At 40.4% G+C, this 60,948-nt stretch overlaps 1 protein-coding gene and 3 long non-coding RNA genes across 5 annotated transcripts in view; 1 reads left to right on the top strand and 3 right to left on the bottom strand.

The window, feature by feature from the left end:
- Nucleotides 1-4,038: 4,038 nt before the first annotated feature.
- On the bottom strand, nt 4,039-8,387 carry LOC147602267 (uncharacterized). The gene is made up of 3 exons (XR_015261052.1): nt 8,295-8,387; nt 6,993-7,076; nt 4,039-5,173 (listed from the first exon to the last, which is right to left on the bottom strand). It is a non-coding gene; the product is annotated as an uncharacterized LOC147602267 (long non-coding RNA).
- Nucleotides 8,388-12,714: 4,327 nt separating this feature from the next.
- FUNDC1 (FUN14 domain containing 1) lies at nt 12,715-26,229 on the bottom strand. Of its 2 annotated transcripts, none has more exons than XM_086766301.1 (5): nt 26,097-26,229; nt 23,659-23,815; nt 21,754-21,829; nt 14,972-15,100; nt 12,715-13,351 (listed from the first exon to the last, which is right to left on the bottom strand). In XM_086766301.1, the coding sequence occupies exons 1-5, from the start codon at nt 26,125-26,127 to the stop codon at nt 13,274-13,276; spliced, it is 471 nt and encodes a 156-aa protein (XP_086622427.1). In that variant the 5' UTR covers nt 26,128-26,229; the 3' UTR covers nt 12,715-13,273. The 2 variants fall into 2 exon arrangements, with proteins under 2 accessions (XP_086622427.1, XP_086622436.1); XM_086766310.1 differs by lacking the exon at nt 26,097-26,229 and adding an exon at nt 24,560-24,754.
- Nucleotides 26,230-26,389: 160 nt separating this feature from the next.
- LOC147602266 (uncharacterized) lies at nt 26,390-35,241 on the top strand. Its single transcript, XR_015257573.1, has 4 exons — nt 26,390-26,865; nt 30,635-30,696; nt 31,227-31,337; nt 32,578-35,241. It is a non-coding gene; the product is annotated as an uncharacterized LOC147602266 (long non-coding RNA).
- A 22,791-nt stretch (nt 35,242-58,032) lies between these two features.
- Nucleotides 58,033-60,948, bottom strand: part of LOC147602265 (uncharacterized) — a 6,820-nt gene continuing 3,904 nt past the window's right edge. The window contains exon 2 of the long non-coding RNA XR_015261050.1: nt 58,033-60,948. This exon is cut by the window's right edge and continues 2,193 nt beyond it. This is a non-coding gene — a long non-coding RNA (uncharacterized LOC147602265).

The raw sequence follows: 60,948 nt of genomic DNA, 5'->3' as shown, positions 1-60,948 counted from the left end.
AGGCTCAGCAGTTTTGCATTTGGGAAGAAGACAGGTTGGGAGTTGGTTGCATGTTTTCAAACAGTAGCTGTACAGAGGTGAGGGTGAGACTCCCAGCTGTAGAAACAAGCTGGATCTCTCGGGGCTATGATTCGGTTGTCTAAATAGGGGCACTGTGTCCCATGTGAAACACCCTACAGTATCCAGCTTATCTATATATAGCTGGTAGATATGACACAAAACTCCAAGGGGATGGCTTGGATATCCTGAGGTGTCCCAAGGGTGCTGAACCCTCCCTATTCAGGGACCTGAGCACTGCCCTCTCCATTGCCCCACCAGAGACGAGGTTGCACCCAGATCTACAACATCCTGGACAAACAATCACATGCATGTAGACATGGCACTTTTTACTAAAGAGGTCCATCAGGTGAAATTTTAGGATGCCTAGGAGGGCAAAATGCCTGAAGGACTGAATTATGCCTCTATGAATCCCTCCACAACACTAGGCTGCCTGAAAAGCCTCTCAGTGCAGTAGATTAGTGCATCCCAAAATCACAGGAATTCACAGCTGGAAGGGACACACTCCCTCCCAACTCTTGCCACCTCATGCACTGAGACAGGGCTGAGCATTTCTGACCCATCAGTGCTGGATGTTTCTGTAATCTGCTCTTTGAAAAGCTGAAAAAAACATCCCTGGGTTATGTCTTCCAGTGCTGCAAGACTGCAGTCATTAGGAAGTTTTCTCTGTTGCCTAGCCTAAATCGTCTTTACTTCAGTTTAAGCTGATTTCTTCTTGTCCTTCTTCTGATAGACATGATGAGAAGTTGATCATAATCCTCTTTATAACAACCTTGTACATACTGGAAGACTGGGAGACAGATTTTCTAAGAACTTGGGTTTGGCCTTAAAATAACTCTTCCAAATTATTTTGCTTTTGTACCACTCGGCCACAAAATAGGCAGTTTTCATAAAAGAAAGAGACAGGAACGATCATTTGATAACTATCTCTATCCCTCGGCAAACGCAGGTTTTAGTCCTCTGAGAGGCGACCTGTCAGACATTAAACTGATACTCTTATTTATCAGTGTCATGTGTAATCTGTAAAGCCTTCTAGTGAGATAAAGGTTTGCAATTTTGTTCTAACAAAAATGGTTGGAGACTTTAACTGACTGGTGCCTCTGATCCCTTATTGAACTTGCAGTGGCCTAAGTGACTAGTCGCTGAGCCAAGGAAAGCTATATCAGGTGATCTGGATAGTAACACAATAGAATTCCCAGTTCTTACAAAGCTGGGGATTAAGAAAAGCAGCACAGATAATCAATAAATACACTGATTTTAGAAATCACTCAGGAGCATTTTCTCAGCTGTGTAGGACTGATGCTGCCATTTCAGCTCTGGGTGTTTGGCTCCTGGTGTGGACCTCGGGCTGTGCATGTCCATGTCTCCTCCTCTCTCCAGAAAGAAAACTCAATTTGCCTTTTCTGAGAAATGGAACCAGTTTGTCAAGGAACAGGAACCCTGTCTGAAATCCCCAATCAGTTGGGACTGTTGCTGTTCATCCGTGAGAGGCGCTGACAGCCTTTGAAAAGCAACACAAAACCTGTGGGTGCCTCACACCATCGTTCCAGGTTAGATTATGGAGCTGGGGAGTTCAAGTCCATCACTGCTCATTATCTTGAAGGGGATCAGTTTGAGGAGGAAGCAAGGGGCAAACAAGACTGCGTGTCTCCCGATGCTGAGCAGGCCGGAAGAAACTCAAACCCAAAATGGAGAATAATGCATTTGCACAGGAATGGTATTGCTTTTAGCCATTTGTAGAAATACTTGTGCTCGAGTTTCACTCAGGAACATCAGTTTTGCATGTTATGTATCTCCCCAGTGATGTGACATGATAGCAAGGAGGAACAAAAGTAATGGGTGACAGCGGTGGGCACTGCCTTGTCACCCCCAAGTCAATAGGAATGGAAGCAATGCCCATCTGTTATGTGACCTGAGGAGTAAAGCGTGGTTTTGAAGGCTTCGTCATCATTTCTGAAATACGCATGCTGTAACACAGGCAGTGCAGTGCTGTACCCCCCTGTCTCTGTAACCTCCCCCCGGGAACTTGGCTGCTCGTCTATTGAGAGCCCAAGGCCCAGCTCTGATACGGCACAGCTGCGTAACCTTGAGTCCGGCTGCTGAGAAAGAGCCATGAGAAAATCAGCACACAGATAAGAGAGGTAAAATTACAGTCAGAGGCAGGGATGCTGAGACGGGCTTGTTGTAGAGCTCAAGAATTCAAGAGGGAAAACACCTGCAGGGAAAGGCATTGAATCCTTAAAAAAAAAAAAAGTCAGGTTGCTTGGGGGCTGGTCAGAAATCAGAGGACAGTCGGGTCGCATCGTTGGTGTTACCTCCCAGTGCATGTGGATAACTGGCTTTTTGAAATGCTCATCGTCCCTTGTAGTACAGGTGCGTGAGCCTGCTTTGAGCCTCAGATGTCCTTTCCAGCCCCAGGGGTTCTGTCCACACGTGGAGAGATGCTGCTGCAGCAGCACCAAGAGTATGGCCATGTCCTGTCTGAGCACCACGGCATGGACAAGCAGGTATTAATTTTGACACCTTGAGGTGAAGCAAGGACGGAGGTGGGTCACACTTGTTGGACCAGTGCGCAAACCCCAGGAACACGGTGCCTACCTGGATGCACACACACATGCCCACATGCAGAGCCACTCACTGGGTTGCTACCAGATTTTCTGGCCCTCAGCAGGTTAATTCCAGCCAGACTCAGTTGTGCCTTTATTTTTCCCCACGTCCTGAAATTCAGCCAAAGATGAGTTTGGGCATCCAAACCCGCACAGCAGCTGCCAAGCAGAGCAGAGACCCTGTTGGAGGATGAACTGGTGTCCATGGGGAGCTGAGGAGGAGGGGAGCTCCTCCTCAGATGGAAGCAGGACGTGGGCACTGCCCAAGGTCCCAGCCCTGAGTGGCTGTGCCTCCAGACATCCTGGCAAGGCTGGCCTTGGCAGCTCTTTTGCCTCTGCAGTGCAGCTGCGCAGGGATCCTGTGAAGTCTCCCAACCTTGGGCATGTGCCCGAAACATACAAGACCTGCAGGTATCTAATGAGGGTCTGTTGGCCACCCTGCAGTGATGTCCATGTCTCATTGACATCCATTTAGGATTTGGGCCTGCACAAGTCCTGGAGAAGAAACCCCTCATGGCAGGTCCCACGCCCAGCTGTGTGAGTGTACTGGGCAAGGTGGTCGCTGTAGATGGGGAGGACCTGAAGGGTGCCTTTGTGTCCCTGATCGCTCCTCTCGTTTTCCCAGTGGTGGTTATTCCAACACAGTCTGTTGCTTCCACAGCTCTTGCCTAGCTGGTTTTCTTCAGCCAGCCCAGTCAGAGCAGTGCTGCTGGTGCTGGGCACTGTGGAAACACTCTGCAAAGCATCTTTGCCACCCTTTGGCTGACATCTTCTGGCAGACAGTTCCTCCTACCAGCTGGAGATGGACTGGTTTGTTCAACCACTCTCTGCAGAGGCTGCTCCCCTCAAGAGCTTCAGATTTTTCCAGCCCATTTCCTTATCTGCATTTTTTCCCCTCAAGCAGAGATCCTCATGGTGCTTCCAGAGGAAGGTACTACATGCCACTCTAGGAGAAGGTAAATGAAACACTCTTCAGAGTTTGTGACCTTCTTCCTACCTGGTCTCACTCCCTCAGCCCCTCTTCATCTCTAGAGATGCAGGCTGATGGTCAGGGCCCTGAAGACAGCCCCCACACGACCCCGGACCACCACTGGGAAGAGGACTGTGGCTGTGGGAGAAAGAACTGTGGGCAGCCTCTTCGGGGAGCTAATGCCTGGTGCAGACCCTCGTCCTGGTCCCCACCCAAGCTGTGGTGTAGCCCTGCCCAGGCATGGGCCCCGCTCATCCTGACCCCCACCTGTGGGTCCACATCCCCAAACCAGGGAGGTGCCAGATGCCCAGGGCTGAGGCTGCCCCAGTGCCCCCAGCTCCTACCTGGGGAGCAGGATTTAACCAGCCTGCAATACCAAGTGGAGAAGTTTGCCCATTATTTTTATTTTATTTTTATCAGTAGCAACTAAACTATTTCATAAAGGGATCATGTTCCTATCCAAAATAGATCAAGCAATAAAAACGTGTGGAGACCAGACGAGGGGAGGTGTGTGGAGGTATAGCATATGGAGAATTTGTATTCCTCTCCCTTCTTATTCAACCTGCGATGATATACTGCGTAGTTCACATATTTACAGAGCTTTGCAAAAGGTTAGCAGTTACATCCTCTGTAATATATATTAATGTAGGGGGAAAAAAAAACATTTGAAACTGTAGAAACATGAGAAAAACTTTGGAAAGGTAAATCATGAGCATAATGTTGCCAAGACCTCTTCTCATATTGACAAGAAAGGATTTGCCCTGAGAAATCCTATTAATAGAGATTATTTGCATAAATCTTTTGTGCAACAGACTCCAAATAATTTGTATTATACGGACTTCTCCAGTGGCACGTATGTTAAACCAATGTATTTTTAATAATATATTCATTTTGCCACTTACAAACGTACACAGCCATGACTCACCAGTATTTAGTTTCTCCTGCAGAAGTGAAGTCAAGCTCACAGATCTGTAAATGCTGGGATTGTGGTGCTCCCTCTAGTTCATTAAACACTCACCAGTTCTCAGTAATTCCCTTTCCAGTAAGTTATCACAATTGCTCCATGAAAGCTTTCCAGCATCTCCCTCTCCCTTTACAATCCTAGGATGCAATTTATCACTCCAGTCTGGGTGCGCTGACAACATTTAATAGTACTAATTGCCTTATTATCCACTCCAGTGCAAGAGTAAAACCTTTTGACATTTTCCTTCCTTCCCTGAGGAAAACAAATTCTGGTTCCTGGGATGTTGCCTTCTGCTGCCTCTGTGATTACTAGGGCGAGGAATTCCTTTAGGCCCTTTGCCTTATCAACCTCATCTGTCACCAACTTTCCATTCCCGTCTCTCTCTTGGTGCTCCCTAATCACTTTGCATCTTCTGTTATTTCATGTTGTTTTTTTTTTCCTCTTCCTTTTTCATTTGCAATGTCAATCTTCATCAAATATTTTATTCCTTATTTTCTATCAATGTGCTTTTTCACCTCAGGCTCTGTGATCCTTACCTTGCTTCAGTTTACTATTTTTAAATTACTGTAGGAGTGCCTATTAAAAAAAAAAAGCATTTTTCTGGCTGTTCTATATTTGAGAATTTGCTGCAACAACTCCAAGTGAATCAGATGTACACAAATTCCTGTATGTCACCTACCAGAAGATCTTAATTTTCTAAAGGCAAATCTAATATAACAAAAAAAAAAAAACATTTGGCAGGTCTCTAACCTTTCCAATGCTGATATAACAACTTTGCTTTTTTTTTTTTTTTTAAAGCAAAAAAAACTGGAATTAATTGCCACTTATAAGTAAGTACCACATACCCTCAGCATCTATTTTTCCTGCTCAATGTGAATAGTAAGAAGAGACCATCCATAGAAAAGCATTTGTGATGTATGTTCAGATGTGCAGGAACACAGGGCTAAACCCAGGAGAAAAACTGAGGGGCTGAGTGGAATAACACCGACTTTCAGAGTCCCATAGGTGTGCTGCTTGGATGGGACCACTGGAGCCTTCTGCTCACAGCAGGATGGTTGGTCATCGGCACTGGATCAGGTCAACTGTGGCTTTGTTCAGCCCAATCTTGTGAACCCCTGTGGAGGGAGAACCCACACCCGCCCTGGGTGACCTGTCCCAGTGCTGCACCTCCCTCCTGGTGGAAGAGCTCTTCCTAATGTCCAGCACAGCCGTCCCAAGTCACAACTTGTGGCTGCTGCTCTTTGTTGAGGAGGGCTTGTCTCCATCATTTTTGTAACTCCTCTTCAAGTAGCTGTATGCTGCCTTAGATTGCCCCTCCAGCCTCCTCTTCCCCAGGCTGAACAACCTCAGGTCTTCTCATAGGTCCTACACTTTAGGACCTTAATCAGCTTAGGTATTTTTCTCTGGACCCTTTTGTATTTCTGCACATCCCCCTTGAACTGGAGGGCCCAAAAGCCCACAGTATTCCAGGTGTGGCCTCACCAGCACTAAGTACAGTCAAGCAGATCACGGCTTTCCATAACTGCTGACCATGCTCCTCCTAAGGTCCCTCAGTGTGCGATTTCCTTCATTTGCAGTGAAAGTGCAGGGTTCATTCAAATTCAGCTTGAGGTGCACCATAGCCTCCAAGCGCTTTCCAGGATAGCTGCTGCTCAGCCACTGCCTGTGGGATTAACCTGCCCCAGGCAACAAACTTTCTGCTTCTCCTTGCCAAACTCTGCGAGACCTCTCTTTGTGCAATGCTCAACTGCCCCAGCTTTGCCTTTGAATCAAAGCTCTACACTTCAGCGTGACAAATGCCTCTCCTGATTTGGTGTCTGCCACAGGTTTGTTAAGGGGCTTCATTCTGGCCCGTCACACAGGTCTTTGATGAAGATATGGAACAAAATCCACGCAGCAGCAGTCCCCGACATACTCCGCTTGTTACCACTGCCAGCCTGACACCGAGACGTTGATGGCTGCCTTTGGGGTCTGGCAGGGCAAGCAGTTTTCAGGCCACATAAGAGCCCGCTCCAGCAGCCTCTCCTTCTCTATATAGCCAGTCATTTCATCGGAGAAGGAGAACAGGCTGGTCAAGCATGATGTGCCCTTGGTAAATCACCTTCTCGTCCTTCATGGCCTCAGCTGTTCAAATGTGTTTCATGGAATTCAGCTCACCCAACCCTCAGTACACCCAACCCCTACATGTGAGCAAGTCATGGCCTGGGCTGTCTTTAAACAACAGTGGAGAAAAATGGGACCTTCTGGGCCAGAATCATCTGAGTCACTTGTAGATGTCAGTTTTAGAGTAAGGTAAATTTGCCACAGAAATGCTTGTTTCCTTTCATTTATATAAGCAGGCCATAGGGTACCTAGCTCGACATCCATACTCAGACAAATTCCACTTCTGCCTTACCTTCAGCCCCTATGCATTGTGCAGTCCGCGGTTTGCTGATTCTCTGCAGACCACCTGAGGGTCTCAAAGCCTAACTAGAGATTCCTGTAACAACATGAAAAGAGAAAAAATGTGCATATCACTTCCAATGTTTGTTCTACCTTTGCTTTCGTATACAAACCAGTTAGTCATTGAAGCATATGCTTTGTTTTACTGGCACAGGCGGCCTCAAAACAAAGCTCCTACAGGAGCCAGCATGCAATTTAACTGGCACAAGAAGCTTTTAAGTTTGGAAATTAAGTATCATATTCGATGCCATAAAAACAGGGAAAAAAATATTATCAATGTTTTGAAAGGCAATTTCTCAGTATTTTTTAACAATCATACACTGTTACAGGAGCATTAAAATATAGACTCCCTTATGGCTGTTAATTTTCATTCCTCCTCTTTATTGTCCCAAGCGGATTCTGAAACAATATTTGGCAACACTCAATTTTCATGCGTTCCTTTCATACACCTGCAGGTTTTCCTTACATTTACAGATTTGCTCAGATGTATTTTGGCTTAGATTTCTGTCTGAGCAACATCAACCATCAGAGCATTTTGATTGTTTCACTGGAGAGGACTTGATGCCTGAAAATAAAAATCTGTATATTTGGCTGCAGTACGAATTTGTTATCTGTTAGACACATGAGAAAACAGCATAACCTTTACTTCACAATTAATACTTCAAGAAAGTAAGTTGTGTAATTAAAAATCATACTAGATATGTCAGCTCTTAATTCTCTAGGTCCCATGAGTGCGTATTGGCAAGTGTACGTAGATAGCCTCTTGTTGCAATGAAAGTGCAAAGCATCTATGTTAAATGGGATTGTATGGTTCAATACTCATTAATTTCCTTTGTGGATGTTAACATTTTCCATTAAGTATTGTTAAAATATACAGTGCACATAGGTAGAAATGGTTTGGGTTTTTTTTACAGCTTAAGGCTGTGAGCAGTTGATTTTGTTGGGGTTTGGTGTTGAAGACAAAAACTCTTGTACCAAGTATGCGATGTGTAACAATATATTCCAGTTCTCAGGTAAGCATCCTACCAAACAGGTAGCAAAATATCCTGGCTGTAACCAAGCATCCTTCCCTCCCTCCCTCCCTATTAGACCATTTCCACTTCAAGCAGTATATTTCACTATTTAGGAATGACTTAAGATAAACTTTGAGGAGAAGAGAGTCAAGTTTCTGTCCTCCCTCCCATGACTGCTGAAACACATCCACACAACAGAGTGCATCAGCAGGAGAGCCCAAGGATATCTCATGCCAAAATACCTTATGGTTGGGTAGGTAGGGCACTGGTCAAGGAAGCAGGAGAGGTTTCCCAGGAAGAGGTAACTGAATGTGATCTCCAGCTTCCTTGAGCTCTCTAACCCAGAGGCACCAGCTGGCAGAAAGTCCCACAACTGAATGGGCTTGTGGGATTTATTCCCCAACTTCACCCCATTTTCAAGCACTGCATTTCCTCTTTTTCACCAATCAGCAGTAGCCCATGCTGTGGTGCTCTGTTCTAGGTAGCTGTGGAAAAAAAAAAGAAGACAGGCAAAGCAAAAGCAGGGAGGTAGAGGCACACAGCGCACTGAGAAAGTGGGGGCACAGAGGTCAGGGAACAAGAGAAGATGGTGAGGGAGGCAGAGGACCTCTGGGTGCTGAACCCATGAACTAGTAAAATCTCTTAATGCTGTATTGGTTTACCCAAGCTATAAACTACAGCCAGCTTGGCTCCAGCAAGATTTCTTAGTTAAAGCACGGCACCACTTGTGCTAGGGTTAGCCATGCTGTTTCCAGTCCAGTGTGCAAGCACAAAAGCCCACATTAAGTCTCTGCACTATGTTCCTCAGTGCTCCAAGATTTAGATGGCCTTTTAGCTTTAATGTGGGGCCAAACATGATCAAGGTTTCAGGCTGTGCCGGATGAGCACTGGATGCTTTATGCCAACCCACACCACAATTATCTTAAGTAAAATTGGCTTCTGGTCTTACAGGTCCTGATGAATGTCAGCTGTTTCAGTAGTTAAGAACCCACCACCCACTTCCCAACTTGCCCTAATATAACAAATGTCAGCTTTTCTGTTTGTCCCTGTACTGGGGCACCACCACATTGCATCAGATCTGCCTCCCAAACAGACAAAGGAAGACCAGCTCTTTAAGCCCATCATTCCTGTCTAATTTTTGAAATAAAATACAAAAGACAAGGGAGGACAAAACCTCCTACTCTTGGCAGAATTGATTCTCTTCCTTCTCCCCCACCACTTGCCTGCCCCATGCACAGTCCTAGGGTGACCAAACCTCACATTTTTTTAATGCTCAATCTCTCTTCCAAAATCACACTTAGTTCTAGGTGTGCTGAATTTGGGTGAATATAATCTTTTTCCATCTTTACATTCCTTGAGATTTCCAAGAATTTTCACAAAGTTAGGAGGAGGTATTATTACTGATGGTTCTTGACGTTACTCTATGCTATGTATGTTATGAAATGTGCACCAATTTTGACTCACACTATTGACTTCTGCATTTTACTCTGTATGCATCCCCCCTTCTTAAGATCTCATGATATGCACTTGAATCTAGGAGACAGCTGTATCTTTAACAACAATATCTTAATTTTCAGTCTGTTGCTAAAACAGAAAAATTAAGTCACTCTAAATTAAAACTTATTGCCCAATGCAGCTTTACCTACAAAGAAATAATTTCAGAAAATGGATTATCCCATTAAGATAATAAAAATATATTAATTATTGGCAATCTCTCCCAAAACTTATTATTTAGTAAACTTAGCTGTCCACTACAGAGGGATATATGGCGTGCCTTAGTCAGTCATTTAGCTTAGTATTCAATTTTGAAAACTGACTGATAACAACTGTTACAAGCCTGTAGAAGCAGGCAACTTTAGATATAACTGAGCACTCCTGCAATTTACTTCAGTGTTGCCCCATCTTTCCCTGAATGGAGCTTGTTCCCTGGTTTCATCAGCACGTAGCGCAAATGAGTTCCACGGACCAATTACGCCTTCTGTGAAAAGGTGTTTCCCTCTGCTAGGTTCATGTTTTCCACCTTCCAGTTAAGTTATTCAACTACACAATAAAAAAACATAGAAATGCTGCCTCAGCCTTTAACTAATTTACAAATTTCTAACACTTTCCTTCTTAATCTGCTAAAATGGATGTTCTCATTTTAAAAAAAAATGCTCTTCAAAAATATTTTCTTCAATCTTTATTTCGTCCCTCTCTGAGTCTTCTTAGCCTACATTAGTTTTTCTCAAAGAGTAAAAGGACTTACCACCAGCAACACAGTATTCCTACTATGCTCCATTCTGTTCTCAATGATCCCATTTATTTTTTTGACCGTAACTCTACAGAGCATTCCATTACGTACAGTGATACACAAGACTCTGTTCTGAGCTGATATACATAAAATCTCAGGTATTTCCAAGAAATGCTGCATTTATTTGTCTCAATACTTCATGTTTATCAAAGTCTGCTACTCCCGCATCTCCTCACGCTGGCAGTTCCAGCTGTAGATCCTGGTAGCATCCCCTCTACCTCGCCAACCTAAGGAACTGTATCAAAGAATTTAGCAAATATTGCTGTGTCAGCAGTCATTCTTCCTCTCATGTCATGAATGCACTGTGTAAGGCCAATCCTAATACAAACCACTGGAGTTCACCTTTCAATTATACCATTTTTCCTTATTTTTTGGTCCCTCAGGCAGTTTCACATCTACCACAACATTATGCTTCTTATTCCAAAGGCTTCAAAAAATAAAATAATAATTAAAACTCCAAATATATTTAATTCGATCAGTTCTTTATTCACCGCCTTACTGAGAATCTTGGATAATGGTAACAGAATAGTGGAACAACTTTCCTCTGCAGAAATCAGTCTTGCATACTAAGTTGTTGGGTTGTTTTTTTTTTTAGTTCTACTTTTAACTATGAACCGTATTCCTTGGAGACGTGAGCAGCCTTTTTAGCAAGCACACTAAAAGGTGCTCCCTTTAAATCCTTTCACAGAGTAGACTCTTTTTAAAAATGCAAATTTACAGGTTCATGCTACTGAGGTGGTCACTTCATTCCTAAAGCCCTTCAGAATGTCCGAGTTCATTCCAGTCAGGGTGGGTGACTCACGTCACTTGGCTTCAGCAACTCTTCTGACATGCCAAAAATCCATTAGCTTCATCAGCAGAAAAGAGCTAACTGGTCACCTTCCCATTATCCTTTGGACTGAACACCAAGGCAAAGAAATTTTCTTATTTTAACACAGTGGTCTTTCTTATTTTTTCTTTAAATCCCACATGACCCAGCACGCACACTCCTCCTTGGGCTTCCCACTTCCAATAAACCGCAACAATTGTGTTTACATAGCTTTACAAACTGCATTTAAAACAAAATATTTAGGATGCTAACATGTTCCTTGGTATTTGGTATGTGAAGAATGTTGATACACGCACTGATGTTATGAGTTGTTGCTAAAGAGACCAAGGACACTTTCCAGCTTCCCAGGTTTTGCTCATGTGCAGGTGGAGGAACATGGGAAGGGTACAGCCAGAACAGCTGACCCGAACTGCCAAAGAGAGTATTCCATGCCATAAAGGTCACGCTCAGTATATAAGTGAGAGTTGGCCAGTCACCTGGCTCATTTTTCTCTCGCTGTTCAGAATCATCCAGCATTGTTTTCAGGTTTTTTTTTGTTCTGTGACTGCTGCTCAGGATGGGCTGTATTCGTCATCGGGTGGTGAGAAATTGTGCATAATTCATTTTGTATTTTTTAATTATTCCTATTGTTATTCCTATTATTATTTTTACATATATATTGTTATCTTTTCCTTTGCTATCCTAGTACACTGTCATTAACTCAACCCACAAGTTTGTTTTTTTTCCTGAGTCTCTCTCCTAGCCCGTGGCAAGGGGGAGTGTGAGTGAGCAGCTGTCTGGTACTCGATTGCGAACTGGAGTTAAACCACGACGCACAGCCACCTTAAAAAACTACTTCAGAGCACGTTTTCCAGCCCATTCAGTTATGCCTCCAGTCTCCTTTAGAATTCACTTCCTGCTTTGATCCGTCAAAGGCAGCAAACACATTGAGCAGATTAAGTCCCATTTGCTTTCCCAGACTTCAGAATAAATAGGCACTCTTCCAATAACCGAACTGAAGTCAGTATGTACCCTAAATTTTCCATAGCTGACATCCTAGACAGTGAAAGTCAAGTGAAGTGACAACTGTAAAAAAAAAATTGTTTAAATTGAGGAGAACATGGTGGCAACAGAGTTGAGTATGAAAGTGAGTATCATTTCCAGATAAAATGGACTGCAGGAGCAGCCTTCAGTTCACTCAGGGTGCACTGTACTGATGTGCTATCGAGCCCTACAAAGTTCTAGCCCTCACAGAGTGCTCAGACAGAAGCCTCATCTCTTCACCTCACCAACTACTGAAGTGTGAAATGACCTCCATGGTTTACTGAGTGTAAAACAATTAAGCATCAGATCACTGTGGAGTTTGCGCTTACAATGATTATCTGTGTTCTACAGTTTTATCAATGAGTTTCTGCACGTCTACACATCTGGGAAAAATAATATATATATACACACATTCACTTAGCACACAAATATCACAAGTATCTCTGCAAATACTTTTACCAGCCGCCTGCAGGCTATAAACATGAGACTTTCTTATTTTCTATGTACACAATGGCCAGAGTCAAAGTTCATTTTCATCTTTAATAAGCTCATGAGTCTTTGTTATTTAATACTCTGTAAAAAGGTATTACAGATTGATAGATTATTGCAATGACTTCTAAAGAACATGAGGCTGAACCTACAATATCATATACATTATGTAGTCATTGATAATACCTACTACAGCCTGAAGAAAAATACTTTTAAAATAAACAATATTTAACCAAAAACATAGAAATGGAGCTTTCTTTCTTACAGTATGGTTCCATATCTATATTCCAAGAATAACATTTTAAAAAATGCTAGATCTTGAAAGGTCATAGATAAAAAGAGTCATGATGAAGATGAACCAGTTTTGCCCAGAAATGCTATAATGAGCACACTGCACAGTTTTTCAGCAAATCCTAGTTTTGCCAAGCTTCAAGAGGCAAAAGCCTGAAATGTAAAAGCTTCCAAGTTGTCTAGCTAGTCCACTCGTCCTGCTCTGGAAGGCCCAGTGACCTACACTGCTTCAAGACAGCGTGTCACCACAACTGTTCTTTGCCGACATGAATGCCATCAGGAAGAGACGGTTCAGGTCCTTAGGATGCCAGGCCTAACAAAAAGCCTCCAACAAATCCGCTGGACACCACAATGTTCTGTTTGATAAATTCTGTTGACTGAAAAGAAAAATAATATTTGTAAAGAACTGAGTCAGTTGTGTCTGACTGTAGCATTTAATACTCATCACAACTGCCTGGAAACAAGAATGCTAAAGTTATGGGGAGGGGGGAAGCAATGTGTTTAAAAATATATAAAGCTAGGTGGCAACTGCTGGCATCAATGGAGTGAAAGCTGACTCTCAGCTGTCTTTAACAATACAGGTAAAATACAGCTAGCATTTAAAAAGTCAAAATACAGACGAATTGTCATAGCAATTTTATGTGAATATTACTCTTGTTTTGATTAAAACAAGACAGATGTTTTACAAACTCCCTTATCAAGAAAGCGTGAGCACCACTATGACTTCAATTTCAATCATATGAAAAAAGTTTTTTAAAAATACTGGTTTTTGGAAAACTAGATCATTGAAAGAGAAATACACTTCACTCCATCATGAGCCGGTTTCCTAACAACTTAATGCTACACAACCCACTTATGTATAACATTTGTGTACAGTATTTCATTAAGTAATAGCACAGAGCATGTTATATCAAACCTGTGCCATTTCATAAATCCTCCACTTCAAACACTTCAGACTGGCTACTAGCATACAGTTAGAAGAAAGTAACATAAGGAGGGAGAGAGCATACAAGCGTGAGAGAGAGCACACACGAGAGGAAACAATCAAAAATCCTGCCCTGTCCCACCCATTCCCACAGGGCAATGGAGAAGGACAGGTTAAGCTATTTGGGGTACAGAAGATGCTGAAAACCATCTCTCTTGAACTTCCACTTCAGATTCACATTAAAATTTAAGGTAATTTTTTCAACCTATGTGCAACTCCATACAGGTTAAATCTGAGATGCGAAAACTCTTAATTAGAGAGCACTAGTGTGGCTGCTGTTATATTGTCTACAGCATATTCCAAGTCAGGATTCACAGTAATTGAGAAAGAAACTGAGATCGCCTATATAAAATGTGAAAATGTGTAAAATCAGGCTAAGCATTAAAAACAAAAAAACAAACAAAACAATTAAATAAAAGTCTTCAACTGGCAGAATGAAACAGCCTCAGTGACACTGAGCAATATCACAGGCTCTCTGCAACACAGTATGTAACTGACACACTCTGAAGACAGATATTCTTCAGACTGTATAACAGTGAGATAAAAACCACAACTCTAGTTACAAAGCAGTTACAGCTCTTCTCCAGAGAGAAAGGTCAGTCTTTTCCAACCAAGTAATTTTGTTATCAGCAGACTAAGATGATTTGGGTTTTGTCTTTGCAGTTACCATGTTTTAACCACAACACTCAACTTTTTACCATGTCATGACCTTACTGGCTTTCTCACCAGCCAAGAGCCTGCACAGACAAATGGGCAAAGCCAATGGCAGTCTCTAAGCCGTGTCAGCTGTAGAAATGCATGAAATTGGAAGTCTGTGTCATCTTTCAGAGTGAACAAAATAGAAAGCTAAATGAACAAAACAGAGTACAATCTGATAACTTTCAATAAAGTATACAGCCAGCCCATTTCAGATGCCTTCCAGTTTTGCACCTGCATTTTCAACTAATCATCACCTGCAGTGGAAGGCAAGAAAAATTGGGTGGTAGAAAACAGTTTATCACCCTAGACTTACCTCTTCAATTAGAGTATTGATTTCAGGTGCTGCCTTATTTGCACGCTTTTTAAACTGTTTTTTTGCTTTGTTTACATCTTTTTCAACTCTCTTCCAGTCAACTTGTACATATCCACTATGACTAGCAATCTAGGAAAATAAAGCATATTTAGTACAGTGGTAGTTAACATTTTATGAGTCAAAATACAGAATCTTAGCACCTACAATTTTTTTTTCTTTTTTAACTGCAGATATAGGAAAATAGATTGTTCCAATTACAACAGGTAATGTTTCACACACTAGTATTTTCCACAGTAGCAGCAATTCAAATTAGAACACGCAATGACAAAATTCAGTGCATTACTGTTAATTTTACCACTTCTCTATTGTTTAGTTATAAAAGTTTAAATAACAGTATTTTTCCTTCGGCATTTACTGTAACTTTACTTGCAAGAAAAGGAAAAAGAAAAGCATGTTCATAGGACAACAATGAAAAAACTGTTTCATTTCAGCTTCTTTCAGAACTGTGGAATTCTGATTTGTGACAGGATATTCAGGACTGATCATAATAATCTCTAGAAATACTGAAACTTATTATTTTATCTTACATCATTTAAACTGTCCAAGAAAAAAAAAAAGTATTTACTACAAGAGAATTCTCATACTTTCCACAAAACCAGTAAGTAGAAAACAGCATGGCCTGTGTACAGGAGAAGTTCTGTAACATCAGTAAAATGGGTAAGTTTTGGGGGACTGTTCACATCAATTTACAAACTCCCAAAATGCCTGAACAACATCCATGAGGTTTTTAGGACGTTTAACCATCATCCCAAACCTTTGCCTTATTTCTCTTACTAAGATTTTATCCTGGAAAAAAGTAAGATGTTCCATTACTTGACCAACACTGCCAGTCCCACCAATTTCCTTAAGACAATTCACCAAAAAATATGTATTTAAATGTTGATAAGATCATAGTTAAAAAAAAAAGTCAAACAAAAATCAGGCAATTACTGCATGCTCTAGAGAACAGTTAAAACTCATTAGTTGTGAAAAAAAAAAAAAAGAGGAAAAATCAAAACTAAGGATTATTGCTTTTTTTAACAGCTAAACCAAATAGATACAGACCACTATATTTAAAGGTGAATGATTGTTAAACAAAAAACAGTTGATTAAGAATAATATTTCTCAGATCCTCCTTAAGGTCATGTTTGGCAAATTCATGTAACTTACGTAAGAGCGTTCTATGCAAATAAGCAGAATTGGTAAATAAAATTCACAGATAATGAAGTTTTGTAAAACAGATATTTAAATATACAATTTATTCAGTATGGCATAAAAATAAATGTTTTACATCATGTACAGGAACTGAATTTTATTTTTCATATAGTTCTTTCTACCAAATAGCTAAAACTATACCATCTAACTTGTTTTAAAACAACAGCCACAATAATTAGGCAACATATTTCAGCACAAATAAGAACTTCATGATCCTGAAAAGAAAAAAAAACTAAAATGAGGCAAGTGGCAGACAGATTTTGTCTAAATTAAAGTTCCTAAAAGACCACCTATGTAAGAAAGTAAATATCAGTTTCCATCTTTGAACAAAATTTAAAAATTCACTGGACAAATGCAAAATTAACTTGCCTGCCTATTATAAAACCACTTATCCACATAGCCACTAGCATTAAGCAGGGATAACTAATTAAGGACCACCTATACAGTATGAAAATATGAACAAGGCACTGGATGAGACACTACGGGTGGCGGGGGGGGGGGGGGGGGGGGGGAGTTGCACGTTGAGGTAATTTTTATTTTAGAAATTTAACATTACCACAAGAATTTTAAAAAGGCCCAAGTGTTGAATTGGTGCCTTCTAACTCATAACACTGGAAACTAAATATGGACTAATCTACCCAGTCCAAAACAATGTAAGAAATGCTAATATATTTGCTTGCTTCAAAGTTGTAAAAAAATATAAACAAATGGGACTTTAAAATAAACATTTCATTAAGACTACTTTAATTAGCTCAGTTAGTCATGTAGTACAAGGATTAGGCAGAAGTTTTTAATTAAGTTCTGTTTAGCTCTCCAGTAGTTACAACTTACATTTGAATGGAAAGTCCAGTTTACATAATAGAAGTTATACTACTTTTCTCCCTGAACTGAGTAGCAGAAATCTTACGTTCTGCTTTTGTATTTTTGTACACATCTATGAAATAAGCAGAAGAGGACAATGTTTTGAATATAAAATTTATAACTGAGGGAAAAAAAAAAACAAAAAAAAAACCCCCACAACTGTACTTCACCACAGTGACATTCAGAGCCTGTGTCATATCTACTTGGGCTGCAATCCTACTAATTATATAACTTTGTACGTAAAAGCAGACATAATCCCACTGAACTCAAACGCTGGTGAGGCACACTTCAATTTTTAGACCCTACTACATAATAAAAAAACCCCTATTTGCTGACAACAATAAATTTACATAAACAAAAATTCTTAAAAGTTCATTAGTATTTTTAAACTCAGCCCCTTCAATAGCAAACTAAAATAATAATATTCCATTATCAGTTCTATACTTATATTTATATTCTGAAAGAGCCATATGGGAGATGTATATATCTATACATACAGAAATCTGTAAGTATATGTATGTATAATAATGGAATAATATTTATATTAGATACATAACTCTCATATATCACATTAGTAAAGTTTTTTTTTGTTCAAGATTTTCCAGAACTATTGAAAAAATAATGGATTTTTTTACAAAAAGGCAATTGAAAAAAGTACATCAATGCAGGATTACTAAAAATACATTCATCTTTCTCTAAATTAATCAAAGAATACAGGGAGTCAAATGGGAAGACCTCATTTTGGGGGTGATACTGGACAGGCATGCAAGTACCTCATTACTGTGAAACATTAGGAGTAATGAGTAAAAAAATGTTTAAGAGAAAAAAATGTATATGGCATGGTGTGACAAGAGAGTTTTAATTTCCTCAAAGACAAAATCTCTCATACTAAAAAAAGCCCAACCAAGCCTGGAAGGTACAGGCGTGCTTCTGTGTTCAGCCGCTTGCACAGCATACAGAAGCCATCTACACTTCTAGGTATCTTCCGGTACTTAGATAGGTAGCGAACCCTACCACCCTCACCCAGTTTCCAGAACAGATGTGACAAGTCTCTAACTTCAATATACAGAGACAAGGAGGGACTGAGAAATAATACAACATTTTTTGTAAGAGTTAAACTGCAGAGGCTGTATCGTCAGCCACCATCTGCTGGCACAGCTCCACCGTAACCAGCAAAACTACTCCAGCTTACAAAGGCAGAGAAATGATGCCCCTCCATTTCATGTCAAAACCTGCCAGAAACATGGCATTTTTTTAAAAAGCTAACTTCCAACTACCATTTGCTTTGGTTATTCCACGGAATGTTCCCTCAAAGTCTGCAGATATCAACTGTAAAATCAGATATTCAACACAAATTTGAATACAACTCTTTCTTTTTAAGTCCCCGCTTCCAGAAGCACGTTGCTCTCTCCTCACTTCAGTGAGATGCCACAATATCATCATGGCATGGTATCAACAAACTCCCGGAACAATATATAGCCAAGGATATCATAGAATCATAGAATGTTTGCTTGTAAGGGACCTTAAAGATCATCTAGTTACCCCATCCAACTTCTTAGTTTATTTTGCTTCCTGTATTGTTTTCAAATAATTATTTTTCTAAAGTTATAAAGTATTTTAATGAATAATTGAATTGAATTGATCAATGCCATGTTAATGGAATGGGGCAAAATATATTAGTGAAAGCAAAAATAACCAAACAAAAATACCACTTTATAATTAAATAATAGTCAGCACACAATAAAAACCCTGCAATTTGTATGCTCATTACAGAGCAAAAAGCAACGAAACCATTAAAAATACAAGCATTTACAAACACAGGGAGAATCGTTAAGAATAATTGGTTTTAACTAATTCATTATAGCAGAACTACATAAATTCATACTTCTCTACTCTTCAGCATTTCACTAAAATATGTGCTATATAAATTGGAACTTATACAAGGAAAATTCCTTACTTGCTATGAGAAATTAATTAGATTTTCTTTAATATAGTGTATGGGTATTGGTCTTATACCAGCATATTTAAGAACTCCATCTATTTCAATAAAAAAGGATAGTTAGTTGATCAAATTAAGCTGTTGAAATATCCAGCACAAAGATGTGATAACAGATCTTAATTTGGAAAAACTATGCAAATTCCTTAATGTAATTTTTATTCTCTTCCTCAGACTACTTTTAATTTAATCTGTATTAAGACTGAAAACTTTCCATCTAGAAAGAGGCACTTACAAAAATCTTTTTTTGCTTCTTGTACAAACACTCCAAAAATGTGTTTCTTTCAGTTTCCTACTAGATTTCTTGAGATGAAGTCATCACACGCTGAAGAAAAAAATGCATTTTTTTAATTTCAGGACTGAAATGTTTCACTGAATGGGCTTTAGCCAAGAATCTTGCCTTCTGTAGTTCTTTTTTGTTTTAGCAGGTAATTACAATGTCAATATTGCAATCAGGAGTTGAAATTAAATCTACAACTTCAGAGAAACTTACAGATAAAAAGGAAGTTTCTAGTCATGGGCTGAAATGCTCCTCTGCCCACTCAGGGGAAGCACTGAACATGTATTCATAGGGAAATTAAAATAACGATGTGTGATCTTTAAATGAAAAAATTAAAGACTACAGAAATGTAATTACACTACAGAATTTATGACTCAGCTTTAAAATGCAAAATGTTTTGAATTAAAATGAAAGACAAAGGCATTTACTTCATTCCCTTCCAAGAGAATTTGATCTAACTCAATTAAAGATACAGACAACTCAATCAAAATATGCAACTCATTTTTCCTCTTGGATAATATTCCTTTTCAGATACAGTGTAAATGAGATCAACTAAGAAACCAAACACTCAAACACATGGCAAATCTATTTTATGTACAGGAAAGCTCCCCAAACTTCACAGCTCAAGAAGCAAAAATACTGCACAAGTGATGTGTTTTATGCAATTTATATTTTTCTTTGTCTATAGATCTTAGTTTGAACTTTTCAGCTTCCTATAGTCAGGAGCACTAATGAAGGCACCTGCAGGCAATATTCTGCCTGCTACCCCTGGATGTCAGGCCTTAGTCATATTTAGTTAAGAATTGTCATTAAAAGAATTAAGACCAATGGCATACAACATGGGAATAGAGATTCAGATCTTTAAGTCAACTAGATGAAAATCATGACAAGTACTTTCAAGATCCACTGCACAAATATATGTATTTATATATATATAAATATTTAATTCTTCCCTCATGATCCAGAAATATACATTACGGGCTAAGGAAGTCCAAAGTACTCTTATCAAATTGATTCATTTGCTGGCATAGTGCATTTTGCCAAAAATTTACATTTGGATGATTCTAAATTATTTCAGATTCAACACTCTTGTAAAATTCATGCCTATATTTAGGTACAAGCCCAATAACCAATGATTTGCAGGAGATTTTAAAAGGTCATCAATGCACAATGGTGAGGTGGAATGAGTGCAAATACTACAAAGCTTCATATCAAAACTATTTCTCTTTGACTTTTAAAATTGTTGTTGATGCTTTTGAGTGATTCAAAACAAAATACAGTTTATATTTGTTGAAAACAACCTAAACCAAACAGTTCCAAGAGCACACTCTCATGTAAGTGCTGCAGTTCAGTTGTACGTTCAATGAGGGGTTTAAAAAAAAAAAAAAAAAAATCAAACCCCAAAACAGTAGAGAATATGATCATGAAGGAAGTAAGAGTACTTCACAAAGCTATGACATTTTGATGCATTACAGAGCAGCAGAGGTACTACTCAAGCCTTCCTGATCAATGGCTGACTGCAACAGCCATTACAATCAGAGGAATAACTAAAAGTGGGATATGCTTTTCAGAAACCCTCCAGGGTGATGCTGGAAAGAAAAAAAAACATATATCTCTATCTATCTATCTATCTATCTCTTCAACATCCTGTCTCAAAATATGGTATATTATTTGCATGAACCTAGGCAGGCACCAGTCTATTTCCTCTAGAACGATCTGAGGAAAAATTACAAGCTCACAGGTATTAAGACATGAAAAATGCCAGTTAAAAAAAAATATATATATATTTGGCATCTTACAGAAAGGTATATGAAATTCTCCTTCGCTTAAAGTTTTGTCATCTAATTTGAAGGCTTTTTGGAAATATGTCCTCCCCTAACCACAACATCTGATTAAAAATGCAAATGGCCATGCCAGGTAACATCATTTTTAAAATTTTGGATTTGAAATATGGCTTCATAATGGTACCAAAGCAAGCCTTCCAAGCAACTGCCAAAGCAGCCTGCTTCTTCTAAAGCACAGATAAAATTCTCAAATCTATTTCAAATAAACACAGCTTAAATTCCTTCATCTCCCCGACCACAGATTTACAGGCAATTCCTCTAATCTGGCAATACTGAATCACATACAGCATCTCAGTTTCTGCACGAAGGTTTCTTCTGGCTTACTACAAACTATTTTACAGGACTGAGTAGATTCTGATTTCCCACTCATTTTTAGAAATATCTCTTGTACCCAGTATTCCAGCTGAAATATAAGTTTTTGATTGGTAAGACTAAAAAGATCAAGTAGATAAGAAGTCTTCTAATTAAATTTTACTCAACAGCTGTGTTTTTCCTATTGCTTAGTAAATAACAGTTGCCAACTTATAAAGCATGAAATTCTACATACTTGAAGCAGAAGAAAGCCACCACCTACTGCAGTTGCTGCAAGCTTTCCGACTTTCTGGAACAAAAATCCCGCACACCTTAGGAGAACAAAACAAAAAAAACCCAATCCAGTGAAGTTGTCTGCTGAACAATGCCACACTCCAAAATTCCCAACTACAACTATTATTATTTTCTCATTTAACAAAGCAAATTTATTATTTCACATTTTTAAATATTTAATACAAACAATATTTAATTACTATTATCTAACACAAGACAACATGAGTAATGGTTGTTAGTTCATGGCTGTCTGATGGCCCCTTTAAAGTAAGCTTGGGATCTCCAGGTCTTGTCTATACACAAAAGTTGTATGCTGCTATTAAATGTAGCACGTTAATAAAGCACAAAGTAACAATACAGAGGTGCCATCATAACTGTTCCCAAATAGAAAGTAAAGATATTATACCATCATTTATATTAAGTACACAACCCATAACTGAATTATCTCAGGTAAAAAGAATTTACTTCCCTATCACAAGAGTTAAAATCAGCAGGATCCCTCTACTGGGACACGGCCTTAGTCTATTTTTAATGGATCAAGGCAACGAGAAAATAAATTATTTTGTTTGCAGTCTCCAAACACTCTCAGATCAAATAGAGAACATCACAGATATCAGTATCATAGAATAGTTTGGACAGGAACCTCTGGAGGTCATCTGGTCCAGCCCCCTTCCCAGAAGTGGGCCAGCTGCAAAGTCCAACCCAATCTCCAAGCTAAATCCAGTTGCTCAGCGTCCTAGTTCAGGCAAGTGTTCAATGTTTCCAAGGCTGATGGTTCCATAACTTCTCTGGGCAACTCTGCTGGTATCTGACCCCATCCCCCTCCAGCCCACACACAGAGGGGAATTTCCCCCCCCTGCATATGAATAGTGAATTAATATTTATATACATGAATATACAGAGGTGTATATACATCTACAGATACTGAAATATACAGTTTCCAGACCTTTCAATAAACCAGTTTTTATGGATGCCAGATGAACTATTGCCTAGAAGCTTCAGAGTCTATGTATACACATGTAACTTTAAAAAATAATTTTAATGCTACAGAAGCAAGTAAAAAAAAAATCAGATTGAAAGCAAAGCCTACACTTCTCAAAGCTGTACTAAGCCTGGACATGACAATTTCGTTTTCAGTCTACTTCATCTTCCAAATCTTTCATAATTCTATTTTAAAAGTTACTGTGCTACCATAATGTTTTTCACTGAACTTTCATTTTTTAGAGTACTGGAACAGACAAATACCATTCAAAAACCTTTGACAAATAACAAATACCTTGACATGGCTGCTAAGGCTGTGGCCACATTTTCCAGTTTAAGTTCTCATCTTTAGTGTCTAGCTTTCACCATGAATTATTTTAGCCTAACTATGCTGTGGTATCTCTCTTCAGTTAACACAAGAGCAGACTGTTAATTTGTTCAAAAAGACTCTATGAAATGGGGCTCTTCATTAAAAGTACATTCTGCCATTTATTTTTTTTCATTTCCTTTATCTATAAGATATATCTTAGCGATAATATCATAACTGGGTTTCTAAATCTATACTAGTAAGAAGATAAGCTTTTCCATACAAACAAAAGTTACATGCCGTTATTTTCTATTTATTCCTTGTACTTTTAGAGCTCTGACATTTCCCCAAATCCTTTTCACAGTAACTGGTAACTTAGCTTCCCTTAGCTAACTGTTGTTTTACAAAAACACTTTAGAACGATGAGTCAGAGCAATGAGGTAAGAAATTGTTCACACATTAATAATCTTGATCAATGATAAAGGAAATCCCGTTAGAGAAGATATATTTAGCTTTGAAAAGGGATCTTCTAACACAGTAAAAGGTCTAGCAGTATTATGAAAATTTATGCTCCCTCACCAGCCAGTCACGCCTCCCATCACAATCTGGGTAGCTACAGAATATTTTTCTACAATTGGTCCTGAATTCCGGCCAAACACACGATTCCACCAATGGTGACGCCGTGCATATTCTGTTAAATCCAACACTTCATAGGAATCATCGTCACTTTCATGTTCTTAAAAAGGAAAAAAAAGAAAAAAGTTATTTTCTCAGTTACAGAGTGAATTAACAACCTGTGTAAGACCCCCAAACATTAACAGAACCATTTTTGGTCTGAACTGGCTAATTCAATGGTTTAAGGGTACCTATGGTCCAACAGCTCACAGAAATAAGGATTTTGAGATTTTATGCCACAATCTTCAAAGTAAGGAGAAGACTATAGGGAAGGTATCATTTATAAAATCCATAATTGGCACAGAAAAGGTGAACAGGAATCTCCTACCTGTTAAAGTACAGGAACCAAGAGGTATCAGATGAAACTAGCATGTAGCCAGTTGAACACAAAAAAAAAGGAAGCCTTCCTCTCCCCTCCTTCACCCCCCAATCCTCCAGAAGCCCTGGTTAACCTATGGAATAGCTCGCTGCAGGATGCTGTAGATACCAAAGCTGATGTGGACTCCAAATAACAACAGAACAAATTCAAGTGGGGGAAAAAAAAAAATCCACCAAGGGCTGTTAAACACAAAAACGACAACCATAGCTAATGAGGTCCTGGGCGGAAAAATCATTAAAAGTGTTCCAAGAAAGTACCATTACATGTTTACCCAGCTAAATCTTTCTTGGCTCATCCTGCAACTGATGGCTTTCAGACACAGGATGCTAGGCTTTCATCTGGCCTACTACAATTGCTTTTACGATTTTAAGCAATGTGAAACATGTCTAACTTATGCAGAAGTGTACACATCTTTTCTGGATAGACCAAAACTTTGAAAGATTGAGACCTTCTGGCCTAGTGTTTTTCTCAGAGGTCTGGACGTTAGCATACGCTATTAAGCCACGAACAAACACTTCCGTTCCTTTTCCACAACGGATGAAACAGATGAAGCTGGCACTTCAGTTAAGTTCCATACTTGCAGCACAATTCTGTCAGCTTTTCAAAACAAGTCTCCTACAACTTCAAATTAGAGATCTTACATACCTCATATACTCAAACATCAAAGGGAAGGGATGGTTTAAGCTTTTTTAAAGAAAAATATTTTAAAAACGTATCATAATTTTATGGACATAGATACATGAATCAAAGTTCACTTTGGTTATATTTCACCTTAAATATATTTAAGTTCAGTAATGATGCTGGAACATTCCAGAGAGGAAGAGAAATTAAATTATTATCTAGAATTACAAAGAAATACTGTAGATATAACCATTCACTTAAGAATGTCAGGAACTTTTAAAAATCTTACTACAACTACAGATAAAAGGTTAGACAATGCAAGAAACACATGCAGGAATGAATTCTTTCCCTTTATTATCACCTAAGTGTTCTTGAGTACTAAAACATAAATAGCAAGACCCATGTTAAAAAAATTGTCATTGAATCTTCTTGCTTTCCAGCTTTGAGGTATCGAGTGCAAACTGTTTAACTTCTTTAAATGGAGAAAGTAAAAATGCCATCAGAGATTGTTTGTTTGTTCCATTAATTCTATCCCTAAATTAATATTATTCAAATCAAAACTCATGCAAGTTTAACACGATGTGTAGAAAATAATAATAATGCCAGAGGATTTTTTTTAATTGATAAAAAAAATATTCCTTTCCCTGCAGGATAATATTACGCATACTCTTCACTCAGGTAGAAGCGTGCCTGTGCACAAAGGCGTTACGCCACAAGGCTACAGCAATACACTAAAAGATCCGCACGTTAACAGATGCGGGCACAGCGGGGCCCAGGGAAACCGCTGCGAGTCTCCCCACTGCGCCCGGCGGGTTCGGCTCCGCAGAGCCCGGCACCGGCGGCTGCCTGTCCCGGTCCCGCCGTGAGGGCTCCGCCGGCACCCCAGTTTCCAGGCGGCTTTCGCCCGAAGACCCGCCGCTTCCTCCCCGTCCCCGCCAGGGCGGCACCGGGGCGGTTACACCGCAGGACGCCACCGCGGAAGGGGCTGGGAAGGGGCGGGGGGAAGGCAGGGGCCGCCCGCTTGCGCCGGCAGCCGCCGTTTCACTCCGTCCGGGAACGGGCCAACGGCCGCGCGCGACGCCTGGCGCACAGGCGCCCCTCCCCTCCCCCACTGTTCGCGCGGACACGGGGAAGGAGGGGGGGCGACGGGGGAGGGGCAGAGCCGGGGCCATCCCTCCCCCGCCCCCCGGGGCGCCGGCACCGGCGAGGGGGGGAATCAGGCTGCCCCCTGCCCCCGAGAGGAAGGGCGGGCGCCATACCTCCTCCCCTTTCCCGTTAGGGGACCGGACGGGACGGGTCGCGTCGCCGTGGACGCGCCCGAGCCCACGGGGAGCGCACTGACCTGAGGCGGTGCGGGGCCTCCGCGCCGCCATGTTGGCTGGTGTTGACAGCGGAGCCCGGCCTGCAGCCGCCTCGCTCCGCCCCCAGAGGGCCGCTCTGCCCTGCCGACGGCCGCGCCGCTCTACGCTCTTCCCTCCGCCGCGGAACCGCCCCTTCTGCGGCCGCGGGGCGGCAGCGCGCATACGCTGGTAAACACCCCCCCCCCCTTCCCGCGCGTGCCGCGGAGGATTGTGGGGGCTGTAGTTTCCACCGCGGGAGGGCGGCCATTTTGGGCCGGGGGTAGCGCGGCGCCGTTCTTCCCTGCGAAGCAGCAACTTGGGGATCGGTTTCTCTGCGGTCAGGACTTCAGCGGCCTAGGCCAGGCCCTCTGCCCTGGAAGAGTCGCTGTGGCGGTGGCCTGGAGGGTTGGCAGCCTGGGGCTTCTTGCTTGTGCAGTGGGAGACTTGTTCGCTCTGGTAATATGTGTAAGGGCTTCAAAAGGTCTCAGGATAACTCTTGCTGTGGGCGAGAAGCAAAGGGGTGGCAGCGGTCATGGCTGGAGAATGGGCCGCACGCTGCTGTAGTGTACCGCAGGCAGCAGGAATGTCAGAAAACACACATCGCCCTGCCATGGGCATTAAATGTCCCATAAAAATTAATGACCAGAAAAGAAAACAAAATGCAAGGCCCCTAAAAGAACAAAGGTTAAAGTCAACGTGGGCTGTGAAACATCTAAAAAAATTAAATTTGAGATCGCCTGATCCCAGTTTACTCCCTCCTTCAATGCAAAGGTGAACCCTGTTGGTGTTGTTCTGCTGCTGTAGAAGCCGCACAATTGTATTTTACTGCCTTTATTTTGTTTTTATTGTGTGCAGCTCCATGCAACCTTTATAGCCATAACATAGCTGACCCAGTAAGTATGGCTTCAGGAACATTGTGGCAATATGAACATCAAGAAAGCAATAGAGTTCAATTATTATAAATAATAAAATGTAATTGGAAACTGATTATTTTAAGATGTTTACAGTCTCATTTGGACCCTCATACTGCTAATACACAAGATGGGCAATTATAATGAAAAACCCCACTTTTTTCCTATGTCATAAAGCTATTTTTATAGAGTGAGATGTATCTCGCAACATGCAAACTTAAGTATTTAAGATTCTAATTAACCCCTTAATTACACCAGCCTTAAGAGACAAAACCCAAGAAAAACACATGTTCTACATTAAAGTACTTCTTTAATCAGCTCTGAAACTGAAGTTAGCATGCAAAATTTGAAGTTAGTATATAAAATAGTGGTTTGCTTATTAACTGATTTTTATTACAAACATTTGCCATCATGATAAGCAGGTGATAGCGTGACAGAGAGAACTAGGTAATTTATTTTTCTCCTTAATAGTTTCCATAAATCTATTTCTGTATGGAACAGAAATTCATCTCTTATAATTCGTTTTGACAAACAGCTAACATCTTTGGACTTATAATATTTCAGCATTTTTTAAAAATTCCTTTCCCAATCAGTAACAAAAAGCTTGTTGACTTCTATTGCTAAACGAATTGCAATCTTTTTTCTAACACTAGCAGTTTGTCAAAAAAAAAAAAAGAGTTTGGAGTGTGTTACATAGTCCTTATAATTAACAGTGGAAGGAAGCACGCTAACAAAACTAAAAAAGCTGCTTTCCTGGCTTTCTTCATGATGCCAAGACTGGACAAAAGGCAAGGCAGCTAACTCATCCATGGTATCTCTAGAAGAGGTTCCCATTAACTAGGTATTTTGCATCTTCCTGATTGTTGTCAGTCTGCATTTATACCTGAGCGTGTGCATGCACAATGCTCGTTCCCGTAGCAGATGGTTTCCTGGCCAGGAGAACGGGGAAGGTGCTTTGACCAACGCAGACAGAGCTGTTGGCTGTTTCCAGTTTCCAAACCGTTGATGCAGTTGCAAACTCTACAGCAATTTGTATGGTTGGCTTTCAGCAACTCTATTTCTATCTCTCAGGGAGATCCCAGAAGATAATTTTTTACTACTGTTTACTCTTCTGGCTGAGTGCATCCCTGTGGAGCTCCTGCAACCTTTCGCTTGTCTTGTTCATTGTGTAGGTGAGGATGTAGAAGAGAGAATAGAGAGAAAGGATTTTCAGGACGGTCATTATAGCCAGTTTTAAACCTCATTTTGTATCTCTGTCAGTACTTGAAATTTCTTATCCTGTGCCTGACAAAGATATCTGCCATGCAATGAGCCGTCTGACTGCTACTCCAAACCTAATGCTTGTCTTGAGGTCCCTCTCATCTTGGGGCTTACTCTCCCCATTGGTACAAATGGCTGCGTCTGCGCCCTTCTCTCAGCTGTGCCCCACAGTGCTGTGCTCTCTGGATGCCTGCGCACCTTATTGCCTGTATTCACGCTACACATCGCTCGGTCCACAAGCCTTTGCAGCATTTTTGGCAAGACCATCCTTGCACTCGTTTTGGATCCTACCTGGGTGTACCATGGAAATGCACCAGGCCGCCCTGCCTTCTCTTGCACCCCTCTTGCCAAGTCAGGGCAATGGGACAAGCTGAAAGGAAGGAGCTTGGTAAGAGCCAGAGAAAAAAGTTTTTGGCAGACTGTGGGACTCTGGTACGTCTCTTCTGGGATGAGGACGCACCCACTTCCTAACACAAGGCATTTCCTAAGGGGTACCAGTTGTGGATAGAGCAGTAAGTCTCTGGTGACCACAGCCACAGCCACGTCCTCAGCTGCTCCCGAGTGGCTGCTGAGTGCGCCTTACGGCTGCACGGGGTCTGCGGGCACTGCCTGCGGGATTGGCTTGATGCAGGCACAGAAAATGCTGACAGGATTGCTCTTGCTTCCTGCAAACTTCACAACCTGTGCAGACTGCAAAGCTAGTGGCCTCCAAGTGATCCAGAATATTTCAGAGGGCTCTTGACCAGCCCCACCGTGATCTTTGGCATAACTGTGTAAGACCTTACTGAGGAGACCACGAGTTATTCAAGCTCTGCAGCTGTATAAAAACCCCCAAGCTCATTCAAATTAAGTGCACATAGGTGCCTCTTCAAGCTATCCATGGGAACGGATTTGTCAAGGAAAAGCAGGCAATTTAAACTCAAGCAATGTTTTGGCTTCACCCTTAAAGGCTCTTAGAAACAAAGAGTTTCCCCATAGCATCAGAAGGACTGTACAGAAAAATTGCTCTCTTTGCTCTATAATCCCTGGCTGCAAGTTCAGACTCTGCGTCCACCATCTCACCACAGACGTCTTGCAAGCAAGTTCTCTACCAGGGCTTGCAAGAGAACATACATGAGATGCTTACCTTGTGAATGTTAAAAAAACCCTCGCAATAAGCAACTCAAAGAACAAAAAGCGGAGGAGAGGCTGCCTGACTCCAACCCTACGGCTCCTTTGTGCTGCTGGCCAGACTTCCAAGCTGGGACACACACACTTGAATTTTTAACCTCTGCATGGTTAATTATAAAAACTAAAAGCAACACACACTGCAGGCCATCTTCGCTAGGCCATATATGTGAATGAAACGTACATTCTCAGCAGGCTTAGCCTTTGTTTTTGGAGCAGGAGTGAAAGCTTGCACCAGGAGTTATCCCAGCTCTTGCTTGCCTGGCAGAGAGGTGCCATAATCCAAACTGTGATGCTCTAGGAAGATGTAGTTATTTTGCTAATAAATAAATATCCTTCTGTCTTGTGCCATCTCCAGATGAGACTTTTGATGACTTGTTTGTATCGGTTGTCTTCAAACTTCCTTTGTTGCTTTTCTTAACTTTGTAAAATGTTATTTAGTTATGAGAAATTTTTTTTTGATTCTGTGATTATCATATAAATTCTGCTTTCCTGTTTTGCAGTCTTTTAATCCTATAACAATCTCTTTCATCTTAAGAAAAAAAAATTGTTTATCCTAATGAAATTTCAGTTAGAAATTCCCACCACAATCCATGGCTGAGGAGAAGAGAAAAGGGTGGAGAAGGGGATGTCTGTTGTCTAGATTAACTAACAGGAGTTTAAATTATCCCTTGCTGAAGGATTAAACTAATAGATACAAAAAGAAAAATCTTAAGTTTAGTGTGCTGTGAGAGTTTTTTTTAAACAGGCAAGAACCAAAGGCATCCCCAAAGCAAGATGCACTGGATTCACAGCAGCTGCATTTTAATTATTAAACAAAACTGATGTTTAGTGTCAGGTAAGGCTGCAGCAGGATACATTCCCGTGACCCTAGCCTGGAAAAGTAAGGAAATAAAAATAAAAAGTTAAGGGGGAAGATTGATCTTTCCACTTTGTTTTGTTTACGACATTGTTAATAATGCAAGCTGATTGCCCATTAATCTTTTGATCTCGCCTCTGATGTGTTATTAGACTTGGGCTGCCACACAGAGCTTTGACCATGACCTCGTGCTATTGTATAAATCCCATCAGTGCGTTTGGATGGTCTGTGTGCCGTGCATGAGGCAAATGCTGAGATCGTGGCGAGAGGGGAGCTAGGTTTTGCAGCAGAGCACACATCTGGTGAAGTTGAGCTCCTTATTGCTTTCGCATCTCTCCGACAGGAGCTAATACTGAAGTGGTGGGAGCGGACTGCAGAAGGAGATGACTACTGTGACTTATGATGGTTAGTACAGTCAAAATGCTTAGTAAGGACTGGAGTGTTGAGCTAAATTTGAGGCTTCTTGTGATTGCCTAGGCAAATAAAGGATGGGGACAGGAACTAAGAGTCTTAAAAAATCAGAAAATTTTGCAAGGCACTGGAAGATTGTCCTTAAAGTGATATAGGTCTCAATGAGATGCGGCTCTTGTCATATTCTTGTTAAAAACTTTTCTCATGTATATGCAAAGTGACTTTTTCTTTCTTTTTTTTTTTAAAAAAAAAGGTTTTTTTTCAAAGTTTGTGTTCTTAATTTGTAGATAAATTATTTGTTGTAAATAAAAAAAATAAAAAGTTTTAAAGTTTCTGGAGGTAACCTTTTGTCTACTGTATAGCCATACTTTAAAATTTAAGAAAAGGGTAGTGACTATTGTACTGCATTATTTTAGAGGAATTATTTAAACAGCTCTTAACCCTGATCATGAATATAATGGTCTAATTTTTTTTTAAGTTTTCCTTCAGAGACAAATAGCTGATTCTCTTGTTACATCTTGTAGGTATTCTGGAGTTCTCTGCCACTGTCACTCAAGAAGTCAGACAAAGCAATGGAGAGAGTGAGAATGTGGACTGACAGAAGACCTTCTGGCAGTCTGTCTTGCAAAGGAAATGTAAGGAATTACTTTTTTAGAGAAGCTATGATGATGAATCCATCACACATACCACTTCCACAGTTAACAGATGTTCCTATTAGGTTTCTGTAGCATAAGTGCACATACACAATTCAGAGACAAATAAAACTCTCTCGCATAGCTTTTTACACAGCTAACAGTAACAGGATAATGACTGGACAGGGCAGATTTAGAAGCAGTCCACACTGAAAAAGCTGAGGACTCTCTACAAATGCTGTCTGAGCAGCAAAGAGCCCAAAGAATTTCAGGTTTTTCTGTTTGTGAAGCCCCACACCAAGAAACGGTTAAAAATCTTAAGCTGAAGGGAAACGTGGTAATGATGTTTTTCATTTTCTTGCAAGAAATGAAAAACAATGCAGAACTGTAATGAGTAAATACTAGACAGTGTACAGAGAGAAAAGATAATTCGTATGAGTCATCACTGTTGGCAAGGAAAAACCTTCGATCAGATACTGCTCTGCTAGTCATAGGTAACATTCACTGAAACACCTGGCTGCTCTCAGCTCACCTCAAGCTTATGAAGAGCCCTCCTACAGCTTCTTCTATGCTTCCTATTTTTGTCTGAAATAAAACTAAATAAATTTCCCCCAGATAACTGAAAACATGCCGAGACAGTCAAACATGAGACTTCCGGAGTACAGGGCCGCTGCCAGCTGCCCCGTTCCCTGTGGCTGTGTCCCCTTCCTAGATGCAGATCTCAAAATAACATTTCTCTGGCCAAAGGACTAGCTTACTTTAGAAGCCCTAAGATCAGGAGAACTGGATTTATTTTTCAAGGGTAATTTTCCTGCCAAGATTGAGGCCCGTGGCAACGAAGGAGACAGACTGACAAATTAGAGGTGCATTCCTTACTGCATTCGTACAGGGTAATGGTACTTCATCATCAAGACTTTTCCTAACTTCACATGGCAATGTCAAATAAAATGTAAATAATTTCTTTATAACAAAGATTAAGTCTTGAGAAATTGCCCAAAGGATCAGGCTGTCATTTAGTTACCTTTCAAAGCTCAATAATAATAAATTAGACTGTATTACAGCATTGTTTCCAGTAGCACTCTTAATTTTTACAGGTTTTAAATACTCAAATCTTGATCTCTGATAAAATAGTAACATAGTTTGACAAAAATTGGAAGCAGCCATTGCCTCTGATAAAGATATTCAAAGACAGATAATGTTCACATTTTCCCCTTGATTTTCATTATTTTTTTTTTAATGGAAGTATTCCACGCACCATGACTCATCAGCACTGATCATCTTCGGCACCTACGGTCTCTCCAAGGACTTGACAATGATTTTTGCAGAGTGAGAGCAATGTCCCCCTAAAGAAGACCAAGCACTACCATGCAGAGCTTTCAGCATGTGGCAGGACAGAGGCAGCCCCTTCTGCTGAAGCTATTTGGGACATAATTCTGAGCTGAACATCTGTAGCAGCAGCAATCTTGAATCTGACTGAACCTGAAAATGGCAGGGCATAGGTAGGGATTGGAGGAAACTTAGTTTCTCTTCCTGCCATGAACTCATTGCATTGACAACAAGCAAGAGGCTCTTGCTCTGTCTACGGAAGTTTTTGTTGCCATATATTTCTCAGAGCTAATACCATCTTCCCAGTCCTACAGGCTGCAGCAACAGTGAGAGCGTGGTAGCAAGGACTCCAGCTCAGCCATCAGTGTTTTAGTGTTCTCATGCAGTCTCATCTAGAGTTACTCAGAGGAGGACAAGAAGTGTGGGAGATTTGCTTGGTCCACTTTCGAGCTGGAATCAAAACTAGCATGTGGAGTCTTTTACTCTGTTCTTAGAGTCACAAAACACATACTCACTTGGAAGAGGGCAAACAAGAGCTACATGCTGGCAGGATCTCTTCTTGGAGGAGTCTGCTTATGATCATTTAAAAAATTCTTTTTCATACTGAGGATCACTTCTGGGAGGAATCTGCTTATGATAATTTTTAAAATTCTATTTCATTCTGATTGATACCAATATCTTTCTGGGTATTTGTCAGATGGCAAGCTCCATTTTGAATGTGGAGCTTGTTTGCTCCCTTTCACCTTGTACACCAAGGTTTGGTTGAAGTTGTCACAGGGAGTTGTGTGGAAGCTGCTGTGGCCGCTGCCGGCAGCCAAGTTGTTTCTTGGTGCTCAGTCCCAGGAAGCCATATGTGCGCTGCGTGGACACAGGTCATGCAGGAGGACTGATCCGTATGTCGCCTGACAGAGGAAGAGGTTATGGAGAAGCAGCTGTTGGGCACAGTCTCCAGCATATGCATAAAACGATATAGTAAGCAGAGAGACAGATGTCGTGATCCAAAGGAGAAGGGGAGTCCTTCCAGGCTCTGGAAAAACCAGACTAGTACCTAAAAGGTGCTCAAAAGTGGTGAGAAAATTGAAGCTGTGAAAAGATACAGGCCTTCTGTCTGTGTGTGTGCGTATACTTTTCTACATATTACGTGAGGTAAGATCTTGTAGTTCTAAACCTTTCTTTGTTCATTTACCTCAACTTCCACATTTCTAAAGATGTGGATGCTTTCAGGACTGCCCCAAGACCAGTCTCCTGGAACGTGCAGATGCTTACGTTGCCGGGTATTTTCTGTATTAGCGTTAAGCTCTAGATAGGCCTAGATAGATGTGCTTTGGACTCTGCTTCTCTAAAGTGATCCTAACTTGTCAGCATGCACCACAGAGCTGGCTGGAGCCGTGGAAAGGTGGCAGGGGTCCATGAATCTCAAAATAGTTAACACACATGTAGTCACCATGCAGCAGCATCTACCAGAGGGAACTACAGCAGAGAGGTACATCACCCACCAGCTCTTGGTCAGCTGGGAACTCACCCTGGAGTTAGCAGGAAGCTGCTGAAACCAGGGAGGATGTTCTGATAACGATCACTAGTGTGGATGTACCTTATCTCTTTCTTGCTTACTCATGACGTATCACCACAGTTAAAAGTAAACTAGTGAGAGGATCATAAAGCTGCGCATAAGCAGTTCAGTATTTTTGAAATAAAACTTCACAGTATATTATCTATGAACTTTGCTTTACCGTGTTTGGTTGTATTTATGTTTTTGCTTATTTGTATTTTGCATATTTTATGTGTATTCTATATGCCATAGGCAGTTCCTGAATGCAGTTTAGAGTTTGGGGTTTTTTTCTGATTGATCAGGACCAGTAAGTAATCTTTAGAAAATTTGTTTGTTCCTATCTTCTTCCTAAGTGTGTTTGATGAGTGGGTGATTTGTTTGTGCTGTCGTTACGAAAACCATATGTTGATGTAGTCTTATGGAGGAGTGTTTTTATTATTTTAAGAGTTCAACTAAGGATGTTTCCAAAGGAGTCATAATTGCTCTTCTAAGTACAAAGGCGGAACAATGACTGGCTTACAAATAATGCCAAAAATCTGTTCAGCTCAGTCTAATTATTTCAAAGACTAAAATCTGTTTCTCAGAAATGTCTTCTTTCCACAGTCTGAACTTTTTAACATCCTAAGGAAGTTATGTTTACTCAAGTTCTCTATGGATTTATAATCAAAGTGCCTGGAACAAGGGAAAGTACCCACTTTTTCACGTATATGTCAATGTAGGCAAAAACTTAAAGGCTGCTCCTGTCTTCATGTGAAATGCGTTGTGCCACAGCATGACTGAGGATGGATCCTGCAGGAACTTTTGAGCATAGGTAGGTTTCCTGGGTGAATGGTCTTAGGAAAGGGTTGCTGCTCAGATGGCTGAATCGCCTTGGGGGGTGTGCAGAAACCAGGTCGGTGCTGGTTTGTATAGGATACTTGTGATGTCCCTGAATAAAGGAATCGGCAGAGTTTGAAGCAGACAAGGATTTTTCACTAGTGGGCCATTTGACTCCTATCCATTAGGTGTGTAGGACCAAACTCCTGGCTGCCAACCCAGAGAAACACCTACTTCGCAATATTTGGTAAAAAAAGTGGGCTGTAAGTCAACATCTAGTGCTTTTTCTCTACTGCAGACTACCCATGCTGGGGGGTTTGGTTGTCCTTTCCATGACCGTGGTCAAAATTGGAGGAAGTTTTCTGCTGGAAGACCAGCAGCTGTATTGATGCCATCTGTTTAGTATTTGAGGAAATACCTTGTGATGCTGTTTGCCATTGAAGATGAACAAGAGACAACTGCTGAAGACTAGGTATTGACATAGGTGGTATCAATTTACTCCATAAATACGAGCGACCTGTTGACATCTGGGGCACTACATGCAATATAAGGAAAGTGTGATGAGTGTAATAGTGGTAAAATTGGTCCCTAAATTGTCTGGTCTTTAAGGGACTGAATACTGCACTGGCAAAAGGAAAATCACTGAAAGTGCCTCAGTGCACTAAAAGCTGCTAAAGAGGAAAGTATATGGTAGAGATTCAACTACATATTTTATATATAAAATATTAGATAGGGACTCGTATTCAGTGCTGTAGAAGTAAAGAAAATGAAAAGAGGAAAATAACGGTGCAGCTGGCCAAGACCTTGAAAAGGACTTTTCAGAATAATTTTCAGAAAAACAATTTCAAACCTCCCTGCTGCAAAGCCTCCTACACAGCCCTTGCAGAGAGCCTTTTAGAGGAGAACTTTAAACAAAGGAGTGCAATAGCATGGCAACATTTTGTGAGCAGCAATATGGCAAATAAATGCTACACATTTATAGGTGCATGTCAGCCAAAATAAGTTACTCGTGAAGTTGCTTTCTTGGGGTTGCAATAAGAATTGAACAGGGAGGGAAAAGTAGAAAATACTAATTGTGTGGTGAGAGACAACATGTCATACTAAGTGTCATACTAATGCCCTTTGAAAACATATGCATATAAATGATTTAAATGTTATATAAACCATGTATATATTATATAAATTACATTAGGTTATAAATATTACTTGAAATAAATGTACATGCATTTCTATTTTGTGTGTCTGTATATAAAAGTATACATAATGTAAAATCTATATTGTTAGATTATTGATGAAATGAACTGTTTATTTATCTCCATAATCCAGCAAGATTATAGAGGAAGTTGGCCCTGTAGTCAAAGCCAGAATTTGGGATTTGGGTTCAGGTGATATTTTATCTCAGACCTCCTACATGATGTTAGGTGGCAGTCTCTATAACTTATCTGCAACATATCTCACAAAGAATTTAAGAGGATAAATGATTTAAACAATCAATCTCAAATCCATAGTGATCAGGGTTAGCTAGACACCTTAGATGAACAAAATAATAATGGGTAAGTTTTTCTGAAGGATTCCTTTGTGGGACTTCCTGCTCCAGGTTTCCTGGCCTGCAGAAATATTTTTGCTGATCATTGGCTTTTGGGATATCATAAGGTCATAGCGTGGGGTTTGAAAGGTGGTGTGAATGAACTCTGGCATGGTTGTTGAGTGGAGGAATTGGAAGCTGTATTCCCAGCTTTGCATTGGTTTTGATCCAGGTTCATTATGTTAAAGTGCAATGGACTTAAAAAATGAGTCAGGCCATGTTGGGGTATTCTCACATCGCCATCACGGGGTACTGCAGATGTCTAACTGGAAACCTCTGTCTTCAGAGGACCAAAGTCACGAGTCTCCGTGCTCTCAGGGAGATGAGGCTGAGAACCTGGGACACAGCATCACAAAGCTGGGCTTCCATCAGGCAAGCCAGCCTACGTGGTGCCTGCCCGCCCAGAACAGCCGCGTGCTCCCAGCCCTTCTCTGGAGCTTCCTGGTCCTTCCTCGTGCCAGCACTGCAGCTTGCATTGCTGCGCTGCCAGTGGGTCGCAGAAGGGATCAGAGCTGAAAGCCATTGTGCCCCCAAAAGGGGTGTAGTGCAGGGAAATACATCCAGAAAAGACATAAGTTTTTCTCTCTTTTTTTTTCACCAGGCATCTGTTAGAGCCCTTCCTTGCTTGGCTTGGTATGGGACACTTACGTTGCCAGCTTCAGTTTTCCAAAAGACTGAAGGTGACTATAATGTTGTTGTTCATATTTGTTAATCAAATCAAAGAACCTCTCCCTTAGTTGGCTGTGTCATAGCAAAAAGACAAGCAACTTAAAAAAAAAAAGCGACATTGAGCTTGTTGCAGGGTATTTTCTTGTTGAATATTCCCAGTGTTCCCTTTTGCATTGTACTAACCAGAACAGCCAATTGGAGACACTGCTGAGCATTGTTACTCTAACGCAGTGGATCCCTCCTTTATGAAGTTGTATTTGCTGTAGACTATGTTTCTACTACGATCGGTGGGAAAGCCAGTATTGTAACAACGGCGGTATAATGTGATTCCCTATGTCTGCACTGCGTGCCCATTATCGGTGGAAGCCAGCAGGATGGACAGGATGGTGGCCTCCCCAAAGCTGAACTGCAGCTAAACCCTAGGGCACATCTCTGGTTTAGCTCCTAGACAGAAAGGCACCCACTAGTTTTCTTTGGGAAGAACAGGAATTCAAATATTGGTTTGGGCTGAAAATTGTTCTGGCTACCTTGAAGGCAAAGGGAAAGTGATTCTGCAAAGCCACAAGAATAAAGTATTTTAATTCACAAATCATTTCCCTGCTTTAAAATGTTAATTTTTATTTAACTTCTTCCTTACTCCAAAACCACATTGGGTTTCAGTTACATTTCCTTTTAAACCAGAAAGCAATCGTACTAAAATGCAATAAATGGAGCTAAAAATACATTTTTTTACTCCCTCTTTCTGCCATTCCCTGCCTCCTCAAATGTTAGAGGAGCAAAACTGGATGCTACTGTTGCGCGAATTTGGGGGCAGGAGCAAATGGTGCAAGATGCCATCAGGGAATCAGTATATTTAGCACAGAAGGAGTATTTCATGAGAACTTCTTAGCTGGAGCCGCATGCAGATGGGTTGTGGCTCTGGTGGAATAGCTGGCGGGTGCTGCTGTGTTTAACTGAGCTAACCCAACAAAGAGCAGATAAAGCCGCTAACCGTGCTTGGTCTATGCAGTCACACACCTTGCACCAGATGGATTTGAAAACGCCTGAAATGCTCAGGGCAGCAAAGGGAAAGAAAAAATGCACACCTACAGCCAGTGGCAGAGAGAAGGCAGCAGCTGCTCAGGGCTTCTTGGGTGAAGGCAGGGTTGGAACCTGCCAAGAGACTAAGTGATGGTTTCATAACCTATTTGTCAAGAAGGATAATTCTGGGGTAATCCATATCGGAGATGCTGCCTTTATGCCACTAGCAAGAAAATAATATCCATCTGTCCCTGTAGCATGTTTGGTAGGAAAGGAGAGAAAAGCAAGTTTCTCTTTATCTCAGGAGCAGACGAAATGCCATTATCCTGCAGGGGCAGAAGTGTACGTAAAAGACTTGTACGACCTGCCGGTGTCCTGACGCTAAATGTTCTTAAAGCTTGCACTGTCGCTTTCACATGTGCAACGCAGATACCACCAAATCGTCCTGTTGGCGTTTGCCCATTCTTTGCAAAGCTGGATGTGGCAACAGGTTATGCAGAACAGAGGAGATAACAGGCCTGCTCCCAGCAGGATTCATTCATTGCCCTGTAATGGATTTTTATTAGTTTGTAATTAAATGTGAGGAATTAATCACAGCTCAATTACACTTATAAATGCACTGCTGTATTTTAACACGTGGGTGCATGTTTGTCCGTTTTTAATTACTCGTCAAAGGCAAAGTTAGGTTACTAAGAACCAAGAATTCAGATTTGTCGCTCAATGAACGACGTTGCTGCCTCGCCACACAAAGCCAGGCAGGGAATGTGTGTAAAGAAGCAGGGAACAGGGGATTTCCCCAGTTGGCAAGCAGGAGGACTGGCAAATCCAAGAGGCCAGAAAATCTGATCCCCATTCTCCCTCCTTGTTTTTTACTTCCATGTCTCCCTTTCTCAGCCTGAAATTCACTGCGCTTGTTTCCAGCGAGTGCCTGCCTGGACCACTCAGTCATACTTTCGAGGTGGGGTAGGTGATGCTGTGATTCATCCTCACCAGCCGGGGAGTGCTGCTTCGGGTTCAGGCACCTCTCTGTCCCCTCAACTGGGTCAGATTTATCCCAGGGTTCTCTTTCTTTCTTTTATCTGGATCGGTAAAATGGGCTAGCCCAGTTTACTTTTGGCCTTGCCTACTGGGAATGTCAAATGACGGTAAAATTAAACTGTGGGTAGACAAAACACCAGGATGTTTCTACAGTGAAATGTGATAGATATTAAAATAAACTCATTCATTAGCACTCACATTGTGAGCTTATTAAACGCTCTTAGTTAACATAAATCTTTTAAAAGAGTTCCTAGTTTAATGTCTAGTGCTGCAAACAGCTGCTTTCTGTTTACACAATAAATGGCATCTTCCATAGAATAAAGAGGAAATGAGATACAAATTTTTATTTCTTTGCAAGGAAGTCTATAAAAAAGTCCTTCAGTGCCTTACACAGACAGCGGCAACACAGTCTGCTCGGAATAAACGTGTTCGCTAAAGGGCAGTCTTGTACAAACAGTGTTTAACATACAGTGTCATGCCTTTTCTCTTCTGGATATTAATTTACGCTGACATCAAAAGAATTTGAATAGTAGTTTGCAAAATGTCTTTAAATTCTTAACTGAGATTCCTGCGCAGTGCTGAGGTCTGTATCTAGCGCTACACTGTGATGGAAGTTTCCCAAGTAATAATAATTTTGAAATAAGGTACGGAAGCATGTGATTGAACTTCAGAAAGAAACCAAGGGCCACCATTTAATCACTTGGGCTCATGTGGAGGTAGGTAAAACACAGAAGCAGTTTCCAAGCAGGAGACTGCTCAAAGCCGGTGGCGGAAGTGAGCACAGCTTGCACAGACTGCAGGTTGTCCACTGTAGCTACGTAAAGAAAGGTCTGTCGTGGGGAAACTGAAAGATGTGAACGTTTGATCTCAGAAGTGCCTCCAGCGGCCTAAGATGGCTCTTAAGTCCTCTCGTCAATCTTTGCCCATTTGAGATATCCAGAGCACTTAGGGAAAGACACCCCAAACACACACACAAAAACCACACCCACATCTGTGAGGTCTAGCCCTTTTCTCCAACACAAACCATTGCACCTGCTCACGTTTCTGTCTCCCAGAAGTCTTTAGTCTCTCTTTTACCCAAAAGACCCACTTTCTGAGGGGCCTCCAGGATTAGCTAGTGAGTTGCCCTCCCTTCTGGGTCTAGTAGCCCGGTATGCCTCTTCCGCTTGTGATGGGTGATATGGACTCGGTCCTAGTCCCCTTCCTCGCTCCCAGATTTATACAGCACCCCAGGACACAGGCCCGCACATGCGCCCACCTCTGGCAGAGGCTCTCCTGGGCCGTCTGTGACCGTTACTCAGCAGTCCCTCCCATCCTGTTACTGGGTTTAAATACAGATGTATGCACCAATAAAGGGGGATTTTGAAAACAAATTGCTTTTAACTTACACTGAACAGATTTTATTTAAAGAAATTTTCTGCCTACCCCCACAAAAGGCTACCTGACGAAGGTCAGCCCAGTCAGGCACGACGCTGCATCCCAGTAGTTGCCTGTGAGCATGGCCGCGTAGAACTGATTGGGAAATCAAGTGCAGGTCCCTATGGTTGGCAGCTCCAAAACACCTTCTGACACGGTTTCAAATGGACATTTAGCTCTACTAGGCCATAAAGAGAAACGAATGACGAATTCTTTAAAAAAGTAGTAAAATTAGAAAGCTAAAACATTTCTGCTGTTCAGGTGAAAAACATCAAAACAGGAAGCAAAGTGCAGTAGAGGAGCAAAACAGGGGATGTAGCGGGAGCGTGATGTGATCCAGGGAAGCAGATGCACTCAAGGGCTTCAGCTGGGCACCTCTGAAAGGTGGGTGCTGGAAGGCGACGCATCCATTATGCAAACTGGTACAACCTAAGTCAGGAGAAAGGCAAAAAGCTGTAAACACCTGCACTGAGCTGGAAGATTTCCGCAGTTTCTTATTGATGATAATAAAAGATACCTTGTTGTTTTTCTAAATATAGACAAACATACTGTAGACATTACTACAAAGCACTCCCGATTACTTGGGCACAAATAAAGGCAAATTATGTTCCACTTTTTATTGCAAATGGTATTTACTGCGTCACACTCTGCACTGATTTTCATAGTTACACAATACATTACTGTTACATCAACTCAATAGGACTTTGGAAGTGTAAATGAGGAAAGATCTCAATCACAGTGACAAATTAAACGACCACAGGCAATTATTGCGAAACCAGAAAAAGCATATTTATACCATACCTAAAATTGAGCTAGTCTATCTTTTATGATGATAGTCAAAGAAAATAAGTCCAATAAATCTTTCAGAAGGCAGGAGAAATAATTACTGATTAGGTTGTAGTTAGGCTGTTTACATCTAAAGTATTAAGTACAATTCTACAAGGTTTTATAGCAGCTTTTGATTGATGTTGCTACTGTAGAACATTGTGGCTTCTAAGTTACCAAACATCACATTTTTTTTTCTATATTAACTTCCATTTATTTTTATTTGGAAAAGAAACATTTTTTCAGCACCATGGGCACTAGATCAATTTCTTTTGTAGTGATCCTAGAGTAACCGGTACACTAATGGCATCTGAGTTAAGAACAACAAAGCAAAAGATTTTTCACTCACAACCTCCCAGCAGACAAATAGATCAATAATCCAGAATTATTTGGCTCTTTCATAATTCCCCATATAAAATAACTACTTTATGCTTGATATAAGAATAAGGTGACTAATCCTGGCTGTTGTGGAAAGCAGCTGTTTGCTAAACCCATCTTCAACTTACTGCAAATGAAAATGTCATCTGTAAAGGTCTGTGATTTTTTAGGACAATTCATCACAGTGATTAGGCATCTCCTGAAGCAAGATGTTATCGACTCCTAGTTTGGAAGAGTTAATTCTCTCTGCTGCAAACTGATGTGAAATGGAGGAATTGCAGGGAAAGAAAGTTTTAGCTTTGATATGAAAAATGAGCAGAATGAAACTGAGAGAGACATCAAAAGGGAGCTTTTTATAGAAAACACACTATAAAGCTGAAATTCTGCTCCGGTCTCCCTATTCACTCCCAGCACTCTGGTCAGCAGAAGTACTAATGACCGGGTTTGTGTGCTTCCTGGTCCCCTTTTACAACAGGGTAACCTCCAGCTCAGCTACCCACCTCCGCAGCATCAAAACTATGCAAAATGCTACCATTGACCCCTCTTATTTGCTTTCCTTACAGTGAATCCTCAACATACATCTTTATACAAAGATATAGCTATATCCCAGTTAAAAGTGCTGCCACTTCTTCCTGTAGATAAAGGGGTAAGCTCGGCATCCCGAATTTTTTTTTCCGTCAGATTTGGATTTCCAGAGATTGAAAATCTTGTCGTCAGTCTCTCCATATGTACAGCCTTTAAACTGAACTGAAATAGATGGCAGAACTGAAAATAAGACTGGCACAGTAAATCACAATGATTTATGAGCATTTAGGAATATGGGAAGATTTACTGTTTCCCATTTATTTAAAAATAAATACATGACATATGTCTTCATTCTCATGCAGCATGGAATACTTTAGGATTGTCTTGCCAAATTGAAGTTATTGGATTTTACCAATTATAGGGTCAAATTCTGGTATCCTTTGCATGCATGTATATGTAGTTCCAATTTCCTGGATGCAGTACAGATTTTAGATATTAAAAATCTATTCTATTAGTCATCCTAACACATCCAGCCAATACAGAGTTAATCACTGATTTTTCATGTCTTTTCCTACCTAGTTTTAAGTGTTCAAAGAAATGATTTATGCTGCCATGTAGACATCAGTAACTAAATGTTTGCTAATAATTAATCTGGATCTTATATTTTTTTTAATTTAATCTATTTTCTTTTGTTTGATCTATTGAGTTGCATTCTAGTTCCCTTCTTAATGTTGTAAGGCTTCCTCAGCTTGCCTATTTCAATTGCATATATCAGTCCTGAATATTTAAACCTGTTTTAGAAGAACACACGAGCATCTGGCAAATTTTGGGAATGGCATATCCAGGAAGCACAATAAACATGATCAATATTCCCTTTTTTTTCCTGACAATTTTTAATCTCTGAAAGTGTAAACATATAATGTCACACCTTGGGATCCAAACCTTAGGGAGCTTCCTAACTCCACTCCATTCCTCGAGAGGTTGTTAATTAAGATAATCAGTAACAGTTCATCTGTTTGGGTTTTTTTACATCTTGCTGTTTAAACCATAACTTTTAATCTCCCTGTCAGTTTTCTGTGCTTTTGTAAATCCCCTAATTATTTTTCTGCTATTGAGATGAAACTGAAATCAGCATTTCAAATGTGATTGCAAAAGTCTTGTGAGAAGGCAACAACACACGTTGGTCTCTTAGGTCGTATCTGTGCTATTCAAAACTGCATTGGTCTTTAGCTGTATGTACTTGCCCCATGCCACTTCTAGGTTTCGTTCAGCATTTCTATCATCCAGATTTGTCCCTCCCCTGGAACAGCACTGTTCTTGATCACATTGCCTTGCCAGCACTAAGTCGCACCTGGCCAAGAGTTCTGTCATTTGCTGTTTTCAGTCCTGCCTTGGCATTATTGCATTCCTCTCTGGTGTTTGCATGTTAGAACCCATGCTAATTGATAATAATTAACTTCCTTTTTTTTCCTAAACGACTTACCAAGATACCAAATAGGACAGAAGAGTGCCCCATGTCTCCCGGTGTTCCTTCCAGCCTGAGACATTTATCCGCTTCCTTGCTTTAGGAGAGTGCTTGTAGTCCAGGTAACCTTTACTGATCTATGTAAAACTGAATGACACATTGCCAAGTGTTCCACTGAAGTCCCAGCTATATTTTACTTGCCACGTTCACTTCACTGACTAATCCTGTGTTTCTCTATTCGGTAGTCATGTAACTAGATAGGTTTACTCAGTTTTTCAAGTTTGTTTTCTTCTTTTGAAGTAATTACAAAACTAGCTACGCAAAGGATGCATAACTGGGAATACAAAATTGTATGCAAAACTATTTATCAATTAAATAAATAAGTACGAATTACAAAAAAGTCCACTAGGAAGATAGTCAGACTTTAAAAAGCAGCAAAAGAACATTTCAGCTACCAAAAAAAAAAAAAAAGACAGAAATATAATAATGTCAAGGCCAGTTTGGATGGGGCTCTGAGCAACCTGACCTGGTTGGAGATGTCCCTGCTCCCTGCAGGGGGTTGGACCAGATGGCCTTTAAAGGTCCCTTCCAACCCAACCTATTCTACGATTCTATGGTAATTTGGAATTTGGACATCTACTGTAAAGAGAAAACACCAAAGTGTTTTAATACAATAGGAAGAAAACAATAAAGAATTTATTAACATTTTTTAAATAAAGAAGTTTTGGGAACATCAGAATCTACAGTCTGGCCTTCACCCTATAAAGTCTGGTTTTTATCACTTATTTGAGATAGCAGAAAGAATTTACTCTGTTTTAATTAAATCAGATATAGGCATCTGGAATCTTTATTAGTTTATTTGGCTAAAAGTAACAGAGACATTTTGAAACCTGTGAAAGCCACTTAAGGACATAAGGTTCAGATATTTCCATGATTGCTTTGACTTGTGGGAATATCTGGGGAATAAACCCAGCTTTTTTCCCCTCTGGTCACCACACTAGGAAGTTACTTATCTTTTACAGTTCACTAAGAGTACTTTCCTTATTTGGTGTTTCCTGATTTCACAAAAAATGATGTGGCGCAAAAAATAACAAGACACATAAACATAAATGCAAGACTATTTTACTAGATGTCGTAGCAAAAGAACCACAAGAAATAATTTTATAGAGGAGCCTGTAAATGTTTAATACATATGCAGGCTTGACAACAAACAAAAAATTACTAAAATGTTAACAGGATCTACATCATTGACTAAGTAATAATAAAAACGCTTGGGGTTTTTAAATTACTTTCAGGCATGGTACTTTACGATGTACTAATACGTTAGGCTTGTTGATGATCCTCAACCCTGCTTGAAAGCTGCTGTGCTGCAATGCCTACTTAAATAGCCTCTCAGTCAGATAACAACTACTTTTGGTCATTCTAGGTTTCTTCCTATATCCTGCTCAGCCTTTTGTGCTTTAAATGTGATTTTCCTTAGCTTTTTCCAGCTGCATTTATATTGGAAAAATGTAATAATGTGCCTTTACATCTTCTCCACAAGACTCAGCCTGTTTGTTTTGGTTTTCACGAACTGAAATACCTTAGCAGTAGTGCATTTTGTGTTCTCATTTCTTGTCATATTGAATTTAAATATCTCGCGGATGTTGATTCACAGTTTAGAAACTGCATTATGTGAACAATAGCTGACACTGTTTGCCCTAGCAGTTATCACAAGATGAATAATTTTTTTTTCTTTCCTGTGATACTCTTCAGGAGGATAGGATCATAGAATCATAGAATGGTTTGGGTTGGAAGGGACCTTTAAAGGCCATCTAGTCCAACCCCCCTGCAAGGAGCAGGGACATCTCCAACTGGATCAGGTTGCTCTGAGCCTCATCCAACCTGGCCTTGAATGTTTCCAGGGATGGGGCATCCACCACCTCTCTGGGCAACCTGTTCCAATGTTCCACCATCCTCATTGTAAAAAAATTTCTTCCTTATATCCATCCAGATCTACCTCCCTCTATTTTAAAACCCTTACCCCTCGTCCTATCACACCAGGCCCTGCTGGAGAGTTTCTCCTCATCTTTCTTACAAGCCCCCTTTAGGTACTGGAAGACCACTACAAGGTCTCCCCAGAGCCTCCTCTTCTCCAGGCTGAACATCCCAAACTCTCTCAGCCTGTCCTCATAGGAAAGGTGCTCCAGCCCTCTGATCATCTTTGTGGCCTCCTCTGGACCCTCTCCAACAGGTCTACGTCCTTCTCATGTTGGGGGCTCCAGAGCTGGATGCAGTACTCCAGGTGGGGTCTCACGAGAGCGGAGTAGAGGGGCAGAATCACCTCCCTTGACCTTCTGGCCACGCTTCTTTTGATGGAGCTCAGGATGCAGTTGGCCTTCTGGGCAGGAAGTGCACATAAATCATAGCCAATTTTAAAAATAAGCCATTTAAGATTTTTTAAATGTATTGTGGATGTAGTCATGATTTATGTGCAGTCAGTTATTTTTGTATATATTGAAAAAAAAAGACAAGTTTCTATCTCGCATTTCATAAATCAGATTTTTCTGTATACAAAGCACATGTCAGAAATTAGTATCTAAACAACATGCCAGCTGACTTCTCCATGTGGCAGCTTGTAAACAAAAATATTTGAGGACTGTGCATTTGTGACATGATGACATGTAATGCAATGTACAAACACCAGTTATTTGGAAGTATCCTGTTCCCCTACAATGAAAATAAAATGATAAATCATGCTTGCATTGCTGTATCATTGTTCAGCTGGTGGAACTTTCCAAATTCAGGTGGTACTGTTGTTTTTTCCAAACAGATATACTGACAGGTTAAATATTTTATTAGTGACCTCTCTTTGCATCAGAGTGATATGTCAAAACTGACATGGTGTTGGTGTTTTGTGCGTTTATCTTTAAGCTATTTTTTTCCCTCCATGTTAATTGTGTTTCAATCAGAGACAAATCCTGGTTGTACTGAAATCAGTAAAACATTTTCCAATAAATTCAGTGGGATCAGGAATCAGCTGTCAGAGGATGGGGAAGAATACTGCTGCCTGCTGAAGCTGATCTAAAACCATGCTGTTGCCAAATGGGGAAGTCATGTTCTTGCTTCCACTGATGGCCATATTTCTGGTTGCACCTTTCACGCAGCCCTAGCAATCATGTGGCTGTGCAGAAAACAAGATCAGCTTGCTGATTCTCATAAAGTTCAACCAGGCCAAGTGCAAGGTCCTGCACGTGGGTCGGGGCAATCCCCAGCACAAATACAGGCTGGGCAGAAAATGGATTGTGAGCAGCCCTGAGGAGAAGGACTTGGGGGTAGAGGTGGATGAGAACCTCAACATGAGCTGGCAATGTGCACTTGCAGTCCAGAAAGTCAACCGCATCCTGGGCTGCATCAAAAGAAGCGTGGCCAGCAGGTTGAGGGAGGTGATTCTGCCCCTCTACTCCGCTCTCGTGAGACCCCACCTGGAATACTGCATCCAGCTCTGGAGCCCCCAACATAAGAAGGATGTGGACCTGTTGGAGTGGGTCCAGAGGAGGGCCACAAAGATGATGAGAGGGCTGGAGCACCTCTCTTATGAGGACAGGCTGAGAATTGGGGCTGTTCAGCCTGGAGAAGAGAAGGCTCCGGGGAGACCTTATAGCTGCCTTCCAGTACCTAAAGGGGGCTTGTAAGAAAGATGAGGAGAAACTCTCCAGCAAGGCCTGGTGTGATAGGACGAGGGGTAAGGGTTTTAAAATAGAGGGAGGTAGATTTAGATTAGACATTAAGAAAAAAATTTTTACAATGAGGATGGTGGAACACTGGAACAGGTTGCGCAGAGAGGTGGTGGATGCCCCATCCCTGGAAACATTCAAGGCCAGGTTGGACGGGGCTCTGAGCAACCCGATCCAGTTGGAGATGTCCCTGCTCCTTGCAGGGGGGTTGGACTGGATGGCCTTTAAAGGTCCCTTCCAACACAAACTATTCCATCATTCTATGATTTTGAAAAAAAGTTTATGATTTTTTTAGTTGAAATGGGCTCAAATTTCTTATGATTTTAATTTATACAAAAACATTTTAATATGCTGGATGCTTTATTGACAAAAAAGAGCTGATAATCTAAGTCTGATGCAGGAAGACTGTGAGTGAAATACGCCTGTGAGGAGACAGAGAGGAAGGCTAAAGGCTACAGCCCTTCAGTCTGGTAACTCAGATACCATATGCACATCTTGTCAACTCAGATGAAATATTTTAAAACATATTAAGTATGGGCTAATACAGTGCCTAAAGTTTGCGTAATTTGTCCTCAGTTGACCTTGGTGGCTGATTTACATTAGAAATGGTAGAGATGTTTTTTGAAAACACAAAACTACTGTTATTCCATACAGAGTAACTGTAGACCCTTTAAAAAGGATATTTTTTTCAAGTTAGAAGTTTCCATGAAAAAGTATCAAAACTTTTTTTTTTTATTTTCTCCTTGGTTTTGCTTTTCTTCTACCCTTTCCTTTCCTCTTTTCACCCTAAGCCTTCTCTTTCACCGTCTTCCGCTTTGCCTTGGAAAAACAAGAAATGTAGAACAAATAAGGAGGATAAATAAAGATGAATATGGCAACAGCTTTTCTTTTTTTAGTTTCACTGAAGATGAATGAAATTAATAAAACAAGGAAGTTTCCCAACAATTTGTTGTCTTTTCACTAAAAAAATGCATCAGAATAAAATGTTGATGTAGATGTGGTGAGATGTAACAGTCTAAGATTGTGTCTTACACATTTTATTTTGTAATTTCTAACAAGTGAATCAGAACACATGAAGCTCAGAGTAAATTTCATCAACTGAATCTAATGGCTTAGCCTGTCTTAAAAGGGAAAACATCTCCTGCATCAGGAAAAGCAGTGAAAAAAAAAACTTTGGAAGAAGTGGCTTGATGGAGCCCTGCCAGTGGTATTAACCATCAAGGGGAAGGTAAGTTCCAATGAGACTTGGTTGACTAACTAGGGGCAGTGTTAAGAAAAATTTGGAAGCTGAGATTGCCTGTGTTACAAAAACCTTTCTTTCAGTGCTGAAAAATCTTTAAAGTTGCCAATCTTCCGATATGACCTTGTCTTGCTTACTCTTCCAAAATCATGGCTTTTATAGTCATCATTGTCAACAACAGCAATAAGTGGGGTAACAAATGTAGTATTTGTTAATTCCATGATAAAATGCATGAGAAAACCTTTTTTTCTTTCCAAGAAGCCAAAATTATTACTTACATTTTATGTGTAAATTAGGATGGGACACAAATTCTGTCAGATTAGAAGCAGACACGCTATGTAGCCTCAGACTGATACCATCTAAAAGCACTATGCAAACCGACAAAACCTGCGCTTTAATCCTCTGAGCACGCTGGAAATGACACATAATGCTCAAACATTTCTCTACAGAAACAAGACAATTTTTTAACAGACAAAGAAAAATGAAAAATGTAAGTGAAGAAAAATTGGAAGATGTAAAGCCAACAGCTGTGAAAGCCCTACAGAGCAGCCATTGCATCATGCCAGGAAACACCTCTGCCCAAAGACAGCACCATTTTTTCCAGGCACAGCGAAACAGCGCTAAGAACTTCTCTGGCTTTTAAAAATTATTCCAAGTAAAGCATTTAGTGTATTACCCTTTGTGCTCCAGGAGCCTCTTCTGTAAGGAGTATGATCCTGACCCTGAGCACTCCTTCCCTTTTCTCTATGCATTATATCCTTCAGCGTCAGGTTCCAATGCTTCCTAAATTTATGTGAACATACTGCTTTTTGCAGGTATGAACTCTTCGTTGATGACTTCTGGCAAGTATTTATGTTTCTGTACTTTTGTCACAGAGAATAACCCATATTCTGAAGCCAACTGCTTCCCCTGCAAAAATGCAAAGTAACTTTTCTAGCATCCAGTAAGGTATTTCACTGCAGTAAATGTATTATTTTCCCAATAAATTACTCTGGAAGTTATAATTTCTCTCCCTGAATGATATAACTGTTACTGACAGATTATCTGACAGTCTAGATGTCAAAATATTTTTCTTCAGTGTGTATTTGGAAATGTTAGAGCTGACTGTCAGGATTTTGAGCTTGGATGAAGTTTGCTTCATTTCAGAAAATGAACTGATTTTCCAATATTATATTCTGTTGCTTCATTATTGAAGAATAAATTGAAATAAAGCAGGGGCAAAAACTCACATGAAAAACACATGGACATTATCTGCCTTTTTCTAGACTGAAACACTTTCCATTAAAAAGTAAGATTACCTACGGATAGGACTTAAGAAAAGTGGATAATAGACAGGTCAAGTGGCAATGAAGCATCTGTTCTAGAGAGATTATACAATTTCTCCCCTGCATAGAAAAACAGCAGGACATGCTTTGCATCAATTTTACAGTGTGACAAGGAGGAAGTCTGGAAAAACACGCTTGTGAGGCACACAAACTTGCCCCCCCCAAAATGATAAATTTGAGATAGAAATCCAACAGCGGAGCAGAGAACGAGAACTGTGCAGTGCTTTCTATTAAAAAGCTGCGGAGGAAGGTCAAGAAAGGACAAAAACATGTGCCAACTAAGAGCATGAGAATAGGTTCAGCTGAAAAGTTATTTTTAAAATGCTGATATCTATGTGTAAAAATAAACAGTGATACCTTTAGACATCCGTGTGGGATACAGGCTAGCTAATTATCTCTGTTCTCCCCCATTTCTTGTACGCATGGCTAAGGAAGACTCCCCCAACAAGCAGCTGGAGGACTATTCTATGCAGACTTTGTTTAACTGTAAAGAGTTGCTGTTGTTTTGTTTAAGGATTGCGCCCCTGACTATCAGGTCACTACCACATGCAGAATCATACAAAAGCAAAAGATGGCGTTGACAGAAAGACTTTAAGAAACTTCTAGTGAGGTGCCAGCCCTTCTTCTCCCTACATTAACTCTTACAGATGATTTCTATCTTTCCCTCAGGAATTTGAGACTATGCTATGCCAGAAGTACCCAAACTTGCTGCTATGGCAAAACTCATGGCTTAACTTTCTGCTGCGATGACTTCCCTGATAGATTCAGAAATTTCATAGAATCATAGAATCATAGAATGGTTTGGGTTGGAAGGGACCTTCAAAGGTCATCTAGTCCAACCTCCCTGCAAGGAGCAGGGACATCCCCGACTAGATCAGGTCGCTCAGAGCCTCATCCAGCCTGGCCTTGAACATTTCCAGAGATGGGGCCTCCACCACCTTTCTGGGCAACCTGTTCCAGTGCTCTATAACTCGCATCATAAAAATTTTTTTCCTAATTTCTAATCTAAATCTACCCCCCTCTATTTTAAAACCATTACCTCTCGTCCTATCGCAACAGGCCCTGCTGAACAGCCTTTCCCCATCTTTCTTGTAGGCCCCCTTGAGGTACTGGAAGACCGCTATCAGGTCTCCCCGGAGCCTCCTCTTCTCCAGGCTGAACAGCCCCAACTCTCTCAGCCTGTCCTCATAGGAGAGGTGCTCCAGCCCTTTTATCATCTTCGTGGCCCTCCTCTGGACCTTCTCCAACTGGTCCATGTCCTTCTTGTGTTGGGGGCTCCAGAACTGGACACAGTACTCCAGGTGGGGTCTCACCAGGGCAGAGTAGAGGGGGAGAATCACCTCCCTCGACCTGCTGGCCACGCTTCTCTTGATGCAGCCCAGGATGCGGTTGGCCTTCTGGGCCACAAGGGCCCATTGCCTGCTCATGTTAAGCTTCTCACCCACCAGCACTCCCAAGTCCTTCTCCTCAGGGCTGCTCTCGATCCATTCCCCGCCCAGCCTGTATTTGTGCCTGGGATTGCCATGACCCAGGTGCAGGACCTTGCACTTGGCCTGGTTGAACTTCATGAGGTTAGCACGGGCCCACCTCTCCAGCCTGTCAAGGTCCCTCTGGATGGCATCCCTCCCTTCCAGCGTGTCGACGGCACCACACAACTTGGTGTCGTCGGCGAACTTGCTGAGGGTGCACTCTATCCCACTGTCCATGTCGCCAACAAAGATGTTGAACAGGGCCGGGCCCAGCACGGACCCCTGAGGGATGCCACTCGTGACCGGTCTCCACATGGACATTGAGCCGTTGACCACCACTCTCTGAGTGCGGCCATCCAGCCAACTCCTTATCCACCGAGTGGTCCGTCCATCAAACCCATGTCTCTCTAGTTTAGAGAGAAGGATGTCGTGCGGGACAGTGTCAAAAGCTTTGCACAAGTCCAGGTAGATGATGTCAGTTGCTCGTCCCTTGTCCACCGATGCTGTCACCCCGTCACAGAAGGCCACCACATTGGTCAGGCACGATCTGCCCTTGGTGAAGCCATGTTGGCTGTCACCAACCACCTCCTTGCTCTCCATGTGCCTTAGCATGGTTTCCAGGAGAATCTGCTCCATGACCTTGCCAGGCACAGAGGTGAGGCTGACCGGCCTGTAGTTACCCGGGTCCTCCTTATTCCCCTTTTTAAAAACTGGGGTTATGTTCCCTCTCTTCCAGTCATCGGGGACCTCACCAGACCGCCACGACTTCTCAAATACGATAGCCAGTGGCTTGGCAACTTCATCTGCCAGTTCCCTCAGGACCCGCGGATGGATCTCATCAGGACCCATGGACTTGTGCACCTTCAAATTTGTCTGCACATGTGCAACAGATTTGATTGGATCAAAATTCTGAACCTATGTTGTGTAGCATGATGAGGAAAATGTGGACAGGCAACGATCAGAGCAGATTGCTATTGGAAGAACTACTCCTGCTGGCTAGTATTATTCGCTGGCTGTATCTCAGAAGATGGGGTGGCTGGGAGTTCGCCAAATGAATTGTTCTGGTAGGTCTCAATCTCCTCCTCATGAGAGGGTCATAGATTTTCCTGAAAATAAGTAATGAAGAAATATAACAGGAAGCCTTTAATGATCTGCTTAAGAGATAAGACAAAACATTTCTGGGTATCCCTTTACAACTAAATATCTTTTGTAATTGTTGGATTCTGTCCTAATTAGCTTTGATACATCAGACTGCTTTGTGAGCTGTTTGGTTAAAACATGTTGTTCTGTTCTACTTCCTTTCAGATGTTCTACGGATAACATTAGGCTTACCTTTTTGTTCATTCACAATACTATTTCTATGCTAGTAGAACACACACACGCTCTTAATTTAATTAAGTCTCTGAATAAACTGTCCAATTTTAAAAATTAGTTTTATCTCATTCTATTTTAGCATTCATGCATCCACTGATTGCCTGAAAGTTGCATCTGGTTCATTAAAGCATGGATGTATTTGAATCTGCATCTCTCTTTTCAAAACACTTTTCAGGTGTCCAGTATTTTACTGTACGTTCTCCAGCTAATTCTGTTAATTAACAAATAAAGAAATGAATAATTACTTAAGTAACTAATTCTATTCTAATCTTTTCAGATTCTATATCTTCAGTAGGAAGGCCAAAATACTGATCTTAGTTTCACCTTGAACCTCTCGGTTCTTTGCAATTAATCTCAAGATCTAAAATGTTATATCTCATACCTTTCACAGCAAGAAGTTATTTGTAGAATCCAACAGTTTAGATTAAGCAAAAGTTCACTGAAATTGGAGGATGCAATTACACCACATATTGAGGTTAAAAGTGAAAAACAGTTGTACTTCTCGGAGTAACTAAAACAAAACCTATGATACATATCATAGCTGACATGGCAAGACAGATGATGAATGCAAATGAATTTTGGCAGGGCCTTAATGCTAGAGCCTACTGACATTACCCAATGTAATGAGCTGAGTATTCTTTAGAGTAGATGTGTGTATCTTTGAGCAGAAGAGGATGTTACAAAGTTAAAAACAGTCAGAAAAGCAATGGAGCATTTTTCTAGAAAACGTTTGGAACTTTGATGGTTTCCGTCTGTATTTCAAAACGACTCAGTTCTTTAAGCAAAGAAATATGCCTCTATGAACTCCTGGTAAAGAAAAATGTTTGTTTGTAAAGAAACAGCAAGTCCAATAAATTTCGTTTACTAAATAAACCTATCTGCAAGACCATATAACTGTTTATGTCAAAAGAAGTAACAATGTTTCAGAAAAATAATCAGAAATTTACATAAAGCAGAACTTTGTTTCTCTCCGAAATATAATGTTAACCAATTTTCACACATTGCAACCAATAAGCCTGTACACTTTCATTTCCTCAATATATGCTTGGTTTCATTAAATTTTACCAAGCTAAATCTTATATATTTCTCATCAACATAAATTTGTCCAATCTGCAAAATCTGAAATAGTCTCCCTGATGTAATTTTCCTAGTTACATTGAAGTCATTAGCTGGTATTATTCTTACATTTTAAATACCCATAGGCATGATTCTAATTTTGCATACAACAGTTAAGCTTCTAATACAAACAATTACATGTTCATGGTGAAAAACTTTCTGAATGCTAATGTAGAGTAAGAATCATAGCCTACGTATTAAGGCTGCAAAGCAAGCAGATAGTAGTTAAAAGTGTAATTTATAATCTTTACATGTATGGTAATTAATTTTTAATCTTTACATGGTAATTCTTGTTTGTTTATCATTACTTTAAACATTTTCCTGAATTGACATCTTAGCTACGATTCCTACGCTTCTGAATAAGTGTAATGGAAACATTTCAAAGCTGGGCTTAAGAGGGAGTGATTAATTCAGTAAGATAATCTTTATATTTCTGAACTTAAGAATTAATATATAAGAAACAAATTCTTTCCTAAAAGTTTCTCTAAATAATGACATGATTCCTAAAACACGCTACATGGAAAAAAAAAAAAAAAGAAGTGTATGAACAGTAATCAAATGAGAAAACCTTGGTAAGAGAGTTCTTTAGAATGAAAGAAGTGTGCGGGTTATTTTCCTACATAATCTACCAATTGTATCATTTGGTAGATGCTGTTTCCTTTTCAGCCTTGCCAACTGTGCAGAATTGTGCTCCTTTTTGACTGTGCTCCATTAGGAAAGAGATGCGTGCACAGGTAACCCAGCATTCAAAAGTGTTATCTTGAAAAAAGAACTATTCCTCCTTGTGTGTGGATCAGGGGGTTTGATTCCCAGCAACAGCTGCTGCATCAGTACAGGAACAGTACAAAAAGAGCTTGCGATAAAGACCAACAGCAATTTGTCCAACTCTCAACTTAAAATCTGACTAACTGGCAACCAAATTAACAATTATTTAGACGCAGTAATGAGTTAGTAGTAGGTCATTTCTATGGGTTATAAGCTTTTAGAGGTTCCACGTTTTTGTAATTTTGAACTTAGTTTTTATTCCTGTGATAGCAATCTCCAGTCAACCTCGTAAGGTGCAATCATCTTACTGTGCTGTGCATCAGTCAACCAGCTCCTGAGGCACTGTTGTGAACAGGCCGGACGTCCTTACAAAAGAATCTCAGGATTCTTCACACCGGCAGCCAGCAATGATGTAAGACTTATTAACAAGACAAGTTTTAATTGAACTCAGTATGCTACCCAATAATACAATCACTGTATCATCTGTTCTCACATTTAATTTTGTATTAAAATTATGTTAGACTTAAAGATTTTTCACTGTGCTACACAACATTCCATGTGAATAGCTATCATAAAAGTTGTCTGGAAGTGGCTTTCACCTCCCTCTGGAAGTTTGGGTTTTTTTTGTTTTGTTGTGGTTGGATTTATTTTTTGAGGAGGGGAGAGGTAGTTGGTTTGTGTGGTTTTTTTTTTTAACGGAGGCTGCTTCAATGACTTTGTCTCAGTTTCCAGTCTGGCATTGTAAACACCTAAATCTGCATTGCTGAGGGATGGCTGGAGTAAACTGCAGCACAGGGTCAGTAACAGTGACTGGAAGGGACTGTCAGAAGCAGGGCTTGCTGTTACGGAATAAACGTCACGTGAGCACATTCTGAGGCACCTTTGTGTTGGTTACACAGCTGTGTAATTTTTGACAAAGTGCTGTCAGAGTCATTGGTTTGAATAACATTAGGAAAAAAAACCAAACAAGAAATTAACCATGTGATTATTTCTGCTTTTTGCCAGACACTTTATAATTTTAACAGAATATTCATGTTTTACACAAGTAGTGGAAAACTACGACCACAACAGAAAGAAGAGTTGGAGCAAGTCACTAGTGAAGAATTTGGCCACAAAAAAGGCCTCTATTCAGCCAGTGGTCAAATCCACCTCGTGCATTTGGCTCTCTCCTCACCTGCTTGTTTCTGACTCCCCAGCTGCTGCCATTATCTCCATGTCCTGTACCCTGCCAAACCACCCCCATGCACAGCAGTATTCAAAACCAAACCCCTCCAACTGGGAGACGGAAATCCTAATCATCCTGCTTGTACTTTCCCTGTATTTTTTGCAGACCACTGACAGTTAGAATTTACATTATCTTATTTACATAATAACCCTAAACAGAAATACACTTGAAAAAAAAAAGTTGTTCTTCACTAACGATGCATATTGCATTCAATTATGTTTTCAGAGAACAGAAGTGTCAAGAGTGCAGGATGTCTCCTTTAGCATGGGCTGATGTGACAGAAACCAGGAACAACACTGAATTTGCAAGAAAACCTGTTTCATACCCAGTTTCCTGAATAAAGAAGTTCCAATAAGCATTCAAACTCTGCAAGCTTATCTGAACTGATCCATTCAAAATGGGACTCGATCCTGCCAAGTGCTGAGCAGGAAGTCTCTTCAGATCGCATTTGAAACTTGCAGGTTCAGGTCCTTAGCAAGGTGGGATTTTTCATTAGAAATGCGCCTGCGCTGAAGGGATGTGTAATAAAAGCAAAACCAATCACTTATTAAAAAAAAAAGAACCAATGACATGATTAGCAATAACAGTATTTAAATTTTATAAGAAAACATTTGTCCTCCTTTTTGTACAGTACTGACTGAAACAGAACAAGGTTTTGGAAAATATTGACCATTCTTAGTGAAGCTGCCCTCTTTCCCAAGAGGCTATTCTCCCATTGAGACCAATGGCAATTTCCTTCCTTTCACTTGGCTTTCAGTATGGGACTATATATCTACGGAAAGAAACACTATAGTTTAACTTTCCTCACAAGAGTAAAGCACCAGAGGACTCACTTATAGAGAAAAAAAAAAAAAAACCAACAAAACACCAAAAACCAAACCCACAAACACTACAGAACTGCTCACAAACTGACTTTAGTAGTTTTGAGTATATTTATACAAACAAATACACAATTGCTAACATTCAAACAGGGGCCAAATCATACCTTGAGAAATTTTAAGATGGGAAATTCTGTGGACCACTCCGAAACTAGCAACTTCCTGTTTCACAGGTGCTCAGATGAAATGCATCTGATAGGTGGGGTCAGCAAGGGAAAATGTATACCTAAAGGCAGGGTTAGCTTTTGATTTTATGAATGTCAATCTCACAGTAGAAACTATTTGTCTTCCTCATGCCCTCCTGATGTCCTCAGCTCCCACAGAGGCCTGATCCAACTCTGATCCACTCCCACACAGTGGAGCGCAAACCACTAGAGAGCTTCTAAACAGAATCCACCTCCTGCTAGTAGCAATTTTATGAAAAAACATTTCAAATTCCAGCTTGGTGTTTTAGTACAGGATTTGTCTCTTTATTATTTATCTTCCAGTCATACATGATGAAGAAGTTTACATGCTTTGGGTACAATCCCGTTCCTTATTGAGTCCTATGTGTCAAACTGAAGGGATGCCACCTTATTTTGACAAAATTCTAAAATGTAAGAGAAGAAATAGAGTTGCATGCCCTACAACAACAGTCTTCAAATTTAAGCATCATGTTTTATTTTATTTGAAACAGCCCCTGACTCACCAATTGCTCTAAGGAAATCCTGAACTGTGGTTAGACAAGGATAGAGAATTGTCACTGTGTCTAAGAAGTGTACAATGGAGCTTCTTGAGTTGCTGCCTTAACTCCAGACAAGACACACCCAAAGTCACAGAGCCACTTCTGCTATTTGCACCTTTAAAACTTTTGCCTGTACACGATTACAAGATTTAATATATATCATTACTTGCGCAAATTACAAGATTTTAAAAGTTGCTGCATAGGCAGAGGTAGTAGGAAATGGATAGGAAAGACTCAAGAGACTACAACCAAAATAGTTTTTCAGATTGGTTATTGAAGGTTTTATTATTTTAGACATCCACAAGAATGTTAACAAAAAGCGACATACACAACAGTTGAGGCTTTTAAGATAAATAGTTCTCAGATACTTTCTTGAGAAGATTTGTCTATAAAGCACTAAATTAAATCCAGTAAGAGCATGTGACATCCTCTGCTTTAGGAGAAAAACAAAAATATCAGAAAATAATGTATCTTGGATAACGTTTTCTGTTCCAGGATTTGCAAAAGTAAACAAGACATCCATTCATCTACTTTGCTGAGCATCATGAACAGCTCTTTTCAAATCTTTACATAAAAAAACCTTAACTTTGTCTCAGAGCTGTTTTAGAAATGTTATTTACTTGTTTTTACTTACAAGCCAGAAAACCAGCAGGCTACAAATGTATTAGTCTGGCATCTTATACTAAGTCAATACATACAAAATACTTAGCCGTAGAGACAAAAAGCTGCTTTTTTTTCCCCCTTTCCTTGACAACATTTGCCAAATTTTATAAAGCTACAGGGGAGCTACAATTGTCAATCTGAAGATGAAAACAAGTTAATATAAACACAGTATTTTTATTATCATAATCTCAACAGTTGAATTAAATTCCTGCATAGTCATGAAGGCGAGAAATCTCACTTTCTTTGGACTGTTTTTGAAGAGCAGAGACACTTGTTCATGATCATCTTCTGTTAAACAAGTGAATTCTTTGGAAGGTGGTATGTCATAAGCTGCCACATCCAGTTCCTAGTAGGAAGGCTGACACTTACCTAGTTACCTTCTGAAACTATTAACATAAATGAAAACACGCTCATGTTTGGAGCACACACCAGTGCACGCAGCCAAAACTGCTGGAGATGGGGAGGGAAGGAACAAGCGTGATTAAAAAAAAAAAAAAAAAAAATCTACTAACAGAAGCACCATAAAGGAACTACTTCTAGGACAAGTTTAAGTTTTCATATTGCTTAATTTTTGTTATTATTTATTTCTCCAACTCGGCAGAAATTGTCAGTTAGTAAAATATTAGAGATTTATAGAGTGCAACAAAATATGATACAGTGCTAACTCTTCTAACAGTTGCTTCTTCTACTGGTAGAACTTAAGCAAACTGGTAAGCGTGTTCCTGTGCTAGCATGCACAGAACTAGTCTCTATCACACAAAAAATCTACAGAATATACAAAAAATATTTCTGAATTTCATGAAACAGCTCAAAATACAGTTAAGGTTATATGCACAAAATTCATGGTGTTCCATGTTCAGATTGGATTGTTGGCATGTTTATTATTCTTAAATAAGTAACAACTCCTTTGAAGTCTCTATTGCTCAAGGGAAATTTTATTATTTCTGCTGACAAACTGCACAGTGACAGATATTACTTCTTAACTAATAACTATGTGTACTTCTTATGACTATAAATTACCACTTAAATGCCAGATGAATTCAAGCATTAAGTCTTTCAGATACAATCTAGGTTTTAAAATCAAGCTGACCAAGGGGAGGAGAGGGCAAGAGACAAAAATGACTTTATGATTCAAGCAGGACAGAATGATATTAATAAGGTCTATAACTAAAGCATTTAGTAATTACTAGGTTTTTATCACTTTCATAAAGAATAAATATCTTAATGATAATAATGCATTTCCGAGATTAGCTCACCTTTACTCCTCTCACCACTCAAAAGTTACTAAGGTATTTCTGAGACGGAAGAACAATTTGTTCATCAACATAGTGATAAAGAGTATCAGGAAGACTTTTTTTCCTGAACATTTTCTAGTTTCAGTAATTACTTCTGCATATGTATTGTTTTTTCTTACAGCCAGAAAAAGCATTTTATGTTTTTGTGCATTTTGGAGGAAAAAAAAAAACCAAAACACATTTGGGTTTTAGATCAGTTCCCCTACTTTCTTGACCACCATCCACTGTCAATATGTAACACAGATCATTGCACAACACTCATCAGAACTTTAATGACGGCAGTACAGGAAACATGAAAATTGCAGATCATCTTATTATGAACTTCTGTGGATACAGGAGCTACTGATAAAATACAAAAAAGGAAGTACTGCAGATTTTTTTTGTTCTAAATTTCAAGAACAATGGAATTTATTAATTTAAGCTTTTCTGCTTTTACCTTGGAGTAAATGAAGAGAAGAGTAGTAAGAAAAAAGATGTAGAAAAAATCCCCAACCTGTTAAAGATTATGGAAGGTTAAACAAAAGGGCTACTTTCTCCCTGACTAACCTATTGTTAGGTTGTATTAGTTTATGTTGCTTTCCCTCACATGCCCAATAGTCACATATTTCAGGCAGCTTGACTAAAATTTGGCAAGCTGGCAATGATGCAAGTGTTAGATTTATACTTTGTTAGATACAAAATGGCATCCTGTGGGCTGTTTCAGTTAGCTTGCTTTTTCCTTTGCTGTTTTCCAGTATGCATACCTGCCACACAAATCCAAGATTGTTGTCTTGTCACATTTCTCCTGGGCTACTGCAAAAGGATTCGTCTTACCATTAGAGGTCCTCTGAGCTACTACAAGCATAATACTGACTCCACACCTGGAAAATCTTTTTTCTTTGTTTTTAAAACACCAGTGTCAGTAGAAATCACATGTGCATCCTAAGCTGCTTCATATTCCTGTGTGACAGCATAAGGAAGTGCCTGTTACCCTCACTTCCCTAGCAGCTCATAGCTTGCAGCTATAAAGAACTTCAAAAAGCAGGAATGAAAGATCAGTTTGAATGGATACACCTAACTTCAAGCACCATAGTTTTTCCAGGGGCTGGAATCTTGCTGCAGGTGACTAGCAAGTATGTCTTGGACTACAGAAGACCATGATATCTCAATTGTGTCCAGCAGGGATTGCTATATGGCTCATTCATTGCTACCTGACTTGGAAGTCACTCCGAA

The sequence above is a fragment of the Chlamydotis macqueenii genome, chromosome 1 (assembly GCF_036417535.1).
Source record: "Chlamydotis macqueenii isolate bChlMac1 chromosome 1, bChlMac1.mat, whole genome shotgun sequence".
In the NCBI taxonomy this organism is placed as follows: Eukaryota; Metazoa; Chordata; class Aves; order Otidiformes; family Otididae; genus Chlamydotis; species Chlamydotis macqueenii.
The sequence above is the reverse complement of the archived record's forward strand: the minus strand, read 5'-3'. Positions and strand labels throughout refer to the sequence as shown.

What these genes read in the sequence shown, in the direction of transcription:
- FUNDC1 (XM_086766310.1), bottom strand. Translation starts at nt 24,623, where the DNA reads ATGCTAACGTCCAGACCTCTGAGAAAAACACTAGGCCAGAAGGTCTCA. An exon ending in GTGGCTTTCTTCTGCTTCAA is followed by an intron (nt 15,101 to 21,753) that starts GTATGTAGAATT and finishes TTATTTTCCTAG; the next exon opens with ATTGCTAGTCATAGTGGATA. An exon ending in TCAATACTCTAATTGAAGAG is followed by an intron (nt 13,352 to 14,971) that starts GTAAGTCTAGGG and finishes TTTTCTTTTCAG; the next exon opens with TCAACAGAATTTATCAAACA.